General features: G+C 44.0%; 3 protein-coding genes across 3 annotated transcripts; 1 reads left to right on the top strand and 2 right to left on the bottom strand.

Moving 5' to 3' along the window:
- The first annotated feature begins 45,466 nt into the window (after positions 1-45,466).
- Positions 45,467-46,698, top strand: LOC122004424 (probable purine permease 11). The gene has a single exon (XM_042559315.1). The coding sequence runs from the start codon at positions 45,467-45,469 to the stop codon at positions 46,547-46,549; it is 1,083 nt and encodes a 360-aa protein (XP_042415249.1). The 3' UTR covers positions 46,550-46,698.
- A 24-nt stretch (positions 46,699-46,722) lies between these two features.
- Positions 46,723-52,469, bottom strand: LOC122005971 (lipid droplet phospholipase 1-like). Its single transcript, XM_042561243.1, has 10 exons — positions 52,125-52,469; positions 51,300-51,367; positions 50,018-50,088; positions 49,698-49,940; positions 48,582-48,745; positions 48,435-48,490; positions 48,273-48,325; positions 48,063-48,183; positions 47,214-47,314; positions 46,723-47,119 (listed from the first exon to the last, which is right to left on the bottom strand). The coding sequence occupies exons 1-10, from the start codon at positions 52,286-52,288 to the stop codon at positions 47,048-47,050; spliced, it is 1,113 nt and encodes a 370-aa protein (XP_042417177.1). The 5' UTR covers positions 52,289-52,469; the 3' UTR covers positions 46,723-47,047.
- Positions 52,470-55,263: 2,794 nt separating this feature from the next.
- LOC122004423 (zinc finger MYM-type protein 1-like) lies at positions 55,264-56,198 on the bottom strand. Its single transcript, XM_042559314.1, has 2 exons — positions 55,788-56,198; positions 55,264-55,686 (listed from the first exon to the last, which is right to left on the bottom strand). Exons 1-2 carry the CDS (start codon positions 56,196-56,198, stop codon positions 55,264-55,266), a joined length of 834 nt encoding a protein of 277 aa, XP_042415248.1.
- Positions 56,199-72,089: the final 15,891 nt, after the last annotated feature.

Raw genomic sequence — 72,089 nt, 5'->3', positions numbered from 1 at the left:
AAAGTCCTCATTCATTTGAACTCTCAACTAGCAGCTCAACAACTATCAGGGACGTTCGAGATATATAACGTCCAGTTCAAGCTGTATGCTGAAACTTTCAAGAAATTGAAAATAAGTTTCAAGAAGTGATTATACAGAAGATCCCCCGGTCAAATAACTAGTTTGCTGATGAGTTGGCTAAGTTAGCAAGTTCGTTATCTCCGATCGTCATAGATAAGCCGATCGAACAGGTCTTACTGGTTGCGCACATCGATAGGACAGCTGGAATGACCTTCCCAAGCGACTGGAGGACGCCATTGATAGAGTTCCCTCGATCGGGCATCACCCTGGCTGACTAGGAGGAAGCTCATTTGTTAAAAAAAAGGGGGTAAGGCGGTTCACCCTAATTAGAGATCAGTTATATAAAAAAGCTTTCACAAGACCTCTGCTTAAGTGCATCGGATCGGATGACGTGAAGTACTTCTTGCAAGAGGTTCATCAAGGCTCATATGGCAATTATCCGAGCGACAGATCACTGACACACAAGATCTTGCTTACTAGATATTTTTAACCCACATTGCAAGACGTCGCCGCTTGGATGATGGTCGCTTGCTTGTCATGCCCGAAATATCACAACATTCCACAGCAACCGACCGAAGAGATGAAAGCATCGATTATGTCCTGTCCGTTCGACTAGTGGGGAATGAACATCGTGGGATCGTTTCCCATAACGACCGAACAACGAAGGTTTCTACTCATGACAGTAGATTATTTCTCAAAATAGGTAGAAGCTGAACCGCTAGCCAAGATAACCGAGTATATGGTTATCAAATTTATATGGCAAAGCATCTTATGTTGTTCGACATCCCTCGTCCGCTCGTCTTGGACAATGAAAAGCAGTTTACAAGGCAGAAGCTCAAGGAGTAGTGTGAGGGCTACGACATCGCACACACTACAACAAAACTGCACAAAGACAACGGTGAAAACCCGTTATGAAAAATCCAAACAAACCGTAGTCGTTTAACGCGTTGAGAAAGATAGGAGTGCTCAAAGATAAGGGTTAAAAATTGTTGTCTCTTTATCTGAAACACAATGATTTTTCACCATTATGTTTCAAGCTGAATCGTTGTGTGGTAAAGATTACAACGACTTTTTTTTAAAAAAAATGACAATGGTTTACAACCGTTGTGTTTAAGGTAAAAAAACAACAAAATTTAACCGTTGTCTTTGAGCATTTATATTTTTTACAACGCGTCAATTTACCACGGTATTTTTGGATCTTTAATAACAATTTTTACCATTTTTATTTAAAAAATGCACATACAAAATTCTAACAATGTTTTAGTTTAAGACAACGGTTAAAAAAGTGTTGTCGTTTATCTATTTTAAACATTGTCATTTCTCAACACACACTAGAAAACAATAAACCGTTGTCAATAAACTGTTGTCTATAAACATATATACAATAATCCATTTTCTACAAACATAAATATATCATCGTAATTTAAATGATCACTTCTTATATATACAAACTTGTAGTAAAACATATATATAAACTTACAGGAGAACATATATATTAACTGTTTACCACATACATAGAGTACATTGCTGCAAAATAAACAACCACCACAAAGAAATTCATACAGTAATATCTTGTCGCCAAAATCCTTCTGACAAATAATATTCCAATTTTTTGATATCAAAAAGCACGTCGTGGCCTCTCATCTACAATGTTTATGCATATTGCTTGACATCTAAGCTCTACCCAAGTGCCAACATGCAATCTAGCATGTATTAAATTGACCAAAAAATAGAAACAACTATGCTTCAACCAAATATATATGCTAGACAAAAGGAAATAATCAAAGTATAACAAAAGAGACAAATTTAATAAAAAAAAAGTTATAAAAAGCATGGTTATCTATAAACACTTAATGAAGGATAACAACAATGAAACATACAATGAGTCTAAAACAAACTAAGAGAGAAAAGGAAAAACAACCATGACTCATAGTGGAAATTAAATACTTAAGCAAAATTTCGCATTTCTCAAGCTCTTCAATGAAGAATTCCAATACAAACTTCCATCTTAAAATCACTGTTAATTCAACATGTCTAAAAAATCTAGCATCTAAAATCAGTATTATTTCCAAAAGACTAAAAAAACCAATCTGTGGTGCATCGTACCAGTAAAATCAATAGGATAAGTTGTCAACACTTCCAATCCCTTTCCATAGCTTATGATTTTGAAATATTTTGAATAGGTACAAGTGGTCACCTAATCAAACTAAAGAAGCTTGACTGAGATGTTATAACAAAACCTAATCAAACTAAACAAGCTTGACTGAGATACTACAATCTTATATTACAAGAAAATTAAGTGTTTGGTTGAGGAGTTTTTTTTTTTTTCAATTTCTGTTCTCAATTTCTAGAAAATAGTTTAAAAAAAAATGCAAAGAATATCAAATTTTTAAAAAAAATTATTGAGATTTTTAATTTTTCATAATTACAAGAATTATGAGGGTAAGCTATTTCTAAAACCTGAGAACACAACTGAATAACTAATTTTTTTTGAACAAAATACAATAATATATTTTCTCAAAGAACTAGTTATATGATTAAGATGAATAAAAGAAAAAATTAAACTCAAACTAATGTCTTAAAAAATATTAATTGATTTTTAAGTTTGAGTAGATTAACAGTATTAAAGAAGCAAAAGTAGCAATATACAAAGTAGAATTTTTATATTTTCAATTTTCTTGTTAAATAACCAATAATGACAATGATTCTTGAAACATAACAATCACTCTCATAGTAAAATTCCAAGCAACATGCTAGAAGGAAGCATGGTAATCTGAACAAGTGTTGAAGAATTGTTTTTGGCATATTAATATAGCATGTATTAAATTGATCAAAAAATAGAAACAACTATGCTTCAATCAAATATATGTATTGGGCAAAAGGAAATAATCAAAGTATAACAATATTAGTTAGGAAAGGCAAGGACTATGAGCAAACCATTTAAAATGTTTCTTATAGTCCCATTGGGGCTTCTCCATATGGATTTGAGATTAAACTCCGTAACTCTGACTTCCATTGGCTTAATGAAAGATAACAATAACGAAACATACAATGAGTTCAAGAAAAACACCAACACCAAAGGTGAAACACAGAACTATCAAATTTAGCACAAACATCAACACCATAAACAACAGTTTAGAAATGATTACTTAGAAATAACAACCATATTCCATTGAAATTATATACATATGTGTTGAATGGATAGCAAGAGCTCATGTACATATGATATGAAAGAGGAAGGATCATTCCTCATCTGCCTAACATCTGCATTATCATCATTACATGCTTCTAAAAGGAAAGGAAGGTAGGTATCATAATATCTGCCAAATTGGAAAACAGAAATATTTGATACTTGTGTGTTGTATATTGATCCTGTCCGAATGCTGAACCAACGGACGCTGGGCACGTGGCGCTCCCCGGCTGCTGGTTTGGATCTTCGACTGGCTACACGAAGTTCCGGCGAACCTGCACAGAAGTCGGGCCGGGAAGGGGTTCCCGGCGGCGACCCTCCGACGCTCAAGTCAGGCAAGCAAGCAGTGAAAAGTGGCTCTCGAAAAATTAGAACGCGTACCTCCCGCGAAGGATGAGGGCCTTTATATAGGGCAGCGGAGAAGCGAGTGCACACATATCAAGGTGTACACGTGTCCGTGGTCCATACCCCAATAAGGGCTTGTCAGTGAGCTTACCTGACCCATACTGCTACAGTCCAAGCATGTCCTCGATGGGACAGCGGAACCCCACGTCGCGTGATTTGGAGTATGACCATATCACGAAGCATGCCAGCTGTCAGAAGATGTCCCTTGTCTTTTTCCCCGAACTCCTGCCGTGCGTCCGACCGGCCTACGTCCGCCTTACGTCCGACCGGTCATGTATGATGGTACACTTGGGAAATTATCGGTAATGTGTTTTGTGGCGATTGTTAGCAGTATGCTTCATGTCTTCGGCCGAGTGTGCTGTCCGCTCGGCCCTACGATCTTGCCCAATGAGCGCCGGAACCCCGACTTCCATAGGGGTGCCTTTTGCCCTCGGCTAAACACCGGGCGGCCGCCCGGTCGGTCAGCCCCCTTTCTCCGGTCGGCCTAGCTGGTCCGACCTTCTTCGATGGACCGCCCGGCTCTTTGACTTCCACATGGCGTTGACCCCTTACAACGAGGGTCCCCTGTTCTTATCGCCGGATCACTTGCCTCCCTTTCAAGTCTAGTCGAAGGAGGCGATTAGTCCGACTGACTGGACTGCGAGTCTGGCCGGGCGGCTATTATTCTCCGATCGGCCTACCGCAGAGATGGCCTTGAGTGAATCACCAGTGGCCTTCCTCGGATCTCCTCGTAATCTGCGCCAATCTTCGACATTAAGGCTGAGCATGCGTTCATTAAATGCTTCGAATGGTCGAATGCCACGTGGCGCAACGCCATTATCGCACGGCGGCGGTGGCATGGTGCTTTGATGTGATCGAAGCGATTCGAAATGGACGGCCCGATGCACGCTTTGATTCCCATGACCTGGATCCGACGGTGGAGACCGCCCGACCTCCACCCTATAAATCCTTCGTTTCCTTCTCTCTCGCATTTGCCTTTGCGATTTCAACCCCTGCCCCCAGCGCTTTGGAGCTCCGGCGATTCCGCTTCTGCTTTCCGACGACCTCCGACGCCTTCTTTCTGCTCCTTCTCATCGTAAGGCCATCTTTCCTTGTTTTCGGTGCTTTCCTTACATTCCTTTTCCATATTTTCATCCTCGGGATATCTTTTCGTTCGCTGTCTTCCTCCTTTTGCCTTTTTGCCTTTTCGATTCCTTCCGATCGGACCATGGCTAGTTCTTCTCATCCGGAAGACCAGTCCCTTGGGCCATGGTACACCACCATGCAGTCACGCTTCGACCGGCGTGACTTTGATATCCTGACTGATAATTTTGATATTCCCGGCGATTTTGAACTTCTTTTAGCCGGTCCTTCCGCTCGGCCGCACAGGCCGCCGCGTGGAGCCTTCTGTGTCTTCCGCGACCAATTTACCGCCGGTCTGCGGTTCCCTGTACATCCTTTCATCGTAGATGTTTGTAATTTTTTTGGTGTGCCGCTCGGCAGTCTAGTACCCAACACCTTTCGTCTTCTCTGCGGTGTTGTTGTTTTGTTCAAGATTCACAAGATCCCCCTACGACCGGAGGTCTTCTTTTATTTCTACTACCCCAAGCAAGCCGAGCCGGGCACCTTCATGTTCCAAGCTCGAACCGGCTTAGTCTTCTTCAACAAGTTACCTACTTCCAATAAACATTGGAAGGATTATTTTTTCTACATCCGTATGCCCGATCGGGCCAACTTCCCGACCCAGTGGCAGGTCAGCCTACCTCCCACTCCCGAGCTGAAGAAGTTCAAGACCCGACCGAACTATCTTCACGCTGCAAATATACTAGCCGGTCTGCGACTTGACATCAACAAGCTTCTTCACGAAGGAGTGATGTACATCTTCGGCCTGAGTCCTATACGGACTCCTCTTCCGACCGGATTCGGTAAGAATTTTGCTTGGGCATTTGCTTTAATTGCTAACTGATTTCTTTTCTTTCTCCTGCAGCTGACATCGTCATGGATTCGGTGATGGCCGGCGTTCTGAAGAGAAGGCGGCGGCGCTAGAGGCCGCGGCGGCCAAGTAAATGGAAGCGCTGGGTATTCAGCCGGTCGGCTCCCATGAAGGAGAGAGCGGGACTCAAGCTGAGTCAGCCGCTCAAGCTTCTCAACAGAACGTGGCCAGCGGAGCCACCCCCCCGGAGAACCAACTGCCCCCGAGGAAGGTTCCGCTCGGGAGGAGGAGCAGCCTCTACAAAAGAGGCACCGGGTGGAGACTCCGCTGCGCTCTGCTACCTCCGCGGTCCAACCCTCCGACCGGGCCACCGCAATTGCTCGAGGCAAGGCGCCTGAGGCCGAAACCATTTCGTCCGACCGGACGCCTTCTGACTGGGACGAGCCAGCTGCTCCAGTTGAGGCTACTCCGATCAGCACCCTTCCGCCCGCTCGTCATTCCGTCCAACGTTCAACCATTCATTCCCAGTTTTCTGCGCCTGCTTCTGATCCCCTTCCAACCGTCGGTCGGACGATCCCCGGTCACGGCCGCACTATCCGAGTCCCTCTTCATCTCCCCACAGAAGAGTTGCTGCCCGAGGCCGACCGCCCGACCGTGCCCGAGCACACCATCACCTTGAAGGGGCCTCTAGCCGAGATGTGGGCCAACGCTCGGGAGCGCGTCGCGCTGATCCCCCTCCGCAACCTGGCCAATAGCCACATGCAGGAGGCCACGGGGGTAAGATCGTTCTCTGAAGCTCTGCCTGCATTCTTCCGATCGGCTGCTAACAATTTTCTTTTGCCAGAGATGGGTGGAGGAGATCGCCGTCTCCAATCGCCTAGCCATGGTGGGCGAGGAGTTGAGACAACTAAAGGCGACTAGCGGTCCGTCCGGCTCTCAAGGCCCCTCGTATGCTGAGCTACAAAAGGAGCTGAAGAAGGCTCAAACTCTGCTGGCGGCCGAGCAGAAGAAGACAGCCGATCAGGCCCATGCCTTGGCCGAGTCCGAGCGACAAGTCAAGTCGCTCGACACAAAAATAACCTTGGCCACCACTTGGAAAAATACGGCCATTTCCGACTTGGAGAAGAAGAACGTAGAGGCTCGAGGCCTAGAGCTGAAGATAAAGGAGTTGACAGAGCAGTTCGACTGGGAGAAGGCGGGCCGTGCGGCCGACGCAAGCAGGCATCAGGACGAGCTGAAGACTCTGCAGGAGTCCCTTGCCGCGTCTCAATTGGCCTTCAAAGAATACCAAGGGGACGAGCCGAGCCGAGTTGCCGCTCTGAGACAGAATTACATCCGCTCGCCCGAATTCTCGGAGAAAGTCTTCGAGCGGATGTACACGGCCTTCGACCTGGCTATGACCACCACCACCAAGTATCTGAAGTCGAAGGGGCATCTTCCCGAGTCCGCTGTTATCCCGGCCGCAGATCAAATGGCTCTCCTCAACAACATCCCCTCGACGCTTTATGAATATCTAGAGTAGGAATCCCCATGTAACTGGGCCGCTCGGCCAAACAATGAATCTTTTTTGTATCCTTGCCGCTCGACACAACTTATTTTTGCTGTAGTTTCCTTTGTTTGCCCCGCGTTTGGCGTAAATAGATCATCTTTCTGTTCTTGCAACTTTGGATTTGGGCAAGAAATTTTTCTCGTCATCTTTAAAGTGTTCTTTAAAACTCCTCTGATCGGCTTAATACTATAACATGAGCTTAAGCCGCTTGTTTTCAAAAAACGCCTTTCAGCATGCGACTGCATAGTCGCTCGGCGTGCGGACGTTATTCACTCACACGCTTCCATTTTTAATTCGTATTAACCGTCTTTTGCTTAGCACCTTACCTCAAAAGGGGTTTTTCATCTATTTTTGCTAAGCGAGCCACTCGGCCGTATGTTGGCCTTAAAGAACAGGCTCTGTCGTCGATCGGCTCTTACCGCCGGAATGTATCACGTGGACGGTCTTCCGCTCGGAGGGTTTATAGACGCCGACTCGTCTCTCGATATTTAACGTCGGAGCTCGACGGTCTTCCGCTCGGAGGGTTTATAGACGCCGGCTCGTCTCTCGATATTTAACGTCGGAGCTCGACGGTCTTCCGCTCGGAGGGTTTATAGACGCCGTCTCGTCTCTCGATATTTAACGTCGAGCTCGCGGCCTTCCGCCGGAGGGTTTATAGACGCCTGCTCGTCTCGCGATATGTCCGAGCTCGGCGGTCTTCCGCTCGGAGGGTTTATAGACGCCACGGCTCGCTCTCGATATTTAACGTCGGAGCTCGGCGACCTTCCCGGAGGGTTTAGAGACGACGGCTCGTCTCTCGATTTTTAACGTCGGGCTCGACGGTCTTCCGCTCGGATGATTTATAGACGCCTGCTCGTCTCGATATTTAACGCCGAGCTCGGCGGTCTTCCTTCGGAGGGTTTATAAGCGCCGACTCGTCTCGATTTTAACGCGTCGAGCTTGGCGGTCTTCCGCTCGGAGGGTTTATAGGCGCCGCCTCTCTCGATTTTTAACGTCGGAGCTCGGCGGTCTTCGCTCGGAGGGTTTATAGGCCGGCTCGTCTCTCGATATTTAACGTCGGGCTCGACGGTCTTCGGATGATTTATAGACGCCGGCTCGTCTCTTGATAATTAACGTCGGAGCTCGGCGGTCTTCCGCTCGGAGGGTTTATACGCCGGCTCGTCTCTCAATTTTAACGTCGGAGCTCGGCGGTCTTACGCTTGGATGATTTATAGACGTCGGCTCGTCTCTAGATATTTAACGTCGGAGCTCGACGGTCTTCCGCTCGGAGGGTTTATAGACGCCTCGTCTCTCGATATTTAACGTCGGAGCTCGACGGTCTTCCGCTCGGAGGGTTTATAGACGCCGGCTCGTCTCTCGATTTTTAACGTCGGAGCTCGACGGTCTTCCGCTCGGAGGGTTTATAGACGCCGGCTCGTCTCTCGATATTTAACGTCGGAGCTCGACGGTCTTCCGCTCGGAGGGTTTATAGACGCCGACTCGTCTCTCGATTTTTAACGTCGGAGCTCGACGGTCTTTCACTCGGAGGGTTTATAGACGCCGGCTCGTCTCTCGATATTTAACGTCGGAGCTCGACGGTCTTCCGCTCGGAGGGTTTATAGACGCCGGCTCGTCTCGACGGTCTTCCGCTCGGAGGGTTTATAGACGCCGGCTCGTCTCTCGATATTTAACGTCGGAGCTCGACGGTCTTCCGCTCGGAGGGTTTATAGACGCCGGCTCGTCTCTCAATTTTTAACGTCGGAGCTCGACGGTCTTCCGCTCGGAGGGTTTATAGACGCCGGCTCGTCTCTCGATATTTAACGTCGGAGCTCGACGGTCTTCCGCTCGGAGGGTTTATAGACGCCGGCTCGTCTCTCGATATTTAACATCGGAGCTCGACGATCTTAACGGCTAATCTTTAACACAGCCACTCGACGGGCATACTAGCCATCCTTTTAATTCATTTCTGCTTCCTGCATTACAAGGACATGGGCGACTAGAATATACACAAAAATGAATTACATCAGTGCACCTTTCACCCAGTTCGATAAGGCTGGAGATGATTTGTGCTCCAAGGTCAGTCCAGCTGTCGTCCGTCTTCATCATCCAAATAGTAAGCGCTCGAGCGGAGCTTTTCGATAATTTTGAAGGGACCCGCCCACGGAGCTTCAAGCTTGCCGACGTCGCCGACCGACTTGACTTTCTTCCAGACAAGGTCGCCGACCTGGAATGATCTGGGAATTACGCGTCTGTTGTAATTTTGCTTCATCCGTTGACGGTACACTATCAGCCGGACGGACGCCTTGGCTCGGTCTTCATCAACCAAATCCAGCTCTATGTTCCTCCGCTCGGCGTTGCCCTCATCGTAATCCTAGATCCGGACGGATTCAACACCGACTTCGACGGGAATCACCGCTTCGCCGCCGTATACCAGATGAAAAGGCGTGACGCCCGTTCATTCTTTTGGAGTCGTTCTGATGGCCCATAGGACGCCCGGTACTTCATCCACCCAACTTCCTCCCAAATGGTCGAGCCGAGCGCGCAGAATGCGAAGAATTTCTCGATTGGCTACTTCGGCTTGACCATTGCTTTGGGGATAGGCTATAGATGTGAAGTGTTGCTCGATGCCATAGCTTTTGCACCAATTTTCAAGTAATTTTCCTGTGAACTGCCGTCCGTTGTCGGAAATCAGTCGGCGAGGGATGCCGAACCGACAGATGATGTGCTGCCATATGAACTTTTTGACCATTTGTTCGGTGATCCTGGCTAGCGGCTCGGCCTCCACCCACTTGGAAAAATAATCGATCGCCACTAGTAGAAATTTCCGCTGTCCGGTCGCCATAGGAAATGGACCAACGATATCCATTCCCCACTGGTCGAACGGACATGAGACTGTTGATGCCTTCATTTCCTCTGTCGGTCGGTGATAGAAGTTGTGGTATTTCTGGCACGAAAGGCACGTCGACACGGTCCGAGCGGCGTCTGCTTGTAAGGTCGGCCAGAAGTACCCGGCCAACAGGATATTCTTAGCCAGCGATCGTCCGCCCGGATGTCCTCCGCAGGATCCTTGATGTACTTCTTGGAGGATGTAAGCCGAGTCCTCCGAGCTCACGCACTTCAACAGCGGTCGTGAGAAAGATTTCTTGTAAAGCTGATCGTCGATGAGTGTGAACCGGCCGGCTCTCCTCCTTAGCAGCTGAGCTTCATTCTGATCGGACGGTGTGGCGCCCGAACGCAGAAACTCCGTGATGGGTGTCCTCAGTCGCTCGGAAACGTAAGGCCTTCCATACGGTCGACGTGCGCCACCAACAATACTTGTTCAATTGGCTGCTGAAGGGCGATCGGCGTTATTGAGCTCGCAAGTTTGGCCAACTCATCGGCCGCTTGGTTCTCCGATCGGGGTATCTTCCGAACAATGACTTCTCTAAAATTGGCTTTAAGCTTCTCATAGGCTTCAGCGTAGAGTTTGAGCCGAGCGCTGTTGATTTCGAAGGTACCAGAGAGTTGCTGAGCAGCCAGCTGAGAATCCGAATGAAGCGTTACCCGACCGGCAACCACGTGACGCGCTGTCTGCAAGCCGGCTATGAGGGCCTCATACTCTGCTTCGTTGTTTGTAGCTTTATAATTCAGCCGGACGGATAAGTGCATCTTTTCTTCTTGTGGGGAGAGCAACAGTATTCCAATCCCGCTTCCGAGCCGAGTGGATGATCCGTCCACAAATATTTTTCACATAGCTTCCGGCTCTGAATTCTGTACCTCAGTCAGAAAATCTGCCAAGGACTGCGCTTTGATTGTCGAGCGGGGCTGGTACTGGATGTCAAATTCGCTTAACTCTGTCGTCCATTTGATGAGCCGCCCGGACGCTTCTGGATTCAATAATACACGACCGAGCGGGCTATTGGTTTTGACAATGATGGTATGCGCCAGGAAGTATGGACGAAGGCGCCGAGCGGCGAGGACCAGAGCGAAAGCCAGCTTCTCGAGCCCAGTGTAGCGAGATTCAACATCTTTTAAAATATGACTAAGGAAATACACAGGCTCTTCTCCGCTCGCCCTCACTAGTGCCGAGCCAATTGCTTGCTCGGTTGAAGACAAGTACATATAAAGGGGCTCACCCGCAGTCGGCTTGGCTAATACCGGGAGAGAGCTCAGATATGCCTTCAAATCTTCGAACGCCCGATCGCATTCTTCGTCCCAATGAAACTTATTGGCCTTGCGCAAGATTTTGAAAAAAGGAAGGCTCCGGTCGGCGGTTTTGGAGATGAATCTGGACAGAGCAGTTATCCGACCGGTCAAACGCTGCACTTCCCTTGTATTTCTTGGAGGCGGCATGTCTTGTAGAGCTTTCACCTTGCTGGGATTTGCTTCGATGCCCCGCTCGGTCACTATGTACCCCAAGAAACGCCCTCCTTTTGCTCCGAACAGGCACTTCTGGGGATTTAGCTTGACTCCATATTTGCGTAGCGTCCAAAAGGTTTCCTCCATGTCTTTGAAGAGATCGGCCGCTCGGACGGACTTGATGAGAATGTCGTCCACATAAACTTCCAGATTCCGCTCGATCTGCTCTTTGAACACTTTGTTCATCCATAAGTGGCTCCCGCGTTCTTTAATCCGAACGACATCACATTATAGCAGTAGGTGCCGTCGGCCGTCACGAAACTGACTTTTTCTTGATCTTCCCGGGCGAGCGGCACTTGATGATAGCCTTGGTAAGCGTCGAGCATACATATTAATTCACAGCCGGCCGTAGAGTCCACTAGCTGATCTATCCGGGGCAGAGGATAAAAGTCTTTCGGGCAAGATTTGTTGAGATCCCGAAAATCTATACATACTCTCCACTTGTTGCCCGGCTTGGAGACTAATACTACGTTGGCCAGCCAGCTCAGGAACTGCACCTCGCAGATATGGCCGGCCTCCAAGAGTTTTTCCACCTCCGCTCGGACGATGGAATTCTGCTCGGCGCTGAAGTCCCTTTTTCTTTGCTTTACTGGCCGTGCGTCCGGTCGGACGTGTAGCTCATGCTGCGCTATACTTGGTGAAATTTCGGGCAGCTCATGTGTCGACCAGACGAAGACGTCATGGTTTCTCCGGAGGCATTGGATCACCTCCTCCTTCTGATTCGCCTCCAGGTCGGATGCGATGAATGTCGTGGCCTCCGATCAGGTCAGGTGTATCTGCACTTCCTCTTTTTCTTCATAAACTAGAGGGGGAGGTTTTTCAGTTATAGCATTCACCTCGATCCGTGGCGACTTTCGAGCGGAATTTGCTTCGGCTCGGACCATTTCGACGTAGCATCGCCGAGCCGCCAGTTGGTCTCCCCGTACTTCTCCCACTTTGTCTTCGACGGGGAACTTGATCTTCTGGTGGAAGGTAGAGACGGCCGCTCGGAACTCACTGAGCGCCGGTCATCCCAGAATGACGTTGTATGAGGAGGGAGAGTCGACCACCACGAAGTTTGCTGTACGCGTCCTTCTGAGCGGCTCTTCTCCCAATGAAATAGCCATCCGGATTTGTCCGACCGGAAGGACTTCATTGCCCGTAAACCCGTAGAGGGGGGTTGTCATGGGCAGCAGCTCGGCACGGTCAATTTGAAGTTGATCGAACGCCTTTTTGAATATTATGTTGATCGAGCTTCCTGTGTCAACAAAAACGCGATGAATAGTGTAGTTGGCTATTACCGCTTTGATGAGCAGAGCGTCGTCGTGGGGCACTTCAACTCCTTCCAAGTCCCCAGGCCCAAAACTGATTTCGGGTCCACTCACCCGCTCTTGGCTACAGCCGACTGCATGGATCTGGAGCTACCGGACGCTCGCCTTTCTTGCTCAGTTGGAGTCTCCTCCGGTCGGCCCGCCAGCGATAATGTTGATCTCGCCTCGGGAAGTATTACTTCTATTTTCTTCCTCCCGAGCGGATGGTCGAGACCGTTCTCTTGACGTTCGACGATTCTCCTGCCTTGGAGAGCGATGCCGATCGGGAGTCTGTTGCTGTCACCTATCAGCTCGCGTCCGATCGACCTCATGAGTTCTTTGTCACCTGTCGACTGAGGGAGACCGTCGGCCGCCATTCCGGGGAACGGGATGAGCCACGAAGGGAAGACTTCAACAATCCCTTGTGTTGTGCGTATCCGTCCGGTGGAAGGAGCAGAACATCGGGGTCCATTTCTTCTTTGACTTGGGCCGGGCGGCAGCTACTTCTTGCACGTGAGACCTGGCATGGGGGGGGGGAGCAGATTGCTTCGGCCCTCGGTCCTCTGGGCGGATGATGAGCGACGTGCTGTTTCCGCTCGGCAGGAGGGGCCCGCTCGGTTGGAGTTTCTTTTTTCCTGGCCGCTTGCGCTTCCTCCACGTTGATGTATTCGTTGGCCCGGTGTAGCATGTGGTCATAGTCTCGGGGCGGCTTCCGAATGAGCGATCGGAAGAAATCTCCATCCACGAGGCCTTGTGTGAAGGCATTCATCATGGTCTCCGAGGTGGCCGTTGGAATATCTATGGCCACTTTGTTGAACCGCTGGATGTAAGCTCGGAGCGATTCACGGGCTTCTTGTTTGATGGCGAACAAACTAACGCTGATTTTTTGATAGCGTCGACTGCTTGCAAAATGATGGAGGAAGGCCGTCCGGAAGTCCTTGAAGTTGGTGATGGATCCGTCCGGCAACCTCTGAAACCATCATTGAGCCGATCCAGATAGGGTGGTGAGGAAAACCCGACACTTCACCCCATCTGTGTATTGATACAGGGTTGCCGTGTTATCAAACTTGCCCAAATGATCGTCCGGATCGGTGGTTCCATTGTATTCGCCGATCGTCGGAGGCGCGTAGTGCTTGGGTAGAGGGTCTCGTAGAATAGCCTCTGAAAATTGGCGATTAATCCGCTCGGGCGATGAGTCCGCTCGAGGGGCTTTTCCTTTTTTGTCATCTCGTCTCGGCATTTCATCCGAAGAAGATCCCCGATCTCTATGAGTGGGTGCAGCTTCGGGGGTGCGGAATAGGGCCCGGTGGAATGCAACGGTGGCTTGAGGTGCTTCCGCTCGGCCACCAGAGACTGAGGTTGCTTGCTGCTCTGGCCGCTCGGCTGTTGCCTTCTGTTTTTGCTCCACAAGCTTGGCGGCCCGCAACTCGATCAGAGCGTCGAGTTCCTCCGTGGAGAGCGTTACCGTGTGTTGTCGTCCAGTCTCGTCCATTGTTTCCGTTCGGATGCAGGAGCGTTCCCACAGACGGCGCCAATTTGATCCTGTCCGAATGCTGAACCAACGGACGCGGGGCACGTGGCGCTCCCCGGCTGCTAGTTTGGATCTTCGATTGGTTGCACGAAACTCCGGCGAACCTGCACAGAAGTCGGGCCGGGAAGGGGTTCCCGGCGGCGACCCTCCGACGCTCAAGTCAGGCAAGCAAGCAGTGAAAAGTGGCTCTCGAAAAATTAGAACGCGTACCTCCGGCGAAGGATGAGGGCCTTTATATAGGGCAGCGGAGAAGCGAGTGCACACATATCAAGGTGTACACGTGTCCGTGGCCCATACCCCAGTAAGAGCTTGTCAGTGAGCTTACCTGACCCATACTGCTACAGTCCAAGCATGTCCTCGATGGGACAGCGGAACCCCACGTCGCGTGATTTGGAGTATGACCATATCACGAAGCATGCCAGCTGTCAGAAGATGTCCCTTGTCTTTTTCCCCGAACTCCTGCCGTGTGTCCGACCAGCCCACGTCCGCCTTACGTCCGACCAGTCATGTATGATGGTACACTTGGGAAATTATCGGTAATGTGTTTTGTGGCGACTGTTAGCAGTATGCTTCATGTCTTCGGCCGAGCGTGCTGTCCGCTCGGCCCTACGATCTTGCCCAATGAGCGTCGGAACCCCGACTTCCATAGGGGTGCCTTTTGCCCTCGGCTAAACACCGGGCGGCCGTCCGGTCGGTCAGCCCCCTTTCTCCGGTCGGCCTAGCTGGTCCGACCTTCTTCGATGGACCGCCCGGCTCTTTGACTTCCACGTGACGTTGACCCCTTACAACGAGGGTCCCCTGTTCTTATCGCCGGATCATACATAAACAAGCATGACAACAATAAATTGACTGAAAAGCATACCTAATAGCTGCTTCTCTGCATTGCTCTACAACATCATCAAAGATGCAAATGACAATCCTTCTCTCCACAGGTGTTTTATCCTTCCCCTGCACAAAAGACAATGAAAGAACATCCTAAACTACAAGTTTGTGATGCAGAACAGAGGAATTAGTTGCTACTTGGTAAGTAAAAAGCTTTATTGATGCAACTAAACACTACCAGCTGTGAATAACCAAGTCTATCAATCACTTGTTGACTGCATAATCGCCACTGGCAATGACAAACCACCGAGCCAAGAATCTTTTGCTCCACAAAGATGAGGCTCTTAATCTTTTGTGACGACTTGGTATTTTTTGTCGATTAGCCTTTGCAATTGGGGATAAGCAGGTTAATACAATTATCTGTATATATATATCTGGATTCTGCAAGTGCTTAACAGGAGATACCATTGGTATAATTACAAAGATGAATAACAGCATCAAATGATTTAGGAAACTGAAAATCATGTGTCAAGTTCTTATAAAGCACACAGCATTTAGTGTCAAGAATAACATTTACTGTGCTTAACAAGTGAAAGGATCAAGTGATCAATAAGATAAGTAGTTATGTCCATGAAACTGAAGCAATTTACATGCGCTTCTTAGATTTTGAAGAACCCCATTGGAAGTAACGGCAGTTTGCTTCTGGATTAGAAGCAGGTCCCTAGAAGAACAAAATTATTTTTTGTATCAAGACAAAAGCACAAAAAAAAGGTAATTACTTGATATGTCAGAATATGGGTTTGACAATCACATATAGTTTCAAAGCGTATCAATCTCAATCAATTCAAATTGGCAAAGCAGAAAAGGCAAAGGAAAAAGAGGTTAGTATGTTCGTTATATTTCAGTGCATGAAGATACCAATTGTTGGCGACTTCATAACCACTAAAAATTAAGACTTTAGAGGTTTTTAAATTAACTGAGGGAACATTTTAGCTTCGTTATCTATTGAGATGTTATACCACAAAGTGGGTATCTGTTCTTACCATCATGCTATATATGTGTCTTTTTGCTGAAAAAGAAAAATCAAATAGCAACTAAAAGAAAGATAAACATATACAGTGATGTTTGAGAACCTGAGCACGAGCACAAACATAGAAGAGACGATCTCTATTGGGGCCTTCCCTTTTCACAGATCTTGCTACACAAGGTTCATCATGTGCATCGTCATCAATGGCAAAAATACCATTGCCATTCATATCTTACAGTTTCAGAGCTGAGCAGGGACTTCTCATAGCAAGAAAGGTAGAACGAAAGGTTGTTATAATAAAAACATATATAATCATTATACTTAGAGCATCTACACTGTATCATCATTATAATATTCACCATCTCATCAAAAAGTATATGATCATTTGTCACATACTTATTATAACAATATATCTCTTTCACTCATATTCCTTTTAATATTAACACTCATTATTTATGGATCTCACCATCCACTCAATCATTTTAATATTATATCATATTAAATAAATATATTTTAAAATATTTAAATTATTATTGTTACTTTTTTTAAAAATACTATTTTTAAAAAATAATATTAAAATTTTTACAGTAAATATGAAGGTCCCCCACTTGGATTGTTTTGGGTAGAAGAAATAGTGGAAGATTTGGGGGTCCAGGGGGATATCATTCAACTTGAAAAGGACTACCACCCCACTCAGCAACCTGATCGAGTTCGGGACTAATTGGCCGAGCGGGAGGCGAAAGTGGTTGCATATTTGGATGATGAATGGATGTGGAGGAAAGCGCAGCCCGGCCAAAAATTGATCACGGAAGAAGCAAATGGTGCCGGGCGGCGGGTCATTCGGCCGATCGGAAGGAGTGGCTACAACTATTTCGTGGTCGGCCGGAATTTCATACGTTCGAATAAGACGCAATGCGTCTTCTTCATCGAAGCGGCTCTCCATAGTCGTATACCAGAGACCAGGAGCGCCGACTGTAGGCGTAGAAGTACTCACCATGGTCGAAACAGAAACGATAATCGACAGAAAAGCTAAAAGAAAATGCCGATAGAATGCAAAAGGAAGCAATACAAGAGGCGGGTAGCAGAAAAGGAAGGCTTACGGGTGCTAGAAAGATCGAGGAAAGGAAGAAGATGGCGAGTACACCAAACAGGCAGGGAAGGAGAATCGCCGGAGCAGAGAGAGAGCAGCGTGAAGGTGGTGTCGATGAAACAAGAAGGCGGCGGAGAGAAGTGGCCGCGAGATTTATAACGTTAGCGAACTGTCTGCCGGCTACCACGCTGAGTCACCGGACCAGCGGAGCCTAACAGTAGAACTGCCACACACCTGCCTGACATACTACTAACCTATGAGCGGAAGCTAGGGCATCGGCCTTGGGATCCTGAACCCCTTCTCACGCCGATGGTCGGGTGGCAACAGCTCGGTATAGTGGTCGAAGGAGATCGGCGGATCTAGTGGCGCCAAACAAAACTAGGGCACAGGGAAAGAAGATTGGCTAGTGGAGAAAACCTGCGCTTGACGTTGCTCCCTGTTCGTCGGGCACATCGGCGCCGTTGTCGACGACTAGTGGTCGGCCTATCTAAGTGAAAGGGAGAGAGGAATAGGTGGCCAACACCGAGAGGAAGGGGAAAATAGGTGTGGCAGCAACGAAATCTAGGGCATCAACGAGATAAGGGGTGGCGTTGGCCCTTCCGTCCGGTGATCGAGCGGTGGCGCACGAGAGGGGCGGTGGAGAGGAAGGGGATCAGGCTCAGGGAGGAAGAAGGAGAAGAGAAAAGAGAAGAAGAGGATCGGGCATGGCATGAACGGAAGGAAAAGAAAAAGAAATAGAAAAAAAAGAAAAGAAAAGGGAAAAGGAAAAGAAAAATAGAACTTTTCCTCGTTAAAATGTGGTACCATAAACAGGCTTTCCCGGGATCCAGTTTTATCCCTGTAAACTCGTACATACGATCTCCGAAAAATTTCCAAAAAATTTCTAAAAATTCCAAAAAATTCTCTTATTGTTATTCACCCTTTTTCGGTATTTTACATTCCCCCGACTAATAAAAATTTGGTCCCCAAATTTAGTTAGCTACCATCAGTAAGTACTAACAATAAATATAAAGTATAAATGCTGAATGGAAAATAACCCACATACATCAAGTGACAAGGTGGGGGTATCGAGCTCGGATAGTATTCTCAAGCTCCTAGGTAGCCTCCTCGTCTGAATGATGCTGTCATCCGACTTTAATCAGTCGGATAGTCTTGTTCCATTGCTGACACTCTTTCCAGTCCAGAATTCGTATCGGAACCTCCTCGTAAGTGGCGTCAGAATGAAGGGAGACTGGTATATCAGACAGCACATGAGCTGGGTCGGCTATGTATCTCCTCAGCATAGATACATAAAATACGTCGTGCACGCCTGCCAGAGCCGGTGGTAGTGCTAGGCGATAAGCTACTGCTCCAATCCTCTCCAATATTTGGAAAGATCCAATATAATGCGGAGCTAGCATACCTCTGAGGCCAAATCTCTTCACCCCTTTCGTGGGTGAAACTCGTAGAAAAACATGGTCGTCAGTAGAGAACTTCAAGGGTCTGTGTCTCCGATCAGCATAACTCTTCTGATGGTCCTGCGCCTCTAACATCCTTCGTCTGATAGTACAAACCAACTCTACCTCCTACTGAGCTCTATGAGGTCCTAACAACTGGGCCTCCCCAACAACATCTCAGAGGGTGGGTGCCCGACAAGGCCTACCATACAACGCTTCAAACGGTGTCATCTGGATAGTCGAATGAAAACTGTTATTGTAGGCGAACTCTACGAATGGCAAATGGTGTTGGGTTCTTCGGGCCGCGAAAACCGCTTTTTGCGTCGCGGAAACCCCGAATCGCCCAAGCCACGGATCTCGTGCAAGGTAAAACCGAACGAAAATACGAGTACGAGTTTGAAAAACTTTACGATCTACAGAACGGCCGGCCTTCCGAACAAAGTGGCAGACGGCGGTGCCGAACCAACCGGGTCTTGGCAAATTCAAGAGCCATCCGGCGTATCTTCATGCGGCCAACCAGCTGGTCGGCCAATGCTACGATATCGACAAGTTGCTCCTCCCTGGAGTGATGTATATATTCGGCTTGTCCCCCATCCAAGCCGATCTGCCTTGTAGCATGAGTAAGCGATTCTTATCTCCCCTTTTTCTTTTGTTCTAACTGATTTATTCTTTGTTTCTGCAGCTGAAGTTATGTGGCGTGCAAAGGCAAACGAAAAGCTCAAGCTGAAAGCCGCCAAAATAAAAAAAAGGTAAGAGAGGGGCGTTCAAAGGCATGTTTTGAATGCCCCATTCTCTCTCTTCTATGTGTGTGAACATTATATAGAGAGAAGGTAGCCCCCGTGGGCTGGATCAATCGGTTAAGGCGTGACATCCTTGCACAATGAGTTGTAGGGTCGAAGGTCCACGGACGCGCACTGGATGAATAATCTGGGCCGGCTGTGTTAAATTCCTGAGACACCACGTTTTACCCGGGCCAGCATTCACCGCTGATTTACCTCCTCCTAGGATCCCTGTGGGGCCAGGCCTAGGGGGCTGCTGGGCTGCGGGACCCGCCTTTTTGCACAATTATATAGAGAGAAGGTGCCCTCAACCCCTTCGGTTACCGTGATTAACCTCCCTCGTGATAGCCTTGGGCAAGGTCCACGGGGGCGCTGGGGGCGAGCGTTATCGCCTTTTGCCCAATTATATAGAGAGAAGGTTCGTGGGGTTGAAAGTCGCCAGTTACACTCGGGGATAAAATCCTAGTCTGCTGCGCCAAAAATTCCTTTGACTCCCAGTCACCTATCCTGCCCAGCATTAACCGTGATTTACTCCCTCTGAAATCTTGTGGGGCCGGGGCCAGGGGGCCGCTAGGGTGGCGGTTCCACCTTTTTTTTTTTTTTTTGCCAATTATATAGAGAGAAGGTGTCCCCAGGGCGTAGCACAGCTGGAGGCGCATGGTTTCGTGGTCGAAATGTCCAGGGTTCGATCCTCGGGGTGTCATTGTCTGGGGTTAGCGTCCCGGCTATGCGCTTTCAGCTGTGTACCTGTATTTACCTCCCTCCATATCCGTGAGACCGACTCTAGGGGGCCACTGATGTGACGATACCACATTTTTTTTTAATTATATAGAGAGAAGATATTAAATGAATATTATAATCCTCATTTAACATCCCATTATAAATACCTTTAACATATATGATCGGCACACTTCTTGCAACCCAGAATAATTTTTAGATAAATTATGTTCTAAGAAATTGCAAGGTTGTTATAATAAAAACACAAATATATAAAAACAAATGTGGTCCACAGCTTACCCCATCAGTGAAAAAGCCATAGATACGTTCATCATATTGTTTTGATGCTTCCTCTGGAGTGGAATCACTTGTTGAAGGCTGAATATGCAGCTGCTAAAAAAATGAAAATAATGTAACATCTTTGATAAAGTTGGCCTCCAATCATACTAGATATAAGAAGCCTAAAACCTGACAACTAAATTCTACTAGGATGAGTAGTCCCTAGTAGAATCATGATGAGTTGTCTCATTTGGAAAAAGGAAGCAAACGTATTTGTGAAGTTGGAGGTATTTGATGGAAGAGTAGTTGATGACAAAGGCGAAGATTTGTCATGGTAATTCAAGGTCGATTGACGCTTGATCTAGACTTGAGTGGAAGGCCCATGTGATGATGAGGCAGGGAGTACAGGAGAACACTTCGATGAAAGAGGATTGGTGACTACATGAAGTTTGGATGAGACTGAAGAGGTCAAGGGAGAAGCAGAAGCATTTAAGGAGGGTTTAAAAGGCTTCGTCGAGGCCTGATGCATGACTCAAATGTGAGTGGAATCAGGCACCTTGGCAGTTTTCCCATTGAGTTCAGGATTTCCATCTCTTGTGTCAGGAGTGTGCTTTTGCTTGCTCATGGTTGTTCGCGGCGATCTCCAACTGGCATCAGCCGATTGGAACTGTGAGCAGAAAGGTAAAGTCTTCGATTCCGATGGGGGAGAAGAAGACTGTGGACTTAAAGGCAAAGTCTTTGATTTCGGTGAGGGAGAAGAAGATCAGGAAGCTCCGGAAGAGTGATCGGAAGAAACTTTTGGGGCAGAATCATTAGATTGATTCGATGAGAGAGGACCGGAGGTGGTGGAAAACCAAGATAGCGAAGAGGGGGATGGACAAACAGAAGCATTTAACGGCGGAAAGGTGGTAGTTGAAGATACGACTCCGACGATGAGGAATTTCTTGAAAACAACAGCAAATCCTTGACGCGATGGCTGGTGCTGCTGCTGCTCCTCCTCCTCCTCTCGTTTAATCGATCGCAAGCGTCGTCGTCATCTCCGTAGCAGAAGATGAAACGCCACACATCGAGGAAGTACCCCATGCTCGATCTCCATTTCGATCTCGATCTCGATCTCTAGTCTGGAGAGACTAACAAGGATGCAACAAAAATACTGATACCAATCTTGAGGCGGGAAAAATACAACCGTGAGGTCTTATTATCACAACAATAACGATATTTATATACCCTTATTACAAGTATTATAAAAATATTCTTACTGACAATGATTTATTATACCGTTGTCCCAACTGTTGATAAGATTATATTTTGGGTAACTGTTGCATCAAAGATAATAGTTTTAAAATCATTGTCTTTTGTCAAATTTACAATAGTTTTTTCTAAAACCGTTGTTTTATGGTGTTGTCTATTAGCAGTTTTGTTGTAGTGACAAACTTTTACTTCAATGACTTATCTGTAGAGTAACGGCTAGTTAAAAGTCACCAATAGGAAAAATCCTCAGAGGGCTTCGGGCTCGGCTCGATCATGCCAGGGGCAGCTGGGTCAACGAACTTCCAAGCGTATTATGGGTTTATCACACCACACCTAGAGAGGCCATCGGCGTAACCCCGTTCCATCTCTTGTACGGGGTTAGGTGGTAGTACCAGTCGAAGTAGGACTAAAATTCGACCGAATGCAGATCTACGATGAAGGAAACACCGATCAGATATTCATGGAGTTCGACTTAATAGATGAAGTGCGAGATAAGGCCGTCATTCGACTTATGGCATACCGACAGCACATGAAGGAAAACTACAATCGGAGGGTGATCCTAAGGTCATTCTAAGTCGGCGACTTGGTATGGAAAAGGGTGAAGTCTGTCGGCGATGTCACCAAGCTAGAAGTTCCATGGGGAGGACCTTATAAATTTATTCAAAAGCTCTGATTGAGAGCTTACTATTTACAAGATGAAGATGGGAGAAAGCTCGAGCGGCCATGGAGCGCAAACCACTTCTAGCTCTATAGGACGAGGTGAGAGGTGCGTAATTAAATCCAGATACACTTGTAAAACTGCCTATTATGTAAATGTAGGGGAACAATGAATAAAAAACCTAAGTGTCACATACTCTTGTGTTGATCGGCTAAGACAAAAGTCGAGTGACGACAATAAACCCTTGAGTAGCCAAGATTAAAGTCGAGCAGCGACTATAAACCCTTAAGTAGCTAAGATTAAAGTCGAGCGGCGACTATAAACACTTGAGCAATGAATACAACAGTCGAACGACGACTATAAATCCGAGGGTCGACGAAAATAATAGCCGAGTGGCGGCTATAAACCCGGAAGTCGACGACAATGAAGTCGAGTGTCGACTATAAACCCTTGAGTAGCTAAGATTAAAGTCGAGATGTGACTATAAACGCTTGAGCAATGAATTCAACAGCCGAGCAACGACTATAAACCTGAAAATCGATGAAAACAACAGCCAAACAGTGACTATAAACCTGGGAGTAAACGATAGCAAAGTCGAGCGACAACTATAAAGTCTAGAACGCCAATATCAGAAAGTCAAGAGAAGACTATAAACTCTAGAACATCATTTTCGGAAAGTCGAGCGACGACTATAAACTCTAGAACGTTATTATCAGAAAATCGAACGACGACTATAAACTCTTAGGGCATCATTATCATCAAGCCGAGTGACGGCTATAAACCTGGGAGTCGAGCGACAACTAGAAACTCCTGTCCTTCATCACCAGATAGTCGAGCGACAACTATAAAACCTTGAACCTAAGAGACAACAATCGAACAACGATTATAAACCCTTGAGCAATGAATATTAACATATGAGTGATAGCTATAAACCCGAGAGTCTACATCAAACAAAGATGAGCGACGACTATAAACTCCAGACTAACAATTAAATAATAGTCGAGCGGCGATTATAAACCCCGATTTATCAGTCGAGCGACGACTATAAACTCTTCTGAAACAAAATAATTGAAAGGTCGAGCGGCGACTATAAACCTGAGAGTCGAAAATAACATCCAAGAGTCTGCTATAAACCCTAGAATCTGTGCTAGATAAAGCTGAGCGATGACTATAAACTAGGGAAGAATGTTATTGGAGAGTCGAGCTGCGACTATAAACCCAAGTTCAACAATAAAGTGATAGATATAAAACTTAGATGGTATCATTGAGATCTTTGATTAAAAGAGCAAACAGGTCGTTCGACTTACGCTGAAATGATCAACCGATTGTCTTAGCAAATAGTTACATGGAAGAATGGAAGCGCAAGGATTCATACTTGGAAGATTTTCGCAAGTATTACAAGACTGTAAAAGGAGAAACCGGGCAGCCTTATGGAGCTGAGCGGGAATGCTTGAAAAGACAGTTAGAATATTTAACAATGCCCTACTACAAAAGTGGGAAACTATCGAACGGGTGTACGTTCACTGATACTTAGAAATTTTTACAAGATATCAAAGGGGAGTACAAGAAGCAAATTAATATCTAAAGAGATGACTAGTTGAGGTAGTCGAGCACATCGTTCGACAGCGACTTGGTAAGCTTCTCCCTGTTTTTGATCTTGCTGGTCAGCACTGAAGAGAGATGGCCGCCGCCCTTTAGCTGTTGGAGGGTCCCATCAATATCAAAGTTAAAGAGTCGAAGAGCCCTATCCATGAGCCTATCATTGAAGAGGTCAGAACGGAGATAGTTGCACTTGAAAACTCCAAACTGGTCGGGCTCCTCCTCTTGGTATGTCTTGAAGGCCACTTAGGATGCTTCCAATGCAACCTTCAGAAAAGCCAGCTCGGTATCTTTGGTGTCGAGCTGGACCTTCGTTGCCGCTTGCTCGACAGATTGGCTATCCCGTTCGGTCACCAAAGCAGCCTCCGTCTCCTTGAGATTTTGGGCAAAAACTCAAACCTTCTTGTTTTTGATGTCTAAGTCCTCGATGAATCAGAGCTTCTTGGCGTTAGCGGAATTGATCTTAGATTCAATAGTATTGGCCTGCCTGGTGAGTTGGTCGATTTGTAGGGCTTGCTCAGTATTTGTGTTCCTCTTTATATTAAGCGCCCGCTCTGAGCCCCTTAGCCACCCAGAGCACCTTTCCAGGTTGGCCTTCAACTAAGCCACCTTCGTAGTCAATTGCTCAAGGTGAGCCCGGGAGGTTTCTGATGGGCGACTCGAAGCACACAGTTGTTGCACTTCGCGCTCCAAGAAGTCCAACTACTGGCACATGGCTAGACTTTCGACTTAGAACTGCAATAAAAATAGGTTAATGAGTGCCCATCAGGAAATACAAAAGTAAAGATAAAGATGATATGTACCTCGGTGGACTTCTGAGTATGTCCATCCGCGAGTGCTCCAGGAGAAATGGTTGTTGCACAGGCCCGAGCATTAACCCAAACTTGTGCCAGGGCTCCTTGGATCTTGATTTGGTGTTTGAGGGAGTGTGGCTCGGCGTCGTCAGGATGGCGACACTTGTCCATTGGTAGGTGAATGATGACCATTATGTGTCTCCGGTTGCTCGAACCTGATGGCTTGGAGGTGGCCTGCCCTGTGGACTTGGGCATGGGGGAAGAGCAGAGAGTGGACACCTGGGAGGCTGGCAAGGACGACTGAGGTAGAATGAACGCCACGGGTGGCGCGATATGGTCCCCGGTGGTAGCACAGACAGCGAGGGTGTCCAATCGGATGAAAGAGGAGTGGCAACAACAGCCACCTCCCTCTCGAGAGAGTCAAGAGGTCTTGCCCCGCTCAAATGGCAGACGTGAGGGAGTAGGAGCGGAGGTTTGTAATGCAGAGGTAGGCGAACGAGACGAGGCTTCTCCTAGTTGACTCTTGCATCGTCGAGCTGGCCGACTCCGAGGGCACTGCGATTGGCCCCATTGATGGTCGCTCAGGATGTAGTTCGGTTGTGGTGGTTGTGACATCGCTTGCCGTCATCTGTTGGATAGAAAAGAATTTAGATATCTCCACAATGACATGATATTGTCCACTTTGGGCCTAAGCCCTCATGATTTTTCTCTTGGACTCTACCCAAAAGGCCTCATGCCAATGGAGATATCTTTTCTCTTATAAACCCATGATTTTTCCCATGTGTTTTCAATATGGGACTATGTTTGCAACCTTGCAACCCCAACAATCCCCCCTCAAACAAAGGACCACAGGCTTCCCACATTTGATCCTCGACCCACCAGGTCTTCCTGCCCCTCGGCCCACCCGACCTACTAGGACTTCCTTGGCTAGCCGCAACTAGGACTTCCTGCTTGGTGTTTGGTCCTCTTGATCCGAACATAGGAGCCCTAACTCTCTTTGTTTGAGGTCAATATTGTACCCACATGACTCAATCAGACCATAGATCTTGTGCACAGTCGGCGGTTAAACCTTTTGGCAGTCCAAGCTCCGATACCAATTGTTGGATCGAAAAGAATTTAGATATCTCCACAATGACATGATATTGTCCACTTTGGGTCTAAGCCCTTATGATTTTGCTCTTAGGCTCTACCCAAAAGGCCTCATGCCAATGGAGATATCTTTTCTCTTATAAACCCATGATCTTTCTTATGTGTTTTCAATGTGGGACTATGTTTGCAACCTTGCAACCCCAACACTATCTAGCTTCCTCCTGCCTCGCTGGCCGCCACGTGGCTTCCTCCTGTTTCACAGTCGGATTGTCGGATTGGTCGACCGACAGTAAGCCATGACTTTCCAGCTCGACAACACCTTGGCCATTAATTCTCGCATCAGCGAGCCTGCTTTAGCCGCTTAGTCATGTCCTCAACATGATTTGAGCTACAAGAAATGAGGAAAAATCAGTTAGATTAGCCGCGTTCAGATCGGGCTCAATCTAAACACATATAAGATTCTCTCCAATAGTAGTCGGTGTATGTGATATTTCTGGCCGGCTAGACTGGAGGTTGCTTGGAGGTAGTCCGATTGGCTTCGATATCTTCCTAGCGATGGAGCCTTCATCACTTCCATCTACCAGCTAGTTGGAAAGTCAGGCCGAGCAGGAAAATAAACAAAAAAATACTGCTCCTTCCAGTGCTTAGCGGAGGACAATATTTTATCAAAGAAGACATCATCTACTCAAGCTTGGAACCGAAAGGTCCCCAACTCGGAGAACTTAGGATAATAAAAGTAGTGAAACACTCGAGATACTAAAGAGATGTCGTGCAAACGGAATAACACGACCACCCCACACAGCAACCTAAAGGAGTTGAGCACCAATTGGTGCAAGAAAATGTGGAAATATTTACACACTATAGAGAAGAAAGGATGAACGGGAAAGTGGAGGCCGGCGTAAAATTGGTCCTTAAAGAAGGGAAAAAAGCTATCAGGAGGCAAATGAGGTTGGTCATAAGCAGAGGGAATGAAGATTTGATAATCAGGGGGAAACGATAGGTGAGTTTCATCTGATCAATTTCATCGCCGTTGAACTTAGACCTAGTTGAAGTATGCCAAAGCCCGGGGATGGACTCAGGAAGCTAAGGAGAAGCGACCATAGAAAATAGAGAGGTAAGAAGATCAAGGACGCGATGAGATAAGGAAAGAGAGAGCTTACTGAGAAATATCACCGGCGATGACAAGGAAGAAGGGAATTGGCAGAATGTGTACGCAAAGGAGAAAGGCGAGGAAGTAGAAAAGCGACGATGAGTAAGGGCTTATAAACCCAGTGGATGATCCCTTTGAGTCATCTGATCGAGGGTTATAGAAAACAAAGCTAAGATCTAGTCGCGAAATTCAAAACAGTGCTTGTCACATTAACCGCAAATATCCACCTATCACATCAAGCATGTGGCGGCAGGGATCGGGACACGTGGCGACAGATGACGGGGAAGTATTAATGAGGCTTAATTAAAAGGCATGAGTAACGTGCTCAACAATAATGACCAAATATTTGCATAGTCTTCTAGAAATTGAGAGGACGTCAGCAACCAATAAAAGACACTCGTCTGAGGAAGAGACGAATAGTGGAAAAATTGTTAGGTGTCCTCGACAACCATCCCGACCGACAAAGATTTCTAACTAAGAAATAGTCGAGCAACGACTCTAAACTCATGTCAATAATTGATAGCCGAGCAGTGGTTCTAAACCCAGGTCAGTAATTAATAGCTGAGCGATGTCTCTAAACTCATGACGAGAAACAACTATAAGATGCATAATAGCCGAGCAGCGGTTCTAAACCCGAGTAAAGACGAGCGGCGATTATAAACTCTTAGCCAGTGGAAGGCAAAGCTAAGCGGCGGCTCTAAACCCATGACAACAAGTGGTACCTGAGTGGCAGCTCTAAAGCCTAGAATCCAATAAGCCATGAGGATCATCGGAAACAACGCTTGTCCAGTCAGTCAGACTTACAACTGTGGGTGCAATCGACCTAGGTTTGATTGGGTATGATCATAGTTTTGATGTGTGTGTCAAAAAATTTAAGTTAGACTTTCATATGTGTTTGAGTCATGCAGGACTTGGTGAAGCACATGAGGAACTTGGTGCGACCAAGTTATGGGAAAATCTCATCCTATAGCTCGGGTCCATGAGATCAGTGAAGGATGATGCATTCAAGGGACCGCCGGACGAGAAGCAATGAAGTGGAGCCAAGGGAAGCGGACTTTAAGGCAACGCGAAGGATGACACGGAGAAGAGCTGTGGGCTCGAGTACATCTGAGGGACAAGTGCCGAGGAAGAGGGCTTCAAAGGGTGATTTCGAAGAGGATGAGTATGAGTGAATGTAAGGATCAGTCGACTGGTGGGAAGACCAGTCAACTGGTTTAAATTTCCGAAAGCACAAAATGATTCTATGCTCGATGGTTATGAAGACCAGTTGACAGGTGTTGACACCAGTCGACTGATACAAGGCTGTTAGCAGAATCCCAAATTTTGCGGAGAGTCGTTGGCTGTGTCCAACGGCTACATCAGTCGACTGGTGCATGGACTAGTCGACTAGTGTCGGGATGAGTTGACCTTCTGTTCAACTCTCTCCTCTTATTTAAAGGGAGCTTTAGGGCATGAGGAAGGTTGTTGTTTGTCATTGTAAAACTCCTAAGTCATTGCTCAAAGTTTCCAAGCCACACTCTTCTTCCTACTCTTAATCTCCATCTTGTAAAAGAAGAAGAGTACTTTATGAGAGGTTGTACTCCGCCGATAAGGAGTAAGCTCTATCCAGAGATTGCCAAAGACTAATCGACTGAAGGATTGAGGGTTCGTCCACCTCAAAGACAAGCCGTGGAGTAGGAGCAAGCAATCTCCAAACCACGTAAAAGGAAATATGTTAGAGTTTGATTACTTTCTTATTGTTTTCTTTGTTTTTTATTTATTCTGCTACACAACTAACAATTTGTAAAGAAGTAATCGAATTGGGAGTGACCAAGCTATTCAACCCCCCTCCCTTTTCTAGTCGGCCATCGATCCTCAAAAAGGGGTAAGTAGAGGTTACTTTCATTTCATCTCACAATGACTTGCATAATATTTATAAACATTGATGTAAGATGATAGGATGATATTTATAATTTGCTTATGCTTATGACATATTGTTGAATTATGAAATGTGTCAAAATAGTGATTATATACCAACTATGGGGAAAGCAAATGTTTAATTAATAGGCATCTTGCCTGATCCGGTAGTAAGAGCGGGCCCCCCCCCTTTTTTCTTGCAAAGTCAACGCCAAGTGGAAGTCACCGGAACAGCCGCCCACCCAGAGGAGAATGTGGTCCGACCGGACGGACGGCCATAGAGGGCCGGTCCGATTGGACTGCCGGCCGGCCGATGGAATCGAGTACCCGGAAAGGTCCGGCCGGTTTGCACTCATAGTTGGTAGGCACCCTGTCAAATCGGGGTTCCGACGCTCAGTTAAAAAGGTCATGGGCCGAGCTGACCTTTTGACCGATCACAGTCATAAAGCACCCCTGTTTGTTAGTCTCCACAAAGCACAAGTAAACCACTGCGGATGTCCGGTCGGATGTTTAGGTATCTTTCCGCTCGGACTACAAGTTTGGAGCAAAGGAAATGGCCAGAGGATTTCTTTCTCCAACAACCTGTAGGTTTCACGTGTGTGTCATGCTCCAAATCTTGTGACAGGGGATTCTGCTGTCCCATCGAGGGCATGCTTTGAAGCGATATGGGTCGTAAACTTTCGACAGCCGCGTACCTAGGAAAGGACAGTAAGCTTTCGACACCGCATACCTAGGATAGGACAGGGGACACTTATGCACCTTGGTACACGTGCCCAAACCTTTCACAGCTCTATATAAAGAACCTCGGGTTTCATCGACAGGGGGAGGTATGTACTCTGAGACTTCTGGAGCCACCTTGTTCATCGTGATTTACCTGACTTGAGCGTCGGAGGGTCGTCGCTGGGAATCCCCTTCCCGGCCCGTTCGAGGATTCCGCAGGAGACGCCACGTGCCCAGCGTCCCTTGACTCCTGATTCGGACAGGATCAAATTGGCGCCGTCTGTGGGAACGCTCCTGCATCCGAGCAGAGACAATGGACGAGGCTGGACGACAGCACACGGTGACGCTTTCAAGGGAGGAACTCGACGCTCTGGTCGAGATAAGGGCCGCCAAACTCGTGGAGCAAAAGCAAAAAGCATCCGCCGAGCGGGCGGAGCAACAAGCAACGTCCGCGTCGGGGGGCCGAGCGGAAGACCGACGAGCACCGTCGTTAAAGATCAAGAGACGAGCCGGCGTCTATAAACCCTCCGAGCGGAAGATCGACGAGCACCGTCGTTAAAGATCAAGAGACGAGCCGGCGTCTATAAACCCTCCGAGCGGAAGATCGACGAGCACCGTCGTTAAAGATCAAGAGACGAGCTATAAACCCTCCGAAGGAAGATCGACGAGCACCGTTAAAGATCAAGAGACGAGCCGCGTCTATAAACCCTCCGAGCGGAAGATCGACGAGCACCGTCGTTAAAGATCAAGAGACGAGCCGCCTATAAACCCTCCGATCGAAGACCGACGAGCACCGTCGTTAAAGATCAAGAGACGAGCCGGCGTCTATAAACCCTCCGAGAAGACCGACGAGCACCGGTTAAAGATCAAGAGACGAGCCGGCCTCTATAACCCTCCGAGCGGAAGATCGACGAGCACCGTCGTTAAAGATCAAGAGACGAGCCGGCGTCTATAAACCCTCCGAGCGGAAGATCGACGAGCACCGTCTAAAGATCAAGAGACGAGCCGGCCTCTATAACCCTCAGAACGGAAGACCGACGAGCACCGTCGGTAAAGATCAAGAGACGAGCCGGCGTCTATAAACCCCAAGCGGAAGATCGACGAGCACCGCGTTAAAGATCAAGAGACGAGCCGGCCTATAAACCCTCCGAGCGGAAGATCGACGAGCACCGTCGTTAAAGATCAAGAGACGAGCCGGCCTATAAACCCTCCTAGCGGAAGACCGACGAGCACCGGTTAAAGATCACGAGCCGACCGGCTATAAATATCTGCGCCGACGAGCACCGTCATTAAAGATCAAGAGACGAGCCGGCGTCTATAAACCCTCCGAGCGGAAGACCGACGAGCACCGTCGTTAAAGATCAAGAGACGAGCCGGCGTCTATAAACCCTCCGAGCGGAAGATCGACGAGCACCGTCGTTAAAGATCAAGAGACGAGCCGGCGTCTATAAACCCTCCGAGCGGAAGATCGACGAGCACCGTCGTTAAAGATCAAGAGACGAGCCGGCGTCTATAAATAATCCGAACGGAATATCGTCGACACTGCGATCATTCGTATTCCCCGCCGATTGTCAGACCGAAGCTATTTTCCGATCGGACTCGAGGTATAAAAGGTTCGGATCGGCTTATAGCGAGCGATTCTGGCGCAGCCCAGATTGATATTCGGCCGGACGGAGAGCTGGGGAAAACACTTCATTCTGGAAGAATGCACCTCGAATGCCCAAGGTATGATGTGATAGAAGACGAGCGGACCGTACAAGTGTCAGCCAGGGAACAGTGCAAAAAGATAGAGTACACGAAAGGAAAGCATTTCATTAAAATTAGAACCTTAGGTCGAGTGGCCTAAGTACAAAAAGGTTCATGTTCAGCCGAGCTGTGAAATTACAAAAATTACTCGATGTAGTCGTAGAGGTCCCTCGGAATGTTGCTCAGGAGCTCCACTTGATCGCCGGCCGGAATATTGGTGGACTCCGGAAGAAGGCCCTTCGACTTCAGATAGGTCATAGTGGCCGTAATTGCCAGGTCGAAAGCCGAGTACATCCGCTCGCAAATTTTTTCCGAGAACTCGGGCGATCGGATGTAACTTTGTCGGAGAGCGGCGACTCGGCTCGGCTCGGCATCCTGGTATTCCTTGAAGGTTGCCTGGGAGCTTGTCAGGGCCTCATTCAGACGTTCAATCTTCTCCGCATCGGCCGAGCGGCCTGCCTTCTCCCGGTCGAGCTGCTCCGTCAGCTCCTTTATCTTAAACTCCAGGCCCCGGGCCTCCACGTTTTTCTTCTCCAGATCGGAGATGGCTGTGTTCTTCCGAGTGGTGGCCAGAGTTATCTTTGTGTCAAGCGACTTGACCTGTCGCTCGGACTCGGCTAGGGCGTGGGCCTGATCAGCTGTTTTCTTCTGCTCAGCAGCTAGCAGAGTTTGAGTTTTCTTCAGCTCTTTTTGCAGCTCGGAGTAGGAAGGTCCTTGGGAGCCGCTCGGACCACCTGCCGCCCGCAGTTGCCTTATCTCCTCGTCCGCCATAGCCAGACGGTTGGAAACTGCTATCTCTTCCACCCACCTCTGAAACAAGAAGTCGCAGTTGTTAGAAGCCGAGCGGAAATATTTTAGGTAAAACAAAAAACAACGAAGAACTTACCCCCGTAGCCGCTTGCATGTGGCTATTGGCTAAGTTCTGGAGAGGGATCAGTGCTACGCGCGCCCGAGCGTCGGCCCACATCTCGGCGAGGGGCCCTTTCAAAGTAACAGTGTGCTCGGGCACGGTCGTCCGGTCAGCTTCTGGCAGCAACTCTTCAGTCGGGAGGTGAAGAGTAACCCGTACTGTGTCGCCCGACCGGGATCGAAGTGGCGCAGAAGACCGCGAATGGATGGTCGAACGTTGGACCGAACGGCGAGCGGGGAGAGTGTCGACCGGAGTGGCCTCGACCGAGCAGCCACCGTCCCGGCGTCCCGGATGAAATGGTCTCGTGCACCGCTTTCGCAATGAGGCGCCCGGCCGAGGGTTGGACCGCAGAGGTAGCCGAGCGTAGCGGGTCTCCACTCGGCGCCTCTTTGCAGCGGCTGATCCTCCTCCCGAACGGACCCTTCCTCGGGGCCGTTGGTTCCCTGGAGGTAGCGCCGTCCACATGCCGCTGAGAGGCTCGAGCGCCGATTCACTGGTGCCGCTTTCTTCGTGGGAACCGACCAATCAATACCCGCCTTTCATTTCTTTTGCCGCCATCCCTTTTCTTTAGAACGCCTGCCATCACCGAGTCCATGACGATGTCACTGCATGAAGAAAAAGAAATCGGTTAGCAATTAAAGCAAGTGCCAAAGCAAAGTTCTTACCGAAGCCGGTCGGGAGTGGGGACTCAGCCCAAAATGTACATCACTCCCTCGTGAAGAAGCTTGTTGATGTCAAGTCGAGACCGCTAGTACATTTCGTGAAGATATTCCCGGGTCTTGAATTTCTTCGGGAGGGGAGGTAGACCGACTTGCCACTGGTCGGAAAGTTTGATCGGGCATGCGAGGTAGAATAATAGTCCTTCCAATGTTTATTGGAAGTGGGTAGTTTATGAAGAAGACCAAACCGGGCCGAGCTTGGAACATAAAGGTGCCCGGCTTGCTTAGGATAATAGAAATAAAAGAAGACCCGGTCGGAGGGGAATGTTGTGAATCTTGAACAAAACGACAACGCCGCAGAGGAGACGGAAGGTGTTTGGTACTAAACTCCCGAGCGGCACGCCAAAATAATTGCAGACGTCTGCTATAAAAGGATGGACGGGGAACCGCAGACCGGCGGTGAATTGGTCGCGAAAGACACAGAAACCGCCGCGCGGTGGTCTGTGAGGCCGAGCGGCAGGACCAGCTAGGCGAACTTCGATATCCTCGGGGATTTCGAAATTGTCAGCCAAAATATCAAAATCCCGTTGTTCGAAACGAGATCGCATGGTAGTATACCATGGGCCTAAGGATTGTTCTTCGGGATGAGAAGAACTGGCCATGATCGGGACAGAAGAAATCAAAAAGGAAGTTTCAAAGACGGGGAAATGGAGTTTCAAAAACTAGAGCAGAAGTGCGAATTAGATATCGGAAAGGAAAAATGAGAGATCTAAAACCTTACTGAGGGGAGATGAATCGAGGAAAGGCGCCGAAAAGCGTCAGAAGGCAGCGACAAGATCGCCGGAGCCCCGCAACGCAGAGAGCAACAGTAGAGGTAACGGAGGCGTGCGAAGATGAGAAGGAAACGAAGAATTTATAGTGTGAGGGCCGGTCGGCCCCCACCGTCGGATCCAGGTCACGGGAATCAATGCATACATCTAGCCGTTTATTTCGAATTGCTTCGGTTACATCAAAATGCCATGCAACCGCCTCCGTCCTCTGATGGCATTGCTCCACGTGGCAGTCAATCATTCGTAGCATTTATTGAAGGTATGATCGACATTGATGTCGAAGATTGACGCAGAACGCGAGGAGATCCGGCAAAAGCCATCATTGATTCATTCAAGGATATCTCCGCCGCTGACCGGGCGTAGAATATTAGCATGGATGAGCCGTTCGGCTAGACTCACAGTCCAGTCAGTCAGACTATTCGCCTCCTTCGACTAGACTTGAAGGGAAGGCAAGTGATCCGGTAGTAAGAGCGGGCCCCCCCCTTTTTTCTTGCAAAGTCAACGCCAAGTGGAAGTCACCGGAACAGCCGCCCACCCAGAGGAGAATGTGGTCCGACCGGACGGACGGCCATAGAGGGCCGGTCCGATTGGACTGCCGGCCGGCCGATGGAATCGAGTACCCGGAAAGGTCCGGCCGGTTTGCACTCATAGTTGGTAGGCACCCTGTCAAATCGGGGTTCCGACGCTCAGTTAAAAAGGTCATGGGCCGAGCTGACCTTTTGACCGATCACAGTCATAAAGCACCCCTGTTTGTTAGTCTCCACAAAGCACAAGTAAACCACTGCGGATGTCCGGTCGGATGTTTAGGTATCTTTCCGCTCGGACTACAAGTTTGGAGCAAAGGAAATGGCCAGAGGATTTCTTTCTCCAACAACCTGTAGGTTTCACGTGTGTGTCATGCTCCAAATCTTGTGACAGGGGATTCTGCTGTCCCATCGAGGGCATGCTTTGACTGTAGCGATATGGGTCTGGCAGCCGCGTACCTAGGAAAGGACAGGTAAGCTTTCTGACAGCCGCATACCTAGGATAGGACAGGGGACACTTATGCACCTTGGTACACGTGCCCGAACCTTTCACAGCTCTATATAAAGAACCTCAGGTTTCATCGACAGGGGAGGATGGTATGTACTCTGAGACTTCTGGAGCCACCTTGTTCATCGTGATTTACCTGACTTGAGCGTCGGAGGGTCGTCGCTGGGAATCCCCTTCCCGGCTCGACTTCTGTGCAGGATAGCCGGAGCATCTCGACACTAGTTGGAGACCTACATCAGCGAGCCTTGGAGCGTCACGTGCCCAGCGTCTGCTGACTTCTGGTTCGGACAGGATCATTGCCTATAGAGCATAATTGGACATTTTATTGGCGGGGGCGCTGGGGGCGAGCGTATTCGCCTTTTGCCACTAATAATTGGACATTTTAAATATTTTAAAAATAATTCTATGTTTTATTTATAGTGGTATAGTTATGTTAAAGCATATGAATTCAAAACAAGCTTTTAAATTGATACAAACTTGAGTGATTTTTAATATTTTTAATTTTTTGTCAAAACTTCAAAAATATTTTAAATTTTCATGAAAAAATATTTTTCCTTGTTAGAGAACATTAAAATAAATGTGTTTTTAAAATTTCATAATTTTTTGAACTTTATGGATTTTTCTGTGCATTTCTAAAGTTGACTTTAGAAAGCTAAAATTTAGACTGCTTATGAGTCGATCGTGTCAGATACTAGTCGGCTGATAGTTGTTTTCCAGTACTTTCAGTAGTTGGTTTTAGTTAATTTGGTTAAAATTGACGTCATAGTATGTATGATTGTTCAGTGCAATCTTTTTGATAGTGTCAAAGGGAGAGAAATGAGAAAGTTTAAGTTAGAAATTTACTTCTCCATATTTGTGCAAATTTTGAAAATTAAGTAATAGAGCATATATTAAGGGGGAGTTTGGATTTTATGCTTTATATTTACATTAGGCTTGTAATCTTCAAGATGCTATTTATGCCTAACTTAAACATATTGTCGCATATCAAAAAAAGGGAGATTGTGGATGCAATCGACCTAAGTTTGATCGGATATGATTATAGTTTCGATGTGTGTGTCAAAGAGTTTAAGTTTGAATTTTATAAGTGTTTGAGTCATGCAGGACTTGGTAAAATATATGAGGAACTTGGTGCGATCAAGTTGTACAAAAATCTCATCCCATGGCTCAAGTCCATGAGATCGGTGAAGGATGATGCATCTAAGGGACTGCCGGACGAGGAGCAACGAAGTGGAGCCGAAGGAAGTAGACTTCAAGGCAACGCGAAGGATGACACAGAGAGGAGCCGCGGGCTCGAGTGCATCTGAGGGACAAGTGCTGAGGAAGAGGGTTTCAAAGGGCAACTTCAGAGAGGAGAGTATGAGTGAATGTAAGGATAAGTCGACTGGTGGAAAGACTAGCTGACTGGTCCAAATTCATGAAAGCACAGAATGATTCTATGCTCAACGATTGCAAGGACCAGTCGACTGATACAAGGTTGTTAGCAGAATCCTAGATTTTGCGGAGAGCCGTTGGCTGTGTCCAAGGCTACACCAGTCGACTGGTGCATGGACCAGTCGACTGGTGCCGGGATGAGTTGATCTTCTGTTCAACTCTCTCCTCTTATTTAAAGGGAGCTTTAGGGCATGAAGAAGGTTACTGATTGTCATTGTAAAACTCCTAAGTCATTGCTCAAAACTTTCAAGCCACACTCTTCTTCCTACTCTTAATCTCCATCTTGTAAAAGAAGAAGAGTACTTTATGAGAGGTTGTACTTGTTAGGATCGTTCGTACTCGGCTAGAGAGGGGGGGTGTGAATAGCCGACCCCAAATCGTCGTTTCTTTCTACAAAACGTGTTAGCGCAGCGGAAAATACAAAGAAACGAAAGAGAAGAAAACCAAACCTTAACACAAGGATGTAACGAGGTTCGGAGATTAGGGCTCCTACTCCTCGGCGTGTCCGTAAGGTGGACGAGTCCAGTCAATCCGTCGGTGGATGAGTCCCCGGAGAACCGGCTAATACAATATACTCCTTGTGGGTGGAGAAACCTCGCCACAAACGTTTGCAACAGCAAACAAAGAGTACAAGAATAGTAAGAAAAGCAATACAATATGAATACAATAGCACTCTACCAATTGCTTGCTTTCTTGTCGACTGGAGGTGAAGCAGCAACTTCACAACCCAAACGCAGCAGCTTGTCGACGACTGGAAGCTCACGCGAAGCTTGGGAGGCGAGCTCAATCAAAGCTCAGTTGAAGCAGAAGCTTTAGCAGCAGAAGAACAGAAGTTCAAGGAAAAGAGAAGAAGTTTTTGTGCAGCAGAATCCCTCGACCCCTTTATACCTGCGAAGAAGACAGCGAAGAAACTAGCCGTTGCGTCGCAACGGCTAAAACCCTGATCGGTCTGCAGACCGATCAGGGAAGAGATGGATCGTCACTGATCGGTCTGTGGACCGATCAGGCTCTGTCCTGATCGGTCCCCAGACCGATCCCAGCTCTCCCAGCTCTCTCACAGAGAATCGCACTCGTCTCCTGATCGGTCGTGGAGACCGATCAGGCATACACCTGATCGGTCCCTAGACCGATCAGGAGCTTCTTTCTTCGCTTCTGATCGTCGCCTGATTGGTCTGTGGACCGATCAGGAACTCCACAGTATGCTACTGAGTGGAATCTGATCGGTCACCAGACCGATCAGGAAACACTGAGTATCACTGGATCGGTCTGCAGACCGATCCAACTCCTAGGTTTAGAGTGCCCTCTCTAACCTAGTTCGGAGAACGAGCTACCGAGCCCTCTCCGACTCCATATGCCAAGCTTCACTCACTTGGACTTCTCAACACCAGATGTCCGATCACCCTTGATCTATCTGGATTTTCCCTTGCCCGGCTTCACTCACCAGGACTTTCCACCTGGCTTCACTCACCAGGATTTTCACACTGCCTAACATCCTAGTTAGGACTTTCTCACTGCCTGGCTTCACTTACCAGGACTTTCCAACTGCCTAACATCCCAGTTGGACTTTCCCACTGCCTGGCTTCACTCACCAGGATTTTCCAACTGCCTAACATCCCAGTTAGGACTTTCCCACTGCCTGGCTTTACTCACCAGGACTTTCCACACTGCCTAACATCCCAGTTAGGACTTTCCCACTTTGCCAAGCTCCCTGCTTGGACTTCTCCCGTGCCAAGCTCCCTGCTTGGACTTCTCCAGCGCCAAGTCTCCATACTTGGACTTTTCGCGTGCCAAGCCCCCTGCTCGGACTTTTCCAGTGCCAAGTCTCCATACTTGGACTTTTCAGGTCAACCAGGTCAATCCTTGACCTAGGGTTGTACCAATAATCTCCCAACCATCTATTCTTGTCTCACATCAAGAATAGAACTCTCTCACGAGTGTCAAACATCAACATGCAACTCAACTAGGTCAACCTTGACCTAAGGTTGCACCGACAATCTTCCCAAGTCAAACATCAAAATACAACTCGAGTCAAGTCACCTCGAGTCGGGTCAACCAGGTCAACCTTGACTTAAGGTTGCACCAACAATCTCCCCCTTTTTGATGTTTGACAAAACCCATAATCAAGTTAGGTTAACCCGATAACCTAACTTAGGTTTTCCAACCATCTTCCAATGTCCAATGTTCTTTCCTTGAACATTCTCTGGACATTCTCCCCTTAGGTTAACCCGATAACCTAACTTGGGTTTTCCAATAATTCTCTCCCTTTTTGACACACATCAAAAAGAATTCCAATGTTCTTGCTCGAACATTCCTTGACATTCTTCCCCTAGTTTAGGTTAACCCGATAACCTAACTTGGGTTCTCCAATAATTCTCCAATGAATACTCTCCCCTTTTTGACACACATCAAAAAGAAAAAGAAGGGTATCAAGGTCAAGAGTTTCTTCCTAATGAAAGTCCCATACTTTTCATTAAAACTCTTAATTTCCCCCTTGATACTAAACTCAACAATCAACTTAGTGATAATCCCATATCACTAATCCTCAAAAATCTTAAGGAGTAAAAACTCCCCCTAAAAGTCAACTACCCCTAAAGGTCAACTCCCCCTTTGACCATTGCACCAACAATGTCTTTGAGAGTTCCAAACCTTTAGAAATCCAAAAACACCATTTCCATAACTGAAATTTCAGACAACAGCTGAAAAATCAGAAATTCGGCATGCCCTGATGGTCCCCAGACCGATCAGCCCTTCACCAGATCGCACTCGTGCTACTGGAACTCATTGGATCGGTCTGCAGACCGATCCACAATACTCTGGATTGGTCCGCAGACCGATCAGATCTTCCCTGGATCGGTCCCCGGACCGATCCAGCCACTCAAATCAGAACTTCTGATTTCCCCTTCCGGAAAATCAGAAACTCCTAATAAATTCAAGAAAATTCCAAAAATTACGAAACTTTGAGGATACATTCCTCATATCATACACTATCATGGAAAAATAGTTTTCTATGAAAATAACTTCCATTTTTCAATCTTGATACAAAGTTCAAAAACTTTGAAATAGTTCAAGTTTAACTCAACTTTGTATCACAATGTTCAATGATGAATGCAATCACTAGGAAAGCTTCATCAAGGTTTTTCAAATCAATTTTGAAATGATTTTAAACCCTTTAATTTAGGATCATAATCTTAGGACTATATGTACATGACTTGTACACAAGTTTTTCCTATGATCCTCCATTTCTTGAATTAGGCTCATCTAGGTACAAGAACTATGCACCTTGATCCTAACTCATGATCATAATATCTCACACACATCTAAAGTGTATCAAACACATCCATGTCAATTTTGATGTGAGATATGGGTTTAGGTATCTTAGACTAAGGTCTCATGCATTTTCTAAACACAAATTTGATCTCAATATCAAAATGTATTTTTCATCCTTAAATCAATTCAATTGATTACTAATGCAAGAGATGATGACATGGCATAAAATGGTATCATAAATGAAAACATGTGCCAATGTCATGATGTCATGGCATAAAGTTTGAAACTTAAATAAACATGACATAAAAACTAGTCTAAGCATTATCATGACATTTCAAATGATAATAAAACTAAACATGATGTCATGACATGTGAGGGCAAACAATCATGGCAAGATTTAGCATAAATAAATATACCTAGATTACCTATCTAAGTATCCTTAACCACTTGACTAACTTCAAATTTAATCCTAGATTGCCCCAAAATGCCAAAATCCTAATTTTGACACTTCTTGAACTCTAGATTAATTCATGCCACTTAAAGATCAAATTTATCCTCAAAACTTGGCATGTTTCATTTTTCCTCGAGAGTTCTCTAGATTTTCCCAAATTGTGCCAATTGAGATTAAAAATGAAATTTCCAATCTTTAGGCACATTTAACTCTTCAAAGGAGTAAATGATAATTCCATTTCATTTTCAAAAGTTCTCAAAACCTTGAAAATGCTCCTTGAGTGTCAATTTCCTCAAAGTTGGGTTAACTACCCTTCTAATCGGAGTTGACACTCTCTAACCCATCTATGGGGTAGAAAGATTCCTAGGAACCCAATACCTATTTGAGCTCATTGGGTTCACTAAATATTCACTAGGGATAACTTCCCTAGCAACCCTCCTAATGACCCTCTTAGGCTTTAAAGCCTTGGCCATTTGGGACTCATCAAGATCAACTCTAGGGGTGACTCCCCTTGTGACCTTGGTATTGGTCTTCCTAGCCCTAGGTTTTGTTCCATAATCGAATGGAACATTATGATAGGTGGGCTTGACCATTTGGGACTTAGGTTTGTGACCCAAACCTTTCTTATCCTTGGACTTGGGTTTTTGACCCCTAGACCCTAGAGTCAAATCCTTAAGAGCCTTTTCTAGAGAGTCAAGTCTTGACCTCAAGACTTGATTTTCTTTCTCTAATACCTCAAGTTTTGATTTGTCATTCTTTCTTGAGGTGTTCCTAGGCATGTGTCTAGTTGATTTAGGGTTTCTACCTAGGTTTTCATTAACCTTAGAAGTGTTAATCCTAGGGTTAGCATTCCTAGTAGTATCCCTATCTAGGTTGACATGTTTAGCACCTAAGCACATGTATTGATTTCTAGTGTTAACATGCTTATCATTATTGACTAATGCAATAAAATTACTAGCATGTATCCTACTAGAATTGCACGAATGAGCCTTAAAAGATACCTTAGGGTTTGCCTTAGCTCCCCCTATCGATGTGCATCCCTTGTCCTTGTGAGGTTTCCTCCCCTTCGAACATTGGCTCCTATAGTGTCCCCGTTGCTTGCATTGAAAGCACACCACGTGCTTCTTGCCTTTGCGTGTTGGGACGCCGGCTTCCTTGACCTTTGGTGCCGGTGGAGTCTTTCTAACCCTCTTTGGACACTTGCTCTTGTAGTGCCCAAACTCCCTACACTCGAAGCACATTATGTGTAATTTGCTAGAAATTAAAATGCTTGAGTTACCTAGGGTTGAGGATGGATGAACGCTCTCATCTTCATCCCTTCCGGAGGTAGAAGCTTCTTCTTCTTGCCCCGACCTTGAAGAGGAACTCTCCTCCTCTTCTTCTTTAGATGTTGAGTGGCCCTCAACTTCTAAATCTTCTCCTCCATGATGTGAGCTACTTGGCTCACTTAGCTCCTCTTCATGGCTTGAATTTGAGCTTCCCTCATGGAACTTGGCCAAGTTATCCCATAATTCCTTGGCATTGTTGTAACCTATCTTACACAAGATGTTAGTAGGCAATGAAAATTCAATTATTCTCGTTACCTCTTCGTTGATTTCGGATTTGTGAATTTGTTCTCTTGTCCACTCCTTCTTCTCAAGTGGTTTTCCTTCCCTATCCACCGGAGGAGCAAAACCTTCTTGTACACAAAACTAATTCATTATGTTAGTCATAAGAAAGTACTTCATCCTTACCTTCCAATACGCGAAGTCGCCGCATTCGTAGAAGGGTGGAATGGTGATGTCTTCTCCATAGAGATTCATTCTCTAGCTTTGCTCCCACGGGTGTTGATCCGATGAAGAGCGACCTCGCTCTGATACCACTTGTTAGGATCGTTCGTACTCGGCTAGAGAGGGGGGGTGTGAATAGCCGACCCCAAATCGTCGTTTCTTTCTACAAAACGTGTTAGCGCAGCGGAAAATACAAAGAAACGAAAGAGAAGAAAACCAAACCTTAACACAAGGATGTAACGAGGTTCGGAGATTAGGGCTCCTACTCCTCGGCGTGTCCGTAAGGTGGACGAGTCCAGTCAATCCGTCGGTGGATGAGTCTCCGGAGAACCGGCTAATACAATATACTCCTTGTGGGTGGAGAAACCTCGCCATAAACGTTTGCAACAGCAAACAAAGTGTACAAGAACAGTAAGAAAAGCAATACAATATGAATACAATAGCACTCTACCAATTGCTTGCTTTCTTGTCGACTGGAGGTGAAGCAGCAACTTCACAACCCAAACGCAGCAGCTTGTCGACGACTGGAAGCTCACGCGAAGCTTGGGAGGCGAGCTCAATCAAAGCTCAGTTGAAGCAGAAGCTTTAGCAGCAGAAGAACAGAAGTTCAAGGAAAAGAGAAGAAGTTTTTGTGCAGCAGCAGCCCTCGACCCCTTTATACCTGCGAAGAAGACAGCGAAGAAACTAGCCGTTGCGTCGCAACGGCTAGAACCCTGATCGGTCTGCAGACCGATCAGGGAAGAGATGGATCGTCACTGATCGGTCTGTGGACCGATCAGGCTCTGTACCGATCCCAGCTCTCTTCGACAGAGAATCGCTCGTCTCCTGATCGGTCGTGGAGACCGATCAGGCATACACCTGATCGGTCCCTGGACCGATCAGGAGCTTCTTTCTTCGCTTCTGATCGTCGCCTGATTGGTCTGTGGACCGATCAGGAACTCCACAGTATGCTACTGAGTGGAATCTGATCGGTCACCAGACCGATCAGGAAACACTGAGTATCACTAGATCGGTCTGCAGACCGATCCAACTCCTAGGTTTAGAGTGCCCTCTCTAACCTAGTTCGGAGAACGAGCTACCGAGCCCTCTCCGACTCCATATGCCAAGCTTCACTCACTTGGACTTCTCAACACCAGATGTCCGATCACCCTTGATCTATCTGGATTTTCCCTTGCCCGGCTTCACTCACCAGGACTTTCCACCTGGCTTCACTCACCAGGATTTTCACACTGCCTAACATCCTAGTTAGGACTTTCTCATTGCCTGGCTTCACTTACCAGGACTTTCCAACTGCCTAACATCCCAGTTGGACTTTCCCACTGCCTGGCTTCACTCACCAGGATTTTCCAACTGCCTAACATCCCAGTTAGGACTTTCCCACTGCCTGGCTTCACTCACCAGGACTTTCCACACTGCCTAACATCCCAGTTAGGACTTTCCCACTTTGCCAAGCTCCCTGCTTGGACTTTTCCCGTGCCAAGCTCCCTGCTTGGACTTCTCCAGCGCCAAGTCTCCATACTTGGACTTTTCGCGTGCCAAGCCCCCTGCTCGGACTTTTCCAGTGCCAAGTCTCCATACTTGGACTTTTCAGGTCAACCAGGTCAATCCTTGACCTAGGGTTGTACCAATAATCTCCCAACCATCTATTCTTGTCTCACATCAAGAATAGAACTCTCTCACGAGTGTCAAACATCAACATGCAACTCAACTAGGTCAACCTTGACCTAAGGTTGCACCGACAATCTTCCCAAGTCAAACATCAAAATACAACTCGAGTCAAGTCACCTCGAGTCGGGTCAACCAGGTCAACCTTGACCTAAGGTTGCACCAACAGTACTCTACTGATAAGGAGTAAGCTCTATCCGGAGATTACCTGAGACTAATTGACTGAAGGATTGAGGGTTCGCCCACCTCAAAGATAAGCCGTGAAACAGGAGCAAGCAATCTCCGAACCATGTAAAAGGAAACGTGTTAGAGTTTGATTGCTTTCTTTGTTTTAGTTCTATTCCGCTACACAATTAATGATTTGTAGAGAAGCAATCAAGTCGGAGGTGACCAAGCTATTCAACCTCCCTTTCTAGCCGACCACTGATCCTCAACAACAACCTCCTTCGATTAGACTTGAGAGGAAGACTTGTGTGCGACGATAAAGGGGGTCTACCAAGCATGGGCCAAGGGCGGAGACAACAGCCGACGTGGAGATCAAAGTCAGGGTAGTCAATGCCAAAGAACCAACGAGTTCACCAAAAGTGGGCTGAGCGGAGGTCGACTTCGATTGTCGATCAGGCCTGAAGGGTCCAATTGACCAAGAAGCTCATTTGAGTAGATCGCTCAGTCGGTCGAGCAAGAAACAACCTACTGAACCGAGGTATTATGGAAGAGAGCAGCAGCTGAGATTGTCAGGCAGGGAGTCTTGGCCGAGTGGCTATTCCACTCAACCAAATAGTGGGACCCCTCCCACTATTTCGTCCCTAAATTTGGGACGAATTCTGGATTTGTTCCAGATTTGGGGTCGAATTTAGCAACGAAATTTTTTCCTGTTGCAAACTTGGAACAAAATTGTTTCGTTGCAAATTTCGTTGGTCATTTGGGTCGAAATTTATTTTCGTTGGTAATTTTGTCCCAATTTTGGGACGAATTATTTTCATTCCAGACTTTTGTCCCCAAATTTGTATTTTTTTGTAGTGATAGTGGGACCCCTCCCATATCTCGTAATATCCCTCTAGGAGTTAATATAATGCTGCTGACAACAGGGCATGGTCAACAGATAAATCGTATGACGAAAGATTCTATTGTCATGTCAGGGATTTGCATATCCTATTAAGGTATTGTGTTGGGAAAACATACTCGCACCTTGAGGAGCCTGCACATCGCCTATTGAAGCACTATATAAAAGGGGGTTCATGTACCGGTGGAAATATGTGATATACATTATTTGTGCTTGTGTTCCCACTGTTACATCACTTTGCCATCTTTCTATTATTTCGGTGATTGACTTGAGCGTTGGAGAACCAACACCGGAGACTCCTTTCTTTATCCGGTACTAACGTTCTTTATATTATAGATCGGAGCATAGTCTTCACATAGTCAATTAAGGAGCCACATTTTTAGCTAGCCTTCTTTATCGTTTTTGGACCAGATCAATTAGATTAGAGAGTGAATTAAAAATTAGTCATTAAATTAGCAATCGACTTTAAAATCGAAGGTTAAGTAACGATTAAATCTAAAAATTGATCGGTAATTAGAGATCAAATTTATATACGATGGTTAAATATTAAATATTAGTAAACTTTAAACTTGATCGCTAAATTAATGATAAAATATAAAATTTTGATCAATTAAAAATATAATCACTAACTAAATTTAGCCATCAAGCAGCGACAGTGGCCGTCGCTTTTAGTGAGAGGTCGACTTTCAGAATCATTCAGATTCGAACTCTGATTTTACCAGCATCACTGATTCTCTCTTTATCTTTGCAAGGGCTGCTACCACTTTGTGATGTGAATGAATGGCTCACAAGCAGGGCCAAAAAACTCATGACTAAGGGATCAAGAGAAAGGTAGCTATAAGCTTGTAGGTATCTATCATGGTGTGCCGTGTGCCGTGTGCGTGAGTAAACCATGAGCTCACAGCCGACGGTTAGGTTCTTGGTTAGCCGGCAAAAGGCACGATGCTCGGGGAGGACATTGTCGGTTGCGTCTAGCAAAAAGCTAATTCGTCTTTCTCGACTATAAATTGGATTCGCATTGCCATGGCTCGCCCTCCTTCCAAGTTCGAAGAGATGGCGGCGGTGCTTCGGTGGAAATGGCAGATCATGGTGGCCGTCGCCACCTCCGTCATCATCGTGACCCATAGCGCCGGAACGCTCCTCGGCCGGCTCTACTTCGACGGAGGTGGCCGCAGCAAGTGGCTGGCGACCGTCGTCCAATCAGCGGGCGCCCCTCTCTGCCTCCCCCTCCTCTGCCTCCTTTCCCTCCGCGTCAAGTCGCCGCCGCCACCTTCCGCCGCCCGCCGCCGTGACATCGCCCTCATCTACCTCTCCCTCGGTTTCCTCATCTCCGCCTCCAACCTCATGTACTCCTACGCCCTCCTCTACCTCCCCGTCTCCACCTTCTCCCTCCTCTGCGCCACCCAGCTGGCCTTCAACGCCGTCTCCTCCTACTTCCTCAATGCCCACAGGTTCACCCCGCCCGTCCTCAACTCCGTCGCGCTGCTCACCTTCTCCGCCGTGCTCGTCGCCGTCGGATCCGAGTCCGACGCTTCGAACGCCTCCAGGTCAGAGCGGCGGCTGGGGGTGGCGCTGGCGCTGGCCGCCTCCGCGCTCTTCGCGCTCACGCTGTCCCTGATGGAGCTCTCGTTCGAGAGGGTGATAAAGGCGAGGACTTGGGCGGCCGCGGTGGAGATGGAGGTGTGGACTAGCACCGCGGCGACGGCGGCGGCTGTGGCAGGGCTGTGGGCCAGCGGGGAGTGGAGGCGGGTGGGGGAGGAGATGGAGCGGTTCCGGAGAGGGGGGAGGGCGGGGTACGTGATGGCGCTGGTGGGGACCGCGGCGGCGTGGCAACTCTATGCGGTGGGGCTAGTGGCGCTGGTGGAGGCGGCGTCGGCGCTGTTCGCCAACGTGACCTGCACGGTGGGGACCGCGCTGGTGCCGTTGGCGGCGGTGGCGGTCTTCGGCGACGAGATGGACGCGGCGAAGGCCGTGGCGATGGGGATCGCGTTTTGGGGCTTCGCGTCCTACGTCTACCAGCACTACCTCGATGAATCGAACTCCAAGAGGGGAGTGGACAGCTGCAACCGCGCCAATGGTTCGGACGCCCCTGATGCCTGTCCTTAATGACGTCATCTGGCTGCTATATGGCTAACTAATCCATAACAAAGAAAAACAAAAGGAAATGAAAAGAAAAAAAAAAGTATTTTGTGTGAAAATAAAGTTGAAAAAATATTTTAAATAATAGTGAAAATATGGGGAAAAAATATATGTAAGATTCCAAGTTGTCTGTCTAAATATTGAAATGAAAATTATGAATCATTCCAGTTCCATTCTGCTACGAGCAAAAAATGTCATCGCCAGTGGCTATACAACATGAGTATATTGAGTGCTAAGAAAAATAAACAGATTATACAAAGGATCGTATCGAAATATTACACAGTTGCCAGTGAAGAATATAGAAGAGATTCAAGTGATGGTAAGGCTCAATGATTCAAGTTGATTTGCTGCTACCTGTTCTTCATGTTCTTGTTGCTGCTCTTTGTTCCACCTTGTGTATCCAATGGATCCACTAGTGGATGATGATCAATGTATACCACCTGAAGAAGAATTCCTCTGCCTCCCTCAAGTGAGGAAGTGATCCATCATGTGTTGTATAACGTCTGTACCTTCCGAATGCGTGAATGGATCCTTAACCTGAAATTAATAGATTTTTTTTTAAAAAATGGAAATGTATGGAGATAGCGAGAAATAGGGACGAGGTAGTAGATGTGGTTCAGAGGTGGAGGACCTGAATGACACTGTGTGCAGCAAACCTTTGGATGCTGATGTTGTGGAAGCTTACATCGACTCTTTCCCAAGACAGCCGTGTGAGACCTGTTACTAGCTTTTCTGCAAGCAAAATAGTGCAATCCATATAGATGGATGAAAAGAAGAGTTAGAAGTTAAAAAGCAAAGTAGGCATTGTTAAACGAAAAGAAAAACTTTAGCCTTGTAGTTTCATGTTCTTATTAAATATGTTTAAATACTAAGAGAGTCTTCACCTAAGTCAAACTCTCACCTTTAATTATACCAAAAATTCTTAAATATGCATTTTGAGTTGGAATAAGCTCTCTTTTGGGCTTTAACAGACAATTTCATGGATGTATATGTTGATGGCAAATAATGATCAATGAAAATGAGGGCTCACAAGGTCCTTATTGTTTTTCAAAAAAGCAAATTGGCCATAGAAACAGCCTGAGAATACTTCTAACTAATTCGTATCGTTGGAATCTTTGCTATAGGCATCCCACTTATTTGCTTTTCCATTTTCTTTTGATGAAAAAGGAAAGGATAAACCCCAGTGATGAAGCTCAAATTGATCCTAAGACTTTTAAGCAGCACTGCCACTACCAGGGCCTTGTCGACATACCACTAGAATAACAGTTGAGACAGCTTGAAAAAGCATGATAATGGACAAGTTTATGGGAAATGTAGGGAAGTCACAAGCATGACTGGCAAATGAAGCTTTTAAAGACTGGTAGAGAATGCAAGCTTATCAGTGCTAACAAGTAAGATACTTAAAAGAAATTAACTGGAACTGACTCCTAAGTCCTAACACACAAAGTTTATTTAATCTACAGGATTAAATGATAAGTACCTTCAAGTACATCACAATCGCTGTCCGTAAGGGAATCACTAGTACACTTATCATTTCTGCTCCCTGCAGTATATTCTTCATGTACAATATGTGGGTATCTTTCACTCAATGGATCCTCCCACTGGAGAGAAGATTTAATAAAGCTAGTTAATAACTAAATGTTAATGGACAAAGTAACTCACTGAGAAATGATTGTTAAAGGGATGGTACTTTAGGCAACTCAGAGTTACGTCTAATAGAAGATGTTCTCCATCCTACTATATCTGAAATCACTTAGTTCAGGAAAATCACGTGATAATGAAATAAAATGTCTCAGACCATGATGATATGAAAATTGCATAGTTACATCCAAGAATTTTCAGCTCAGGATACGATCATAGCCAACATTTGAATAAGCCACCCGCCGTTTAAAAGCTTGGAGGGCAGACCTGTAGATGAAATATAATCATGCTACCAGGAATATGCATTGCAAAGTTAATGACATCGAAACAGATATGGCAAGGCGAAGAAAGGAAATACATAAAATGAAGATCATCACAATTCTCCACCATTCGTTGCAACAATGGAGGCTTTCCTTCGTCGCTATCAGTTAGAAAAAGATGCTTGCCAGTTCTTCTAAATATCCAGTGAATAACACAAGAAGCAACCTTTTCAATAGCAGTGAGCCCAAAAAGGAAAGGGACCTGAATGAAATTAATATGATACACTAAAAAGTCAAGATCAATGATAAAGTAATGTGAGATATACATTGCCAACTATGAGTGCCATTTCCAGCTTATACATAATACTTACAGAAAAGATGTCAGAACTTATATCATCTAAAATACTGGCAAAGTCATTAAGTCAACGAGGCAACATAAAGGACATTTCTCCCCCACCATAGAAAGACTTTGGAATCTTATCAAGAAGCCACATAGGAGTAGGGAGATAACTGAGTTTAGATGCTATCTTGCTTGTAGTTCTATGGTGCTTATCTCTTAAACCTATTTCGCATAATCACTGAAAACTTCTTACTGTGTGTCTGGGCTTCATATATATATATATATATATATATATATATAAAACACATTTTCTAGTATGAGAAAAGAAGAAAATGGATCGATCTATGGTGAGATGAGGTAATTACTGATTAGGGATTCAGGTAGTGAATCATTTGATGATGATGATACGTTTGGATTCTACTTAACTTGCAACTCAATGACAACTTTAAATGAAGGCATCTTAGATGGTCCTTGCACTATGCTATGGGCACTAACAAAAAAGATCCAGAAAAAATCACATTATTCGACATAATGTCTCTAAACATAGAAATTTGGTAGGTTTCTAAGATGCTGATTATATCCAATTACAGATACACACTTCATAACCTTGTAGAAGAATGCAGATACAATGGTTGCTAGACAAGAGAAGAGGACCATTCTTGAGTAATTTCTCCATGGTAGACTATAAAAAAAAATCAAAATAATTGGAACCATCAACATATTTTGTCTATTCACAACTGGTTTCCATTGTCATACCACTTTACCACTTTTTGATTGATAACCTTCAATCACAAAACAAGTTCAATTCACATATATCTCAAGAATTGAGAACGCATGAAAGTTCAAAAGTTGGGTAAATGTATGAAAAGTGGACCTGTTTATTTCCCCTAGAACCAAGATGAGGTGTAGCCACTGTGATGAAATTCATAGCTTCCAAACCACATATAGTACCACTTTGACTATCATCACGTACATCACACAGAGTGTCCTCCTGGGTTTTTCTTCTAGGAGGATTATATAATCTCCCAATTGCATAACGTGCAACTAATCCTCCAATTGAGTGTGCAACAAAAGAGATTTTCTGCAGATTTGGCGATTTCTTGATCACTCCAGTTACCTGTTTAAGTGTGTTAAGATAACATGGCATCAGAATTTGAAAAATTAATGGTTGCAAGAACCATGAGAGAAACTGACCTCTTCAGCTAATCGCTCACCCATGACATCAACACCATCTAATGTTAGTTTATTCATGTTTCTATCACTACCTACAAACAAAAAACAGATATGTGAATACATAGCCTGCGCATAAAACACAAGTAATTAATGCAAGTTTCCAGGATTTCAAGTGCATAGGGAACCATTCCACCTTGTCCGTACTTTCCACATAATTACAGTAATTTCTAATCATCAGATCATACTGTTCAAGCATGCTCCTTTATATTGACAGTTGTCTTTCAGACTGATCCTACCTTCCAATTGAGGAAGAAAGGTCAAATCAAATTTTCCAAGGAGAAAGGAAGGATAAACCCCATTAGAGAGATCATGCCCACTGAGCTAGTTGGCACCTCCATTAGGATATGGTTGACAAGGAAAATGTGTAATAAAAAAACAGATAACAACCATATCTAATATGTAGAAGAAGAAAACCATTATACCAAAATAATAGTCTTACAGGAGAACATAGAAAGAAGTTTTGCTAATTTCTAGGAAATTTCATTAATCTATAAAACGAGTAGTGTTTTTGAATTAATGATTATTAATAACTAGTATCAATTTGACCAAAGCAAACAATGTAAAAGTAATCAAATAAACCATTTCTTTGCAAATTAAGGCCACTTAAAAATATAATATCTACTTACCAGCATTTGCAAGGGACATGCAAAGCCACATTGTAATTTAAAAATATTACTGTTGTATGTATTCGAGGCCACATAAACTAATCTTATCATAAATTTGCAATGGCAGGAGGTAAGCATTGGGATCGCGCTCTCCTATTTTAAAATCTATATTACTTGCCATCCAACTGGTTAATAAGTAAAAGAAGTCATTTGTTTGCAAAAGTGTAAGCAGTTAGGAGAGGTGAAAAACTTCATCTACCAAGAGCTTCACTTTTTAGGCCTGAAAGTCAGGTTGATTCTTTGAAATTGAAATCACTGATTGGTTATTTAAGTCTGATTGGAGCTATGCATATGATCAGATATATGTTGGACTTTGGCCTATGATGGAAGACTACTATGCAGACATCATCTCATTTTGCAGAACAAGACATACGAGAGAAATGAAATTTAACTTTGACTCTCCTAATTTCTTCTTGGACTAGGATCCAAAAGTTAATGCTATCGCAAATTTTCTACAGCGCAGTTAACAATCAGAGATTGTGCAAAAAATGCACCTTTTTAACATCATTACATAGAAAATAAGATATATGAAGGATGGAAATTAAAATAAGCAGCAATATTGAAAGTAAATGACTTACAATGAACTATCACTTTATCCGGAAGTTCTGTAACAAACTGCTCAGCTGCAAACTTCCAGTCAGCAGGACTGCAACCAGTGGCATTAAATATTGGCTTAATAAAGAACAGAACTCTGAAGCACAGAGAATAAGAGAGAGTAGCTAGAAAGGGATGGTTACAGATGAAGTTAATAGTTCAGTTGAAAAGCGAAATCAACAATGACAATAACCATATATAATTCCAAATTAATAATTTTAGCAGTTTAAATGTAATTAATTTTCTGGCAACGTAATCTAGTCATTACTTAATTCTTTTAGACTACATAGTCCAAATAATTTATGGAATCCAACTAGATATGAATTTTGGAGCCTTGCAACAGCTCCTAATGCCAAATCATAAGTTTTTGCTCATAAAGTCCACCAGATCCAATTAGGTGCCATATCAAATTTCGATCTTAATTTTCTTTGCTTGGTATAGTTACTTTTCCCGATTCATGCACCAATGCATAAGAAAACTGGAGTACATAGGCCACAATTTTTTCTTAAAAAAAGCAGAGATTCCAACCTTAATTCTCCATCTACATATCTGAATACCCGAGAGAGTCGCATCAGCATGCCACTCAAGTTCAATAGGCATACAAAACAAACAATTTCAAGGATAAATTGCAACAAAAGTCACATCACAACAATTCATCCTGCCAACAGCACACGCCATTGCCCCCAAAAAAACCCGTTCTTCCCGGAAAACCACCATCAAATCCAGCCAAAATCCAAACAGAACCAACGATAAATCAAGCAACACAAACGGAGGACAATCCCAGCGGGATCAGGAAAGTAAACACCAACCTGCCGAGGATACCGTGGACCATCACGACAAGGTGATCCGCCGCCTCTGCCGCGGGGCCAGAAGAGCTCCGCACGTCGGTCCCGCCACCGACGCTCTCCTCCGCGCAAGCACCTCCTTTTCCGCTCCCGGCGTCCCCCATCCTCTCCGATCCCTCACTTCTCATGCGACCACAGCTAAATCGACACCGGAGACCATGAACAAATCAAAATTCCCGGAACATGGCAATCCAAAGAGAGGCCAAGAGGAGGAGAGAGAGACGAGTAGGTGGGAATTGGGGAGAAGCGAACGCGAAGGTAAAAGCAAATTTAAAAGAAAAAAAAAGGGAAAAAAAAATCAGAGAGAGAGAGAAGGAAGATAGGCGGCATTTATCGGTACAGCAGTCGGACTCGGCGCAGGGAACGTAACGGCCGTTACGTACGCGGAAGTCGCGACAGTTGTCACATCGTAACGCGTTAAGTGGACCGAGTCTGATTCCGATCCTTCGCTATAAACTAATATATCGCGTTTTCTGGTACATATCCGCTCTCGTGCGCCACCGCCTCCGAATTAGCAATGTGATTATGTGAACAATTAATTGGTAACGTTTTAAATAGAGACACGTCAGCGAAAACTTCAAGTGTGGAAATGTAAATGATGTTTATTTATGGACAATGTTGAAAACTTCACAATATCAAAATAAACTAAGTTATTTTGGGACGTCAAATATTTTTAACCAAAATTTCTTATAAATCTAACCACATCAAATAATTTATTCATGTCATTGGACTTTTATCCTACTAAATTATTTTATTTTAAATTTTATCCTTTACCCTTTTCATCTTTATGGATTGAGATAGGCCAAATCAAACTTTACATTGTTCAAGTTTGTTTGTAAGATGCCTAAGTCGACCTCAGTTAAATTGAACTTAAAATAAATTAAGATGTTGAAATGGTTATATAAATATAATTTGATTTTTTTTTATAAATTTGAACTTGATTTGTTTAGTTATTATCAAATTTTTAATTTAAAATTATTTAATTATTTGAAATTTTTATGTCTATAAGGTTGTTTAGTTGATTATTCAGCTTTATTTTTAGAGTCTATTTGTTGATTTACAATCTTATGTGTTTAGTTTAACACTTTAACAAGTTATTCAAATTTAGTTTATTTAATTAATCTGATACAGTATATATCGAAGAACTAATCTAAAACTCCTAACCCTCATGCCAACGTGAGACACATGCCCTCCATTTAATAATTACCAACCAAAGGCAACAAGGATTGAATAATGGAGCATGTTCATAAGATTGCAATAATATAATGGAATGATAAGGACTACAAAGGAGGTCATGCAATAGGATAACTTACAAAATACTTCTAAATTAATATAAAAAAATTTTCCCTATCGTTTGGATTTTATTATTAAAATGTCTGATAATTCATAATGATAAAAATACATATTTTAGCATTAGAGAGGAATAGTGAAATAATTCAGTCAGTGATTAAAAATAATGATAATTGAGCCTTGCAAGCAATTAATAAGGTGAGGGGCATTCATGACTTGTATAGTTGTGTAGGTCAGTGGTTATGCTTGTTGCTTTGAAGCAAACTGTTTAGGTACCGAAGCTCATGCTGCATTTAGACTTTGCGAACAACTTTCCACGTAATTTGTCGATAAGAATTTCAAGAATACGAAGAGAACAGGAACGAGTAAAGTTTGTACTTGGGATATGGTATGGAGATCGATCGGTTTGACTCTCGAATACTTAGCTCTATACTCTCCCATTGAACGATAAGAACTTTCAAAAGTTGAAGTAGTTCTTGCATGGGCAACTAATAGACAAGTTAGATGTGATCTTGCTTGCTACGTGGGGTCTTTGAAAGTGAAGGAACAAAGTGGTTTAGCAAAATTTTTTAATAAGAGGGGTCTCCATCTATGTCTCTCGTGATTTAAAGCTCTTCCACTTTTCCTTTACTGATCTTTAGCTCTCATCATAAATCACTTTTGATGACAATTTTTTTTTAAAAAATTTAGTTGTCTAGGCTAATCCTCGAGATGGAAGGTTTTTCCCTGGTCCACTTAAATGGTAAATTTGAAACAAAACTCATGCATATTCAACAGTCAATCTTTAAAATATTCAGATTCCATTTATTGTTCCTCAATTTGCCAAGATAATACTAAGCCAATGGTGATGATCATTCATTTTACAGGACCAGATACAGAAGTAGTACGTGTTTGTCATGGGGTGGCTTGAACGATCTGGGTGGCTTCTTGTCTTGGCCCTTTCTTTCCATGTCTATACATTTATCAGTTTCCTCTCATGTTTGATTCATTTAGCTCAAATAAATAGTCAAAATTATTTTCACCCATTTATGAATTGCTACACAATTTTATTTTGTTTAAGTTGTGATTTGAATTTACCTGATACACGAATCAAAGAAATGGTCATCTACCTTAATCGAGTAAAATCCAACACCTCCGGAATTAATCGAGCAAATCCAACACCTGTATTATAAAAAATAATAAAACTAATATCCTCCACAATTGCAGCAGCTGGAGAAAAAACGAAGAGGAAATATGATTAAACAAGTTGAAAATTTAGACGATCAACTTGACTAAGAATTGAACTAATATGATAAACAAATATTGGATTTCTTGATTAAGCAAAACAAAGTTGACCGAGTCACAAACACCCGACGGGAAGAAGCTGATTAAACACGTTGACCAACATAAAATTTTTGAGAATCAATCTAATATTTAGAGAGCGTTTGGTTTGTATTTTCCACACTGTTTTCTGTTTTCATTTTCTGAGAAAATGAAAAACGCATTTGGTTTGCGTTAGTGGCAGATCGAGGAATTTAATCATGGAGGGGCGGCCACGATCTAAGCGCAACGAATTTTTTTTTTGAATAGTTAATAACTTCTATGTATTAAAAAATATTTTAAAAGAACTTGGCATACTGCATACAGGAGAAAAAAGTACAATATTATGAAAAAAACTCGTACAATAATATTAAAATATTAAAGCAATCTACTAACAAATACGTGACAATTGCATTATTCGAGACTCCATGTTCTGAAAACGCTATAAAATTGGCTCATTGTCGACAGTATTAAAAACATCTTTCTCGATATAGACTACCAAACTATCATTCATTCATTCATCTCCAATCCTGTTTCGCAAATCTGTTTTGACAATATTCATTGCCGAAAACACTCTTTCAACGATTGCAGTAGCAACTGGAAGAAGTAAGGCTAGCTCAATCATCCGATAAACCAAAGGAAACACACGGTTCTTCATTGTTTCAATCATTTTCTTTGCAAGAGCTCCCAAATCTGAAATGCCTTCAAACCGTTCATCTGATCTGACGTCATCAATATATGTTTCAAGCTCTTGTTCAACCAACATATGCTCACTCCAAGAAAAATCATCCGTATAAAAATGAGCCAGACGCACTAATTTCTGTACATCAAATCTAGAGAACGAGTTCCTAGGATCAAGACATGACATATAAATCAACAAATCTGTAGTTGTTTCAGAGAAACGACTATCCATCTCCTGTAGAATAATATTGATAACCTACAATTTAAAAATCAAATAACAAAAGTAAAAATTAATAAATATGTTACTGTTTAAAAGAATTTAATTGACGGTAAACAAAAAAAGAATTATAAAGTTACCTCACAAAAGATTTCAACATGGTAGTAGAGATAAAAATTAACATTTTTTCCATCTCTCTTCAAACGACTACGGCTGTTGATGTTATCTGTCATATTAATTATTTCAATGGAATGAGTGTTACAAAACTTCTTCACATCCTTAAGTAAAATATCCCATCCAGAATCTCTCAACTTTTGCAATTTGCATTTCACATTATTGATCAAATGCATCACATTCACAATATTTTGATCTTTCTCTTGTAGAATGGTTGACAAATGATTTGTGATTGTCAATATACGTTTCATCAATAGTAGAATAAACACAAATTCATACCTCTCCATTCTTTCAACCAAAGTTCTACTTAAACCCTTAGAAGAACGATCACCATCATCAATTAAATTTTGAAGAACCTCTATAACAGATGGCCACATTTGTTCAATACGACATAAAGTTGAATGATGAGACCCCCATCGTGTATCTCCAGGTCTAGCTAGACTAGTTTCTTGGTTTAGTCTTCTACCAGAACTAATCTCTCATCTTTCAAGAAGTTTAACTTTTCTGTCATGTTCAAGTTGTCGAAGTTTGTCGGCCCTTTTGCAAGATGATGCAGATGTGTTCACAATCGAACCAACAATCCACATGAAATCACAAACATATTGATTTGCTTGAGCAACAGCTACAACCACTAGCTGGAGTTGATGAGCAAAACAATGAACATACAATGCATACGGATTTTCTTTCATTATCAGTGACTTTAAGCCATTAAATTCTCCAGACATATTTGAAGCACCATCATATCCTTGACCCCTCAATCTCGCCACTGACAAACCATACTTAGCAAATAAAGAGTCGATTGCCTCCTTCAAATAAGCAGCTGTAGTTGTTGCAACATGAACTACAGCCATAAATCGTTCAATCACCTCTCCATGTTTGTTTACATATCTAATAACAACTGCCATTTGCTCTTTCACTGAACAGTCACGAGCCTCATCAAGTAGTAAAGTGAACCACCTATCTCCAAGATAAACTAGAATAGCATTTGTGGTCTCAACTGCACAAGCATTCACCAATTGCTTTTGAATTTTTGGGGCAATCATTTGATTATTTCCAGGTGCATTCATTCCAACAACTGCCGCAACTTCTGGACACTCTGAGCTATACCATTTGAGCAATTCTAAAATATTTCCTCTATTGGATGATGTCGAAGACTCATCATGTCCCCGAAAAGGCAATCCTTGTAATTGTTGGTGCGGTTTGCACTAACGATTTAACCCAAGTTTTGATGAATGACAAATTAGGTTAAGTTAGCTTGTTGTTGTCTAAACACTCTGATCGAGTGTGCAGGAAAAGTCCAGACAGGTCGACGGGCTGACCAGATGTCTTGGCACGAAGCCCAGCTAGGTCGACGGGCTGACCGGACGCTTGGCGAGAAGTCCAGCTAGGTCGACGGGTTGACCGAATAGCTGGCGAGAAGTCCAGATGGGTCGAAGGGCTGACCGGACGTCTGACAAGTAAGTAAGGTAAGTCACTAGAGGGGAGTGACTGCGAGGACGCGTTCCCGGGAAGGGAACATTAGGCGTCGATCCGGCTTAGATCCATTTCGGATATCTAAGTCGAGATCGTGACTAGATTCCGGTCTCGGAAAGACGGAATCTAAGTCATAAGTCATACTCTGTTTTGCTAAGTCATACTTCTTATACTAAAACTCATAAACTGTGCTAACACTTTATTTTGCAGGATCTATTTGTCTCGGACTAACCTTGTTTTGCAGGAAAGTTGTTCGCTGGAAAAAGGTGGTCCGGGCGCCCTGGAGGCAAAAATTATCCTGACCGCGCGTCGCCACTTGGAGCTCGCTGGTTGGACTTGCCACGTCTCACCAGGGCTCCTGGAAGGGATCCAGGGCGCCCCGAGCTTCATATAAAAGATGGGGTGGAGGCAGAGATCAAAATCAACTCAGAACTCTTAGACTGCTTGCTCTGCTGCTCTATGCTCCAACGACGCCAACGAAGCTCCGACAATGTTCTCTTGTCCTTGTGGTTTTCTTTCTGTCGGTATAGCTTTGTTTTAATTTTCATTAGCATTCTTTGTACTGTCCTTTGTAATCATTATTTCGAATTGCTAGTGAATTGCCTAACGAAAGTGCTCACGGAGTACGGGCCTTCGAGTAGGAGTCGTCACAGGCTCCGAATGAAGTAAAAAATATTGTGTTCATCTGTCTAAGCTGTTTCATTTCCGCTGCGCTTAACTCTTTTATACTCGTTGTTTTTCGAATCGATATTCACCCCCCCTCTATCGACGTTTCACGATCCAACAAGTGGTATCAGAGCAGGTACCGCTCTGATTTGGTGCAACCACCAATCAGACAGGGGGTGAAAATATTTTTTTTTCTTCTTCGCTTAATTCTAAATTGATATTACTATTAATTTAGGAATTTTTTTCTTTCTTCTCGTTGCAATTAAATTTAAATTGGTGCAACACCAATTTAGATACAGCTATTATTTTTTTCCGCACTACTAATCCAAGACCAAGTCTTGGAATATTTTTTTTGTTATTTACTTGTGTGCAGCATGTCTCAACTAGAAGGATTTAGCAGAGTACGACCTCCCTTATTCAACGGGGATGACTTCTCGTACTGGAAGAAAAGAATGGAGGTTTACCTAAAGACAGACTACGATCAATGGTTCAGCATTATAAAGGCGTACCGAACTCCAGTCGACAACTCCGGAAATCCACTAGACCCAGAACAGTGGACTCCGGACATGAGGAAAAAGGCATCAACAGAAAACAAGGCAATCAACACGCTGCATTGCGGACTAACACGAGAAGAGCTGAATCGCGTCGGACCACATCAGAATGCTAAAGAATTGTGGGACAAACTGATTGAGTTGCACGAAGGAACAAGCGACGCGAAGGTAACAAAAAGAGACCTACTTTTAAATAAAATATTTAATATAAAAATACAGGAAGAGGAAACGACAAGTCAACTGCATGCAAGAATCAAGGACGTCCTCAACGGACTCCACGCGATAGGCCACCAGATGGAAAACAAAGATTTAATAAGGTACGCACTAAATGCTTTTCCTCGTAATAGCTTGTGGGCATCAATCGTAGATGCCTACAAAATTTCGAAAAATTTATCTAAGTTAAAATTAGACGAGTTTTTTTGTGAGTTAGAATTACATGAACAAACTAATGCTGGAGCCGAGAAAGGTATTGCTTTATTTGCAGGCTCATCCAAAGAAAAGAAGAACAAGCCTGAATCTGAAGAAGATTCTGATCATCGAAGACGAAGAACACCTGGTGAACCTGGTAAGAAAAATGTTCACGGGAGAAAAAGAAGCTTCAGAAGATCAACTCCTCAACTCCCAACAAAAGAGAACGTGACGTGCTGGATGCAACAAAGGGCACTACAAGAGCGAATGCCCAAATCTCAAAAAGAAAAAGGCCCTCAAAGCAACGTGGGACGACTCACTCGTGGACGAATCAGACGACAACGAACCAAAGCATACCAGCTACCTCGCACTGATGGCTTACAAAGCAGACTCGAAAGATGAATGGAAGACAGGTCGAACCCGAATCAAGCCACGAGTCCGTACTCGTTTCCGAAGGCCCGGATGAGGTACATTTTAATTTAAACAAAAAATTCTTTAAAATTATTTCTTGCTTAAATAGTAAGTTAATCAAAATAGAAAATGAAAACAAATCACTCCTTGAGGAAAATCAAGACCTCAAGGAACAAATAAAAAACTTAAATCCAACTCAAGATCTAATACTTGAAGAGAACTCATCATTAAAATCAAAAATTAATAACTTAAAAGAAATACTTGAAAAATTCACTACAAGATCAAAAAATCTAGACTTAATCCTGAACAATCAAAAAGCATGTTATAATAAAACCGGACTTGGATACAAGTCGAACTCAAATAAAACCTTTAAGTCATTAATAACCCAATACAAATCAACTAATCAAGCTTGGGTTCCGAAAGCGTGTTTGACCACGCAAGTAGGAATTAATCAATATTACATACCTAAAGAAAAAATATATTATATAAACTCGAATAAACTAAATCAAAAAGCAAAACACAAATCAAAGAAATCAAAATTTAAAAATATTAAAACTCAACAAAATATAAATTATCACTAAGTTAATTATAACTATAAAAGGAATCGACACAAACCTAAAACGAAAATTTAAATTAAAGGCCAATAATTCAGGGGGAGGCTCCAGAATAGCTGGCACCTCCAAAACTAACTTACCCGACAGGGTAACCTAAACAAACTAACCCGGCAGAGTAATTAGGATTAGTTAAAAAGAGATCAAGTTTAACTTGAATCATGGTACTGGTGAAATTTTTGGATGATAGTACGTTAGGGAAGCTTGGGCATCGCATGTCTAGAAAGATATGGTTTCGATCTGGTGCATTTGGCCAAGTGGAACTGACCGAAGCTACCCTTAAATGAATCCTAACTAGTTAGACCAAGATTTAGTACTAATCTCAGTGGATAGGACTATTCGGAAAACCTCGAAAGGTTGGTTACTTCTAATGACGTCCATGTGACTCACCAAGCTTAGAAGTTTATTCGAAGAATGCCTATTTGTAGAGACCAAAACTAAATCTGAATCTAACCCAAGTTAAACCAAACTCCATAATTAAAATCCAACCCATCTCACAAAATTATAGGATTCCCTGATTGAAAACTTAAATCAGGTGAGATGACTAAGGATCAAAATTAAATTTTGAATTTCAAAATAAATTATAATTAAAATTCGAATTTCAAATTTAAATTAAATTTTGAATTAAATTAATTAAATTAAAATTAAAATTAAATTAATCAAATTAAATTTCAAACTGAATTAGTTAAGTTAAATCTTGAACTAATCAAATTTTGAATTAAATAACTAAAATGAATTACGATTAAGTTATTTTTAATTTTAAAACCAAATTAACCTCAAAAAATTATTTTAAACTTTAAAATTATTTTTGGACAAAAATTATTTTAAACTATTTTAAAAATTATTTTAAAACCAAATTAACCTGAAAAACTATTTTTAAGACTAATCTTAAATCCTACTCATTATAGGAAACTAAGTGGATTTTGGACAGTGGTTGCTCCAAACACATGACTGGAGATCACACCAAGTTCACTCAACTCACCTACAAAAGCTTAGGAATAGTTGCCTTTGGAAACAACGACAAACTCAAGGTGATCGGAATAGTTAATATTGAACTAAAAATAGATTTCATAATTACAAATGTTCTACTTGTCGAGAATTTTAAATACAATCTCCTGAGTATAAGTCAATTGTGTGATACTAGGTATAAGGTTAAATTTCTATCCACAGAGTGTTTAATCAAACATCTAGATAATCCTACTATAAGCCTAAAAGGTTTTAGAAAAGACAACATCTATGCTATCAACTTAACCACCTCTTCAATTAAGTGTTATTTAACACAAAAAGAAGAGACTTGGTTATGGCATAGGAGAATGTCTCACACCAACTTTAGAAATATAAGCAAATTAAATGGACTAGTGAGAGGCTTACCGAAATTACCTAACCTAGATTCAACCATATGTAATGCTTGTCAACAAGGTAAACAAACAAAATCCACTCACAAACCAACCAATCAACCACAAACCTACTCGATATTAGAACTTCTACATTTAGACCTTTTTGATTCCCATGGGGTCAAATCCATAAATGGAAACTTATACTGCTTAGTAATAATAGATGACTATTCTAGGTTTACTTGGGTTAAATTCTTAAAACATAAAGACGAAACTTTTGAAATCTTTGCAAACTTTTGCAAACAAATTGAAAACGAAAAAGATATTAAAATTAAAAGAATTAGGAGTGACAATGGGGGAGAATTTAAAAATCATAATTTCAACAAGTTCTGTCTTGAGAATGGCTACCATCACGAATTTTCGTGTCCTAAAACCCTCCAACAAAATGGAATTGTAGAAAGAAAAAATAGAACTTTACTAGAAGCCTCTAGAACTATGTTAAATGAATATAACCTACCTAAATATTTTTGGGCAGAAGCTGTAAGTACAACCTGCTATGTGCAAAATAGAACAACATTAAATAAAAGACATAATAAAACTTTCTTTGAAATATTTTATAACAAACAACCCAACATAAAATATTTTAAAGTATTTGGGTGTCCAGCCTACATCTTAAATACTAGAGAACACTTAGGAAAATTTACCTCTAAAGTAGAAAATGGAATTTTTGTAGGATATTCTCTAAACAGTAGGGGTTACAGAATATATAATAAAATTACACTAAAAATCGAGGAAACCACAAATGTAAAATTTGAAGAAACCCAAGAACAAACTCAACTTCAACCTGTTGAAAATAATAATTCTGAAGAAACCAATCAATCCCTAGATCATGAAGAAGATGAACACACTCAAGCAAATCAACCTCCTAGAACTATAAGAATCAACCCTAACCATCCAACTGATCAAATAATTGGTGACCCAGACCTAAGGGTTCAGACCATATCATCCTTTAGGAACCTAAGTCAAATTTCCCTGATTTCAAAAATTGAACCCAAAACTGTAGCTGAATCCCTACTTGATCCAGATTGGATCATCGCTATGCAAGAGGAACTAGCTCAATTTGAGCGTAATGAAGTTTGGGATCTAGTACCACCACCTAAAGATAAGAAAATAATAGAAACAAAATGGGTATTTAGAAACAAATTAAGTGAATCTGGGGAAATTACTAGGAATAAAGCTAGGCTAGTTGCCAAAGGGTTCAGTCAAGTTGAAGGACTTGACTACGATAAAACCTATGCCCCAGTAGCCAGATTAGAATCCATTAGAATGTTACTAAGTTATGCAACCCATAAGGGATTCAAACTATATCAAATGGATGTTAAATCAGCCTTTCTCAATGGACTAATAAAAGAAGAAGTTTATGTAGGTCAGCCTCCTGGATTTGAAAATCTAGAACATCCTGATTATGTTTTTAAATTAAAGAAAGCATTATATGGACTTAAACAAGCACCTAGGGCATGGTATGAAAGGCTGACATCTTACTTAACATCCAAAGGATTCAACCAAGGTCAAATTGACCCAACCTTGTTTGTTAAATTACTAAAAAATGAAATATTTATAGCACAAATATATGTAGATGATATAATATTTGGTTCAACTAACTCAGACTTTTTAGAAGAATTTATCAACCTAATGGAACAAGAATTTGAAATGAGTTTAGTAGGAAAATTGACATATTTTCTAGGATTACAAATTAAACAAACAAATGAAGGAAATTACATATATCAACATAAATACACTAAAGAATTACTTAAAAAATTCGGAATGGAAAATACAAAAGAAATAAAAACACCCATGACAGTAAACATAATCTTAGACAATGACCCAAATGGAAAACCAGTAGATCTAAAATATTATAGAAGTGCAATAGGCAGTCTACTCTACTTAACTGCAAGCCGACCTGATATCTTATTTGCAGTTAGTATGTGTGCAAGATACCAAACCCGTGCTAAAGAATCCCATTTGACTCAAGTCAAAAGGATTTTTAGATATCTTAAGGGAACAACAAACGTAGGAATTTGATATCCTAGGACCAGTGACTTTGAATTAATAGGATATTCTGATTCAGATTATACTGGATGCAAATTAGACCGCAAAAGCACAAGTGGTGGATGTCAACTACTAGGCCTATCACTTGTTAGCTAGTTTAGTAGAAAGCAGCATTGTGTTGCATTATCTACAACTGAGTCAGAATACATAGCCATAGGAGAATGTGTAGCCCAATTATTATGGATGATGCACACCTTAAAAGATTTCAACTTAAAAATCACAAATGTAAAAGTTTTAATTGACAATATTAGCTCAATAAATTTAAAAAAAAATCCAGTGCATCATTCAAGAACCAAACACATTGAAATCAGGCACCACTTTATCAGGGATCATGTTACTAAGGGTGACATTGAGCTCAAATACGTTGAGTCCAAGTCAAACTTAGCTGACATATTTACTAAACCACTCCCTGAAAATGAATTTAGCCATTTACGTAGAAAACTAAGAATGTGTTTAATAGACTAGGAGTTTCAAATTTCAAAAATATTTTCAAAAATGGTTATTCTCAAATTATAGGTTAAAACATATTTCGTTTTCAAAACTTTCCTATTTTTAGATTTTTAAATAAATTTTTAGCCTTAGACCAGTTTAAAATCCTTAGAGAACATGTACCCATAGGACTAGTTTTGAGCATCTCACCAAAACCCTAGGCTTACCTTTCTTGTGTTTGACGAACATAGAAAGGGGTGAGATGCATAGGCCACTTGCCTAAGACTTAAGATGCTTATTTCAGTGCATCGACATAAGTATGGGCGTTAAATACAAAATATATATTAATCAAGTTAAGGTTGACCTTAACTTGACTAACCAAGTGAAAGCTGCTATCTTTTGATAAGTCAGTTAGTAACAAACTGGTTAGACATTTGATTTAATGTCAGGTTCAGGGGGAGAAATAAAACTACTTCAGTTTTTCAAATTAAACTTTAAAATTATTTTTGACTCAACTTGATTAAAAATATGCAATTTTTTTTTTGAAAAATTGATTCTGAAAAAGAATTTTACAAAATAATTTTGAAAACTCCTTTGTCTACTTTGAATATTTTAAAACCATGTTTGCAAACTAACTCTTATACAATCAAGTTGTTTTGGGGTTCACTTTTTATTGAAAATTGACTTTGAATAATAAATTTAACTTAGTTTTGGAAATTTACTTCTCAAAATTTGATTGTACTTAATTTGAAAGTTAAATTTTACAAAAATTAGTTTAAAAAAAATTGCTTTGTTATTGAAAATTGTGGAAATGAGATCTTTCAAAAACTTAAGTTTACAAATTAAATCTTAGTGTTGAAAAATAAATTTCAATCAGTTTTGAAATATAATCTTTTTCAAACTCAGTTTTGGAATTTTTGAAAACTTATTTGAAATATACACTAGTGTTTGAGATCTTTTTTAGACTTAGCTATTTTTCTAAAATCTAAAAGTTAATGCTTTTTCAAAAATTTAACTCCCCCAGATTATCGTGACATTCTTTTTATCTGCTTATCTTGACATTTCAAAAATCTATGTTTACTTAATCAATGCTTATTTTTGATGAATGCCAAAGGGGGAGGGTTAGGTGGTTAAGTTAGCTAAACCCATTTGAAAATACAAACTAACTTAAAAATCACATTAAATGCATGTTGTTTTATGCATATGTTTACACTAACTTAACCAGGTTGTCATTCCATCAAAAAGGGGGAGATTGTTGGTGCGGTTTGCATTAACGATTTAACCCAAGTTTTGATGAATGACAAATCAGGTTAAGTTAGCTTGTTGTTGTCTAAACACTCTGATTGAGTGTGCAGGAAAAGTCCAGACAGGTCGACAAGCTGACCAGATGTCTTGGCACGAAGCCCAGCTAGGTCGACGGGCTGACCGGATAGCTGGCGAGTGTTAGGACCTTCAGATGCGGCTAGAGAGGGGGGTGTGAATAGCCGACCCCAATTTCGCGTTTCTTTCTACAAATCAAGTTAGCGCAGCGGAAAAATAACAACAGAAACGTAAATGAGGAGATCAAACCTTAGACGCAGCGATGTAATGAGGTTCGGAGATGATACTCCTACTCCTCGGCATGTCCGTAAGGTGGACGAAGCCTATCAATCCGTCGGTGGATGAAACCCCGGATAACCGGCTAATATGAACTCCTTCTGGGTGGAGAAACCTCACCACAAAGTCTTTGCAACAGCAAAACAGAGGAGTACAACAAAAGAGGAAACAAACAAGAACAATAGAAATTGTAAACACACTTGCTTGCCTTCTTGTCGACTGGAGTTCGATGAAGCAACAACTTCAAGATGCCAGCAGCAACTGATCAGCAATCCAGCCGAGGGAAGCTCACACGAAGCTTTGGGAATAGGGAGCTCAGCAAAGCTCAAATCGCAGTCGTAGGAAGAAGAAGTTACTCTCCTTCATCTACTGTAGAGGTCTTATATCCTGCACCTGCGAAGAAGACACAGAATCTAGCCGTTGTGTCTCAACGGCTAGGCCTGGACCGATCAGGCTATGGCCTGATCGGTCCAGGGAGGATCTGATCGGTCTGGGGACCGATCCCAACTCTCACAGAGAGTTGGGTTGCCGAGCCCTGATCGGTCTGTGGACCGATCAGGCCATAGGTGGATCGGTCCACAGACCGATCCCTCCTATTGCCTCTCCGATCTCCTTCTTACTGATCGGCCACCAGACCGATCAGATAACCCACAGAAAGCTTCTGTGTGGTTACTGATCGGTCCGCAGACCGATCCAGATACTCAGAGTATCACTTCATGGTGTCGAAGCTGCGATCGAACTTCCTAGAGCCCCGTCCTAGCGCCTAATGCCCTCCCGGGTACCTGGACAGTGTTGATGTGGCGAGCTCTTGTCGAAACTTCATCCCTGAAGTTTATCCACGTCTGTGCGCCGGACCCCCTCCGAGCATCTGGATCACTGACGTGGAACAGCCAGTCGTCGCCCTCCGACTCAGCAAATCGAGCAAATCTCAGCCCTCTGGGTACCTGGAATACCTTCGGGCGCCCGGATCACCAGGGTGCCTGGCAAGGCACCCGCTCAGGCTGATCCTTCGTCGAAACTTGCCCGGTCACCCGGAGCAGCTCCAGGCCCTCGGACGAGCGCCCGGAGCCCCTGCTCCGACTCCCTCTGCCAAGCTTCCATACTTGGACTTCTCTCGTGCCAAGCTCCCTGCTTGGACTTTTTCGTGCCAAGTCTCCATACTTGGACTTTTCCCGTGCCAAGCTCCCTGCTTGGACTTTTCCGTGCCAAGTCTCCATACTTGGACTTTTCTCGTGCCAAGTCTCCATACTTGGACTTTTCTCGTGCCAAACACCCTGCTTGGACTTTTCACCAGATGTCTGGTCAACCTTGACCTATCTGGATTTCCCTTGCCTGGCTTCACTCACCAGGACTTTCCAACTGCCTGGCTTCACTCACCAGGACTTTCACCTGGCTTCACTTACCAGGATTTCCCGAATCAGGTCGACTCACCTCGGGTCAACCAGGTCAACCTTGACCAAAGATTGCACCCACAATCTCCCAAGTTTGTATTCTGTCAAACATCAGAATACAACTTTTCTATTCTCGTCAAACATCAGAATAGAACTTTTCTATTCTCGTCAAACATCAGAATAGAACTTTTCTATTCTCGTCAAACATCAAAATACAACTCGAGTCAGGTCAACTCGAGTCGGGTCAACCAGGTCAACCTTGACCTAAGGTTGCACCAACAATCTCCCCCTTTTTGATGTTTGACAAAAACCATAATCAAGTTAGGTTAACCCGATAACCTAACTTAGGTTTTCCAATGTTCTTCCTTGAACATTCTCCCCAAACTCTAATGTTCTTCCTTGAACATTCTTTGGACATCCTCCCATTCTCCTCCTTTTTGACACACATCAAAAAGAGTGAATCAAGGTCAAGAGTTTCCTCCTAATGAAAGTCCCATACCTTTCATTGTAACCCTTAATTTCCCCCTTGATACTAAAGACATTATCAACTTAGTGATAATCCCATATTACTAGTAAAAACTCCCCCTAAAAGGCAACTCCCCCTTGACCATTGCACCAACAATGTCTTGGAGAGTTTCAAACCTTTAGAAATCTAAAACCCAACTTCCAATGCTGAAATTTCAGACAATCAGGTCGAAAATTAGCATTTGGCACGTACCGATCGGTCACCAGACCGATCAGACCTCACTGGATCGGTCACCAGACCGATCCACACTTCCCTGGATCGGTCCAGTGACCGATCCAGACCTCCCTAGACCGATCAGCATCCCCTTTGATCGGTCCACAAATCTCTGATAGGGATTTCTGATTTTTCTCCCGAAATTCAGAAACCCCTAAAAAATCACAGAAAATTCCAAAAATTGTAAAATTTTGAGGATACATTCCTCATAACATATATTATCATGGAAAAATAGTTTTCTATGAAAATAACTTCCATTTTCAAATCTTGATACAAAGTTCGAAAAACTTTGAAATAGTTCAAGTTTACCTCAACTTTGTATCAACTTACTCAATGATGAATGCTATCACTAGAAAAGCTTCATCAAGGTTTTTCAAATCAATTTTGAAATGATTTTAAACCATTCAATTTAGGACCACAATCTTAGGGCTAAATGTACATGACTTGTACACAAGCTTTCCCTATGATCCTCAATTTCGAATTAGGCCCATCTAGGTACAAGAACTATGCACCTTGATCCTAACTCATGATCCTAATATCTCACACACATCTAAGGTGTATCAAACACATCCAAGTCAATTTTGATGTGAGATATGGGTTTAGGTCATCTTAAGCTAAGTTCTCATGCATTTTCTAGACAACAATTTGATCTCCATATCAAATTGTGTTTTTTATCCTTAAATCAAATTAATTGATAAATGCAAGAGATGATGACATGGCATAAAATAATATCATAAGTGAACATATGTGCCAATGTCATGATGTCATGGCATAAAGTATGAAACTTAAATAAGGCATGACATATAACTAACCTAAGTATTATCATGACATTTCAAATGATAGTAAATTAGATATGATGTCATGATATGGCATATGGCAAACAATATATGGCAAATAACATATAAAGGTATAGAAAATACCTAATTCTAGCCTTAGTTGCCATTTTTGATAGTTTTGATCATTTTGCTATAAATTCTATATTCCTAAGTGTAATAGATCTAAAATCATATGCTAAAGATTTTTAGATCACTATGTGCCAATTAGATTGACCCTAGAAAAACTCCTCAAATGTGGTTGGCACATCCTAATCACTTTAGGAATGAATAATTTCATTTTCAAGGCTTGATTACACCTTGAAAATTCCTAAAATGCCACCTTTTGCCATGATTAGATTAACTACCTAACCAATTAAGGTTGACACACCCTAACTCATCTAGCGTGATGGAATCACGCTCCTAGGAACCCAATACCTATTTGAACTCATTGGGTTCACTAAATATTCACTAGGGATGACTTCCCTAGCAACCCTCCTAATGACCCTCCTAGGCTTTAAAGCCTTGGTCATTTGGGACTCATCAAGATCAACTCTAGGGGTGACTCCCCTTGTGACCTTGGTGATGGTCTTTCTAGCCCTAGGTCTTGTTCCATAATCGAATGGAACATTATGATAAGTGGGCTCGACCACTTGAGTCTTAGGTTTGTGACCCAAACCTCTCATGTTCTTGGGCTTTGATTTTTGACCCTTAGACCCTTGAGTTGACTTCTCTAAATTCTTAAGGGCCTTTTCTAAATTGTCAAGTCTTGACCTCAAGACTTGATTTTCCTTTTCTAATACCTCAAGTTTTAATTTGTCATTTTTCTTTGAGGTATACCTAGGCATATGTCTAGTTGTTTTGGGATTCCTACCTAGGTTTTCCTTAACCTTAGATGAGTTAATTCTAGGGTTGGTTTTTCTAGTATTGTCCTTATCTAGGCTAACATGTTTGGCACCTAAGCACGTGTATCGGTTACTATAGTTATCATGCTTATTATTATTGACAATAGCAATAAGGCTACTAGCATGCATCCTACTAGAATTGCAAGAATGTGCCTTAGAGATTACCTTAGGGTTTGCCTTAGCTCCCCCTATAGACGTGCTCGGTCTCTTGTCCTTGTGAGATTGTCTCCCCCTCGGACATTGGCTCCTATAATGTCCCCTTCGCTTGCATTGGAAGCACACCACGTGCTCCTTGCTCTTGCGTTTCGGGACTCCGGCTTCCTTGACCTTTGGTGCCGGTGGAGTCTTCCTAATCCTCTTTGGACATTTACTCTTGTAATGTCCATATTCCCTACACTCAAAGCACATTATATGTAATTTACTTGAAAGTAAATTGCTTGAGTTACCTAGGGTTGAGGATGGTTGTATGCTTTCTTCTTCATCCCTTCCGGAAGTAGAGACTTCTTCTTCTTGCTCCAATCTTGAAGAAGAACTCTCCTCCTCTTCTTCCTTAGATGTTGAGTAGCCCTCAACTTCTAATTCCTTTCCTCCATGATGTGAGCTACTTGACTCACTTGACTCCTCTTCATGACTTGAGTGGAGCTCTCCTCATGGAACTTAGCCAAGTTGTTCCACAACTCCTTGGCATCATTGTATCCACCTATCTTACACAAGATATCACTAGGTAATGAAAATTCAAGGATTTTCGTTACCTCGTCGTTGATTGTGGATTGGTGGATTTGTTCTTTCGTCCACTTCTTTTTCTTGAGAAGTTCTCCCTTTCTATCCACCGGAGGAATAAAACCTACTTGTACACAATTCCAATTTGCTAGGTTAGTCATAAGAAAATACTTCATTCTTACCTTCCAATCCTCGAAGTTGTAGCACTCGTAGAAGGGTGGAATCGTGATGTCTTCTCCGAGTCGATCCATTCTCTAGCTTGTGCTCCCCCGGGTGTTAATCCGACGAAGAGCAACCTTGCTCTGATACCACTTGTTAGGACCTTCGGATGCGGCTAGAGAGGGGGGTGTGAATAGCCGACCCCAATTTCGTGTTTCTTTCTACAAATCAAGTTAGCACAGCAGAAAAATAACAACAGAAACGTAAATGAGGAGATCAAACCTTAGACGCAGCGATGTAACGAGGTTCGGAGATGATACTCCTACTCCTCGGCGTGTCCGTAAGGTGGACGAAGCCTATCAATCCGTCGGTGGATGAAACCCCGGATAACCGGCTAATATGAACTCCTTCTGGGTGGAGAAACCTCACCACAAAGTCTTTGCAACAGCAAAACAGAGGAGTACAACAAAAGAGGAAACAAATAAGAACAATAGAAATTGTAAACACACTTGCTTGCCTTCTTATCGACTGGAGTTCGATGAAGCAACAACTTCACGATGCCAGCAGCAACTGATCAGCAATCCAGCCGAGGGAAGCTCACACGAAGCTTCGGGAATAGGGAGCTCAGCAAAGCTCAAATCGCAGTCGTAGGAAGAAGAAGTTACTCTCCTTCGTCTACTGTAGAGGTCTTATATCCTGCACCTGCGAAGAAGACAAAGAAGACACAGAATCTAGCCGTTGTGTCTCAACGGCTAGGCCTGGACCGATCAGGCTATGGCCTGATCGGTCCAGGGAGGATCTGATCGGTCTGGGGACCGATCCGGCCCTAGGCTGATCGGTCCCCGGACCGATCCCAACTCTCACAGAGAGTTGGGTTGCCGAGCCCTGATCGGTCTGTGGACCGATCAGGCCATAGGTGGATCGGTCCACAGACCGATCCCTCCTATTGCCTCTCCAATCTCCTTCTTACTGATCGGTCACCAGACCGATCAGATAACCCACAGAAAGCTTCTGTGTGGTTACTGATCGGTCCGCAGACTGATCCAGATACTCAGAGTATCACTGGATCGGTCACTAGACCGATCCAATGCCTTAGAGCTTCCCAGCCCTAAACCCTAAGGCCTTCCTGGTCTTGAGAACGAGCTACCGAGCCCTCTCTGACCTAATCAGGAGAACGAGCCCTCTCCGACTTCGTCCGGTCCAGAGAACGAGCTACCGAGCCCTCTCTGACCTAGTCCGGAGAACGAGCTACCGAGCCCTCTCCGACTTCGTCCGGTCCAGAGAACGAGCTCCTGAGCCCTCTCTGACCTAGTCCGGAGAACGAGCTACCGAGCCCTCTCCGACTTCCACGTCCGGTCCAGAGAACGAGCTCCCGAGCCCTCTCTGACCTAGTCCGGAGAACGAGCTACCGAGCCCTCTCCGACTTCGTCCGGTCCAGAGAACGAGCTCCCGAGCCCTCTCTGACCTAGTCCGGAGAACGAGCTCCCGAGCCCTCTCCGACTCCCTCCGGTCCAAGCTTCCATACTTGGATTTCTCTCGTGCCAAGCCCCTGCTTGGACTTTTCCGTGCCAAGTCTCCATACTTGGACTTTTCCCGTGCCAAGCTCCCTGCTTGGACTTTTCCGTGCCAAGTCTCCATACTTGGACTTTTCTCGTGCCAAGTCTCCATACTTGGACTTTTCTCGTGCCAAACACCTTGCTTGGACTTTTCACCAGATGTCTGGTCAACCTTGACCTATCTGGATTTCCCTTGCCTAGCTTCACTCACCAGGACTTTCCAACTGCCTGGCTTCACTCACCAGGACTTTCCATTTGCCTGGCTTCACTCACCAGGACTTCCCGAATCAGGTCGACTCACCTCGGGTCAACCAGGTCAACCTTGACCAAAGATTGCACCCACAATCTCCCAAGTTTGTATTCTGTCAAACATCAGAATACAACTTTTCTATTCTCGT

Source organism: Zingiber officinale, chromosome 7B, assembly GCF_018446385.1.
Source record: "Zingiber officinale cultivar Zhangliang chromosome 7B, Zo_v1.1, whole genome shotgun sequence".
In the NCBI taxonomy this organism is placed as follows: domain Eukaryota; kingdom Viridiplantae; phylum Streptophyta; class Magnoliopsida; order Zingiberales; family Zingiberaceae; genus Zingiber; species Zingiber officinale.
Note: the sequence above shows the minus strand (reverse complement) of the source record. Positions and strands in the feature narration are given on the sequence as shown.

Bases quoted from the DNA above. Each gene is read 5' to 3' on its own strand.
- LOC122005971 (XM_042561243.1), bottom strand. From the start codon at position 52,288: ATGAGAAGTGAGGGATCGGAGAGGATGGGGGACGCCGGGAGCGGAAAA. The intron at 49,941-50,017 runs GTCAGTTTCTCT...ACACTTAAACAG, and splicing joins GTGAGCGATTAGCTGAAGAG to GTAACTGGAGTGATCAAGAA. The intron at 48,184-48,272 runs GTACCATCCCTT...TCTTCTCTCCAG, and splicing joins GTAACTCTGAGTTGCCTAAA to TGGGAGGATCCATTGAGTGA.
- LOC122004424 (XM_042559315.1), top strand. From the start codon at position 45,467: ATGGCTCGCCCTCCTTCCAAGTTCGAAGAGATGGCGGCGGTGCTTCGG.
- LOC122004423 (XM_042559314.1), bottom strand. From the start codon at position 56,198: ATGTGGCCATCTGTTATAGAGGTTCTTCAAAATTTAATTGATGATGGT. The intron at 55,687-55,787 runs GTAACTTTATAA...TTTAAATTGTAG, and splicing joins ATGTTGAAATCTTTTGTGAG to GTTATCAATATTATTCTACA.